Source organism: Papaver somniferum, chromosome 3, assembly GCF_003573695.1.
Source record: "Papaver somniferum cultivar HN1 chromosome 3, ASM357369v1, whole genome shotgun sequence".
Taxonomy (NCBI): Eukaryota; Viridiplantae; Streptophyta; class Magnoliopsida; order Ranunculales; family Papaveraceae; genus Papaver; species Papaver somniferum.
The window spans coordinates 195,153,156-195,225,244 of NC_039360.1; the positions used below are offsets into that span (position 1 = coordinate 195,153,156).

Consider the following 72,089-nt stretch of genomic DNA (forward strand, 5'->3'; position numbering starts at 1 on the left):
ACTAGTTCCAAATGTTTTCATCTTCAATGTTTTTAGATTTATTAATTTAAATTCTAAGTTATTTGGAAGATGATGTTTGAAATTTTAATCTTTATGGTTTTATATATTGCAAATTGTTATGGGATATGTGTGTTTGCGTCCGTGAACTATGATTGTCCCATACTCGTTCAAAAGTTATCTCTATTAAGTTGATATGAATGTATTGATAAAAAAATAGAATGAACTTTTGACTTACAAAAGTTAAAAGCCTTTATGTCATTGTGTTGATAAAAGAAAGGATAAAACTTTTGTTTCACAAGGATTAAGCCTGTTATATGTCATTATGCAAATAGTGATGAAAGATAGAATGAGTCCTTGTATATTCTGCAGTATTGGTCGATCTCCGATCCATATCTTTGTGTATGTATTGTGTTGCTCCATAAGTCTGCTTATGATTGAGAATAATCAATTGAATTGATCATTTCCATGATTTGTTTAGTTGTGTTGATCCGCAAGTTCTCTTATGTTGAGCATGGCCGATTGAATTGATCACTTTCTTGTGGTTAATTTAGTTGTGTAATTCCGACTGAATTAATTATGAGTTTTCTTGTGATTAATTTAATTGTGCATTTCGATTGGATTAATCATGAATTCTTTTATGGATAATTCAATTGAATACTTTGGATTCAAATTCATGTTTTCATGTGATTTGATTTTGTCCAAAGAAATCCTTCTTTTCATGTAAAAGCAAGGTCGCCTTTGTTGTTCTTTCGGGAATGACATTTTATGGGGGAGAGTTCTTTTGAACTTGTGCTTAATTGCCATGTCTTTGTGGGGAGTGCGGCTGAGAAATATTTTAGGGGTTATCCCGTATCTTTATAAACTCCTTGATGAACGCATTTAGCTTCGGCTTTATGATTGCATCTAAATTTGTTGGTATGTTAATACACCTTTGGTCTTGAAGTATCTCCGTGGAAATTTCATTAGGATCCCATTAATTTTCGTACCTTTGCCAATTTTATTGACAAAAAGGGGGAGAATTAATGTGTAGTTCATACTACAAATACATATGGTTTACGGATCATTATGTAAGGGGGAGTGGTTTTCATGTTGAGATAAAGTATTGACTAAGAGGGAGTGATACATATCACCGTAGTATTGTTGTCAAAGTTGTGATACAATTGAACTTTGATACTGTGTAATAATACTATGACATTGTATAACAATGATTGAGAGCATTTGTTTTCTCATTGTTATAGCTATGGATCCTCAACAACGATGATCCTAAACTTACAACCTTTGGAATCATTGGAGTACTTGGAAGTGAAGAAGATTTCGAGTCTATTGAAGATGCCAAGGAGATCAAGCATGTGGATGATAAGCTTCAAGTTTTATTAATTTTGTAGTCCATATGTATTGATACTTTTGTCACTAAAATTGATAAAGGGGGAGATGGTTAGAGCATTGCTCGTTCGAACTCGCATGCGTTGCTATCTCAAGCATGTTTTTCAATGTTAGTGATCAAAATTATAAGTCTTGATTTCTAACCTATTTATAGATGTCTCGGACTAGGACACAGATAGTGTAGTTGAGCTTAGATCTCTCAGCGCTCATCATTTGAAGACGAAGAACTACTAAGGGGAGCTTGTGAAACTTCATCAGCAAAAGGTATGTGGAGACTTAAACTCATCTATCACTTGGAAAGTATATTTCTTCTCTATCTCCTATATTGAGACATAAATCATGTTACGATGTAGTTTTCTATTATACGCATTTGAGATTTCGAGCTGAGTTTATCTCGCTTATATATTTCTCGAAATATGTGTTGGAAAGATTTCGCTTTAGCCATGTTCATCTTACATTCGTGACGAAAGTCCGAATAAGATCATATGAAAATTTCCGAGTTATATGTAACATGGTTTGTGTGATACAATAATTTGATGTTGCCTTGCAATGTTTCATTATGATAATTTCAATAACTTGAAAATTGCTTTGACGAAAAATAGTTTATGAACAACAACTATATAACGTCCTCTAAGAAAGTTTCAATGATTAAAATTAAGAGTTGATGAGATAACCATCCTTGGATATAAGCATATATAGTGTGTTCGCACATTAGTGCATAAATCCATAAACCGGGAACCAAATGTATGCATATATGTGTATATAAAATTGGTGAAGGGGACAAGATAAGTATGCGTAAACGTACGCATACTGGTAGAAGTTTTAGAACCGAAAATAACTGTTGTGTTTAGGAATTACAAACTCCTAAACTAGTCACCTTAAGTATGCATACCGTACGTATACTAGAGGGAGTTTTTGAACCAAAAATATTTGTTGAGTTTGGGAATTACAAACTCCTAAACTAGTCACCTTAAGTATGCGTACCCGTATGCATACTGGCGGAAGTTTTCCAACCGAAAATTTCTGTTGAGTTTGGAAACTTGACAAACTCAAATCCGGTTGCTTAAGTAAGCATACCCGTATGCATACTTAAGCTGGTTATTTTGTTAAATCGGTCAGTTCATGAACTTAAAAATTTAAATCTTAAGGAATGCAATCTTTGCAAACCGTGGCTATAATGTTCATGATTGATTCAAGTGAATCAAACCGATTTGATTTCGATTTTATCTTCTATGCAATTGAACAAATCTTTAACTAGTTTCATTTGAGTCATTTGAACTAGTTATGGATAAGATGAATAAGGTTAATATGAGAGTAACCATGTGGCTAACCTCGGTTAACTATTTAATGAGCCAACATGAGTGTACACGTTTGGGTACGGTTCATAAACCTAAATGAGAGTACATTTCATTAGTGTGTAACAAGCTAAGTTCGATCTAACGGTTGAACGATATTAGCTTGGTTGAATCAGGTTTTTTATCTATCGGTGATTATTGAATGCTTTGTTACCAAGGTAACTTGGATTGCAAACCCTGATTTGAAAACTATATAAAGGAGAACTCTAACAACTGGGAAACCTAATACCCACACCTTCTGTGTGATACTAGTTGTATAGCTAGAGTCGATTCTCCTTTAACCTTAGGTTTCTTCTCGAGACCCGGTAGGTTAACGACTTGAAGACTTCATTAGGATTGTGAAGCCAGTCCGATACCACTTCTCTTGTAGTTGTGTGATCTGATCTTTCTTTTTCTATCGTACGAGTACAATTGTAAAATTGGCTTGAGATTTATTTCTCCGATAGGCAAGATATAAAAGTAGTCACAAACAACTTCGTATCATCGTTTGTGATTCCATAATATATAGTTTCTCCATCATACGATTTAGATTATTGTGAGGTGATTGATAACACTAGGATGTTCTTCGGGAATATAAGTCTGATTTATCAATTGGTTCCTGTTCACCTTAATTTATCAAAAGACGGAACAAAAACTCTTGGGTATTTATGTGGGAGACATATTTATTCATTCCTATAGACTTTTCTGTGTGAGACATATTTGTTTATCAAGTCTTCGACTTTGGGTCGTAGAAACTCTTGGTTGTGGGTGAGATCAGCTAATGGAATCAAGTGCGTAGTATCCTGCTGGGATCAGAGACGTAAGGAGCACAACTGTACCTTGAATCATTGTGAGATTTATTAGGGTTCAACTATAGTCCAGTCCGAATTTAATTGGTAGTAGGCTAGTGTCTGTAGCAGCTTAATACAGTGCGGTGTTCAAACTGGACTAGGTCCCGGGGTTTTTCTGCATTTGCGGTTTCCTCGTTAACAAAATTCTGGTGTCTGTGTTATTTCTTTTCCGCATTATATTTTGTTATATAATTTAAATATCACAGGTTGTGCGTTAAGTTCAATCAATTAGAATATCCAACATTCGGTTGTTGATTTACATTGATTGACACTTGAACATTGGTTTTTTATACCGTTCAAGTTTACTCCTCTATATTCAATCGGGCTCGCAGATTTCTATTTGTTGATTGCGGATTGAATTAAAGAATTAGAGATATAATACTCTTTGATATACTTTTATCTAGATTGAGTCTGACTGTCTAGTTGATTCTCTAGAAAGTGTATTGGAGTAAGTCCTCTCAGATTGCCAAACGAATTGTTAGGTGTGGTTGTTAGACCCCTGCATTTTCACTTTTAGTATATCTATGAAGTAATTTGGTTCTTATCCCCCAACTTGATGTTTTGGTCTAAACTTTTAGTTTTCCAGAATTTCTCTTCTATGTCTTGCTAATCTTTGATCTTACTTTTAGTTGTATTTATCATCTGACGCATGTCATGTCTGAAGTAGTTTTTATGAAGCCATTCCAAGTAGTTTTTTGCAGTCTTCAATGTTGGTTTTGATGTTATCATATACTTTGTTATTCCAGACTCTGATTTGGAGTTTGACATCTTTCAACTTCCTGACAATGAGAAAAGAAGTTGAACCTGAGATATCCTTATTCCAACACTATGCAATGATCTTTCTGCATTCTTCATGATCAAGTCAAGGGCCAGAGAATTTGAAGGGGATTTTACATTCTTCAAGTGAGGGTTAGAATTAAGGAGGATAAGATGATGATCAGAGCGAATAGCAAGAATGTTAGTAATAGTTGTGTTAGGAAAAAAAAAAGAATCCAACATTCAGATGTTAGTCCTCTATCCAATCTTTGCTCAGTAAGAGATGGGACACTTCTCTTGTTAGATCATTTGAAAGGGAAGCCAGTAAAACCAATGTCAACGACATCCAGCTCCTTTATTGTGTTGCTGAAAAAATTTGCTTTAATAATATCTATAAGGCAAGTGATATACTTTTCAGAGTCTTTTTTCTTTGTCGTAGGGACGACCATAATAGCCAGTGAAGGGCCAATAAGGTTGTGTGAGTGTTGACTATAGCATTGATATGATTCAAAATGAAGTTAATAACACCTGTTGAGATGTTGTTTTTTCATATCAAAGTAAGGCCAACAAAAATGCCTTTTAGCCACCTGGCTCCATAAACCAGTAATTCTGAACATTTACCTCCCTTATAATCTTTTTTCTGTTTGGCTTCAGAAAAAAAAAAAACTTTTTTGATTTTCACCCACCGATACCTTTTTCTTGGTAGTATTATCAAATTTTATTAGAGTAAAATATTTTTTTGCTCCACAATATAGGTAGCGCCAATCACATGAAAAAATTATTTTTACCTAAAATAAATAAATCTTAGAGATATCAATTGCTAAAAATATGTCATAAAACACATCTAAATATATTTAGTTCTAATCAATCTATCATTAAAATTTATAAATAATATAAATACAATCACATAAAGATATTCATTGTTCATCACGGCCTTATCATAAAATCAAATCGATCGTAGCATATAAAAAATTGTCAATTATTCAATTATACTTATTGATAAAAGCTGGGGTCTAACAACCACACCCAATATTTCGATTAGCAATCCGTATAAACTAACTCCAATATACTTTTAAGAGAATCAACTAGACAATCAGACTCAATCTTAATAAAAGTATATTAAAGAGTTATTTCTCACTTTCTCGATTCAATACTTACTCAAGCAAATAGAAATCTGCGAGTCTAATTGAATACAAGAGAAATCACTTGAACGGTACCAAAGACCAATGTTCAAGGATCAATCAATTTCAATCAACAACCAAATGTTGTATTTCCCAATTGATCGATTCAACGCACAACCTGTGGTATTTCAATTATATAACAAAATAAAATGCGGAAAAGAAATAACACACACAGCAGAAGTTTTGTTAACGAGGAAACCGCAAATGCAGAAAAACCCCGGGACGTAGTCCAGATTGAACACGCACTGTATTAAGCCGCTACAGACACTATACAAACTAACTTCGTTCTGGACTGTAGTTGAACCCCAATCAATCTCACACTGATCCAAGGTACAATTGCGCTCCTTACGTCTCTGATGCCAGCAGGATACTACGCACTTGATTCCCTTAGCTGATCTCACACACAACTAAGAGTTGCTACGACCCAAAGTCGAAGACGTTAATAAACAAATCTGTATCACACAGAAAAGTCTACGGTAATAGATAAATCTGTCTCCCATAGAAATACCTACGAGTTTTTGTTCCATTTTTTGATAAATCAAGGTGAACAGGAACCAATTGATAACCCGGACTTATATTCCCGAAGAACAGCCTAGACTTATCAATCACCTCACAATAATCTTAATCGACTAGCGAAAGAAGATATTGCGGAATCACAAATGACGAGATGAAGATGTTTATGACTTCTTTTATATCTTTCTTATCGGAGAAATCAATCTCAAGACAATCTTACGATTGTACTTAGTATGATAGAAACGGCAAGATCAAATCACACAACTACAAGAAAAGTAGTATCGGTCTGGCTTCACAATCCCAATGAAGTCTTCAAGTCGTTAACCTACAGGGTCTCGATAGAAACCTAAGGTTAAAGGAGAATCGACTCTAGCTAATACAACTAGTATCACACATGAGGTGTGGTGATTAGGTTTCCCAGTTTCTAGAGTTCTGCTTTATATAGTCTTTCAAATCAGGGTTTGCAATCAATGTTAGCTTAGTAACAAAGCATCCAATATTCACAGTTAGATGAAAACCTGATTAGATTCAAGCTAATATCTTTCAACCGTTAGATCGAAACTTAGCTTGTTACACACAAATGAAATGCACGTTTATTTAGGTTTGTGTGACCGTACCCAAACATGTACACTTAGTTGGTTCAATAGTAGTTAACCAAATGGTTAGCTATATGAGCACTTTCATATCAACCATATTCTTCTTTACCATAACCAGTTCAAATGACTCAAATGAACTAGTTATAGAGTTGTTCAATTGCTTAGATCTTATAGAAGTATACAAGACACAATCGAAGCAAAAACGATTTGATTCACTCGAATCGTTTCATGAACTTTATATCCACGGTTTGCAAACTTGCATTCCTTAGTTTATATAAGTTTAAGTTCACGAATAATCGTTTTTAGAAAATAACCAACTTAAGTACGCATACTGGTACGCGGACTTAAGTACCCGGAATAAGTTTGTTTTCAGTTCACAAACTCCAGCAGAAAATGTGAACTTCCGACTGTACGCGGACTCTAGTTCCGGTTTTCCCGAGCAACAAAGTACGCATACTTTGGTTCAAGGAATAAGGACTTATACACATATGAGTTACCACATAATGTTTATATCCAATCATGGTTATATAATCTAAACTCTCATTTCAATCATTGAAACATTCTTAGATGACGTTATATAGTTCTTGTTCACAAACTATTTTTCGTCAAAGAAATTTTCAAGTAATTGAAACTTAATATGATTTTCGTCACTAGTAAAGATGAACTTGGCCAAAGCGAAAGCTTACCAACACATACTTCAAGAAATAGATAAGCGAGATAAACTCGGCTCGAAATAGCAAATGTGTATAATCAAAGTCTATATAGCAAAACGACTTTTGTCTCAAGATAGGAGATAGAGTAGATAGACTTTTGAGTGATAGATAATTCAAGTCTCCACATACCTTTTAGTCGATGAAGTTTCACCAGTTCCTTGAGTAGTTCTTCGTCTTTGTATGATGATTTCCATGGAGTCTTGAGCTTAACTACACTTTCTATCCTAGTCTGAGACTTAGCTATAAGTAGACTAGAAATCAAGACTTATAGTTTTGATCACTAACATTGACAAACATGCTTGAGATAGCAACGCATGTGAGTTCGACCGAGCAGTGCTCTAACACTTATTATAATTAAATTAATCTTAATTATACTTCTAATCTACCGACGATAGAGTAACACTATCAATTACAATATCAATGAGATAATAAAAATCTTTGATCAAATTCAGATAAATATTGAAATGTAAAATTAAAATGCATATAGTTGTGGACACTTACATGTGGATCGAAGAATGTTTCCTCTTTTGCGAAGAAATTGATTATTAATCATGTCTGATAGTCAAATAGAAATCGTTATACAAAATTATGAAACATTTGAACGTGACATTGAGCAAAATATTGAGAACAAAAAAATATAGACAAAAAAAAAACAAACTTACCAACCACCTGCTCAGATCTAGTCTCGAAGCAAGGGCTTCAAGTTTTTTTAGTCTAGTCTAGTTAGGTTTAGTAATTGTAGTTGTTTTTCTTTAGATCTAGGTTGTAATTTATTTGATTTTGCTGTGTTTTTGTTCTTAATAGGTTTATTTTTTCGCTTTTAGCAATTTTCTCTTTTTTGTGGGACTCTTTTTATCGCTGAAGTTTTATTCGTGGTTCGCTAATTTGGGTACTGGAGATTGACAAGGGTTGGTCTTGATTACTCTATGCGATATGACAAGTTATTGGCTAAATTACTCTTATTCTACAATACAATCTCTTCTTCAAGAAAAACAACATGCCAAATGGCTACGGTTTCGCGTTTTCTCGATATTTATCTTCTCGATTTAATTACCGATTTTGGAGTTTCTTATTATTTGATGTACTTCTCTTGAAAACCACCATGTAAACAATCTTCTGCATGAATGGGTTGGTTAGTTTGATATTAAAAAGAAAAAGAAAATCCATAATTATCATTTTCTTTATAAAATAAAAAATGGTTTTTATTTCTAAAGATATAGGATATGCTCAAATATGTTACAACAACTAAACAATTGCTCTCTAAAAATATAGTGAATATCCAAATTTATGTAAGATTTAAGATGATGATTATTTATGTTTGTTTCGTCGTATTTATCATTCCATAACAAAACATCACAGTAACATATGAGTTTTCATTCATCATATTTTTTCCTCTTTGATTTAACTAAAAATGAGACAACAATATAAATATAATTAACTAAAGTTATTCATATATATTGATTAAAATTGTTTTTAAAAATATATAGGTTGTTTTAGGGTATCTTTTGAAACTTGGTGTCTCCATGTATACATAAAATTCCAGCAACATCCAAAACTATTGATTCAATGCCGCTTCTCTCATTTGATGGCGGCTTAATTTTTTTTTGGTATTTCTTTTTGGGGTTTTGTCATTAGTATTTGTCATTTGGTTTTCCTGATTAGTATTTGTCATTTGGTTTTGGTTGCATTTATTTTTTTATTTTTTTCCTGATGCTTGCATTTATTTTTTATTTTTTTCCTGATTAGTATTTGTTATTTGGTTTGCAGTTATCCTCGAAAGTATCTTCGATTGGTGTTGTTTATCTCTTTCGTAAACAACTCGGGTAATATTTAATCTCGCTCTTAAATCAATAGATTAAGGCTTGGAATCTATTTGCAATAGCCAAGCTAGCAAACCTCGCAAATCCGGAAAACTTACACTCAGTTAGCAGAGAATCCTGTTATTATTAATCACCTCTCAAGTATAATCTTAAGACGATCACTTAAAAAGAGTTTTAGATGTCTATCTTGAGGAATCACAAAGCCCAGGACAAAGAGAACTTTGCGATTTCTGTCTATATCGTTCCTGAAAGAGATTACTAAAGCCTCGATAACAAAAAAACAAGATCAGGATACAAGAACTATCGAGGTAAAGATAGTCGGATCTTGCTTCACGAATCTCTAAGTGAAGTCTTTTAGTCGTATACCTAATTATATTTCTCATAGGAAACCTAGGTTCATGGAGGACGACTCTGACAAACAACTAGGACACAAAAGTGTAGATATTGAATTTTCTGGTTGTTTGAGTCTCTCTATTTATATATTTTTCAAGGCAAGGGTTGTTTAGAATTCAATCTAAGAAAACTTGAGATTCAAGCAAACACTTTCTCTGTTTAGATGAAATTCATGTTAGGATTTCGTGTAAGCATGTGAGAAGTTTGTCTTGAAATCACATTGAGGACTATAATATGCATGATTCAGGGTACTAGAACCCGGTGGAGTGATGGTTCTTGGAAAATATGCCTTTTTGACTGATAAGTAAAGTTGTGTTCATTTAAACACTTAAGACTTGAATCATGATGCATATACATAAGTGTTTTAGTGATCAAAGATGTCTTAGAGGTGTTTATGAGAGTCATAGAAATGACGTACGTATTTAAGAAAATAGTACGAATGCATATGCTTTAGTTTTTAAGGGTAGGTATGAGAAAGGGTACACGTACCTATGAACTCGTTCGTGAATTCAGATGCCAAGGTAAGCGTACCGGTTTACACTAAGGAAATACCAACTTAATATCTTTAAGTATACGTAATGGGTATGCGTACCTCAACCCATTACACGAACTCGCAACTAAGGGGTATGAGTATTGAGTATATGTACCTAACCTTATTCTAGAACTCAAATGACAATGGTGCGCATACTGGGAACATATATCCTCTTGTATCCAAAATTCAGTAGTTCTGAAAATTCTCTTTAACCGATCCAGAATTCAGTAGTTCTAAAAACTCTCTTTAACCGATTTGAAACTTTCCCATTTTCCATTAATGATGATCACCATTGCTTGGGAAATTTTCAAATGATTAACTTGAACCAAAAAATAGTTTATGAACAATAAATTATTCTTAACTAAGTTTGTCAAGTATATGAACAACTATTGCTTGAATCAAATTTCGAGGTATTTAACAAGACAAACTTGGCTCGAAATTTCTTCTTTGCAATATCTACTAGAAGTCATACGACATAGTCTCGTATAGATAGAATAATAATACTTGTGAGTAAACAGAATGGTCCAGTCTTCACATACCTCTTTGTTGATGAAGTTATCCAAATGTATTTGTTTGATCTTCAATCTTCGAGGGTTTATTCAGTGATATCTAATACTCAACTATTGTACTCTAACTTAGTCAGAGACTTGACCTTAGTAGACTAGACATTAAGATATAATTTTGTGCTACTAACATTTACAACAAGCTTGAGATAGCAAAACTTGCGAGTTCAACCAAGCAGTGCTCTAACATATATGATGACCTATTTATATGGATTGCTTGTTGTGTGAAGCACTCTTCCCGTATTTCCAGGAATATCTAAGGATAAGCTAGATTGAGCTTATTCTCTCTTCTTCTTTTTTTTTAACCGCAATTACTCTCTTTTGCAGGATAAATAGGCTGACTATTTCTCACATGCGTTGTAGACCGTCATACCAAAACCCTAACTGATATCGCCTCATTCGTGTGGGACTGGGTCATCCTTTATAATGACATATAGATAGGGTAAGATATATGCTCTATAGCCGATGTTGGTCGAGATAGTGTAATATTCCATGATTTGTGAGTATGAATAGGAAATATCTTGTAAATTGTGTGTTGGACATGAAAAGACTTGAGGCTAAACTCTATCTTTGTATGTCCGGCCGTATATATCTTGTAGAAGTTGTATCCTTACTTGTAGATCCCTCGGATGAGCATATGGAGCTCCATGAAGTTTATCCATATTTTGGACAAGTATGCAGGGTTCAGTCTCAATAATCTATAGCCGTGAGCATGTTTGCGAAGATGAGAAAGAGCTAGGTATGTGCACTGGATGAGGCTTATGCCTAAGTCTTGCGTTTACATAGGACTTTGAAATGAGCTTGGGGTGCTGAGAGGTTTTCCTGTACTTCTTACTTCTTGGATGAACAGTTTTTCAATTTCCTATTGTTTGAGTTTCCTTTAAGAACTTTCACTACAATTCTTATTTGATAGGTGTTTAAAACACATAATTTACTATGTAGTAGTTATGCTTTCTTTGCTATTTTTATTGTAAATTATGTATTTTAAATGTGTTTTGAGTTTTATAGCTACTTTGGAGTCATGCGGACGAAAAGGAGAAGAAATAATCCAAAATTGAAAGAAGGGCAAAGCTGTCAGTTTATAGGCAAACACTATTGGGAACCCAACCACCAATTAAGGGGTAGCCAGTTTTGGGGTTAAAAGAGAACCGCTAAAGGCAGGCAGTAAGTTACTCAGGGCACCAAACTGGGGGTGGTTCCTGTCCCTGGGGTGTAACCATCCAACCCTAAACCACCAACCTTATATATCTTCTCATTCATTTCATACATTACACTACCTAAAAATGAGAAGAAGGAATGAAAAATAGCGGTTGCGCTGTGTTTCCGAAAATTTGAGAAACAGACAGAAATTGAAAGAAGGATTAAGGTTCACCAATGATTGAACTGCGATTCGAAGTTGTTGCCGTTAATGGTGCTGTTGATGCTCAGGAAATGGGATTCAGATCCAGACGAAGAAAGAGGGTAGCTAAGTTGCTCGAAATGATTGTGAATCGAGAAGAGTGATGATGAATTCCGATGGGCTTCTGCTACTGACGTATATGAATCAGATCGAGAACTCGATGGAAGATTGGATTGAGTCTGTGGTAGATGAAGAAATGGAGTCTGGGTTTGATTTAATGGTGATTAAATGGGGGTTTGAAATGGATCTATGATTTAAATTCAGCAGAGAAGAGATGGGTTCTGTTTCCGTTGATAAATTCGAGAGATGATAATGCTGCAAATGGAATTGATGGGGTTCTGGTGATGAAGACAGGGCAGAATTGATGTCGATGTTGATTCGAGCAAGACATGGAGATGAAGAATGGTTCTGTTGTTGTTCGAAAGAGAAGAATTGTTGAGAAGAAAGGATGAATTGATGGGTTCTCGCTGCAATTGGGTTTATGGTGGAACTGAATGTGAGAGATGCTTGTGATGTTGGTGACGCTCAAGGGTTGGCTGAAATTGATTTTGTTGTGAGTTTTCAACAAAGAAGAAATGGAAGGAGGAGCTGATGGATTGAAGTGACAGAAGCAAGAATTGACAGTGTGCAAGAATGATCGATATAGATGTATGTTAGGTTCTTAACAGGTGAAGAAATAAAGGCCTGAAATAGGCCTGAGAAATGACAGGAAACAAACGAAACTCTGTCCAAATTTCTCTCACGGCAATTCAACTCGGTACCGGCCGATGAACGCTCCAACTCATCTGAGTAAGACCAGATATCCGAGTAAGATACTGACTCGGTGTCTGACTTACTCTTTCTTGACCCCTGGACTAACAGTTGACTGTCAGTTTGACAGTTGTATCTGACGGAATATCCCATCAGCGAAGAGGAAGATTCTCACGACCGGTAGTACTATTCCGGTGTCATTTCAGGCCGGGTTCCGGTGGTACCAATAATATTCCGGCGAGCCAATTTGTGGAGAGGTTTGTGTGGATTTCTCTCATGGGTTTGAAGAATTGGGCTTAGATTTGGAAAGAGAAGATGGAAGATTTGAGAAAGACTTGGATTTGGAAATTGAGCTACAAAGGGAAAAGGATTCTATTCCTAAGAGGATTGCTAGGAAATTGAAGCCTATAAATAGAGAAGTTCTCTACACACCTCTACACACACAACACTTCTCTTTTCTTTATTCTTTGTGTGAACTCCTTAGCATGAGTAGCTAATTTTATTGATTGAGGATGAATTCCTAGTTCTTAACATGTTTTGAGTTTTGTTTTAAATCTACTTTGAAGTTTTCACATGATTATCGTTTGTTTTTACTAATAGGAATGTTTATACATTCATGGTTGATTGATAGGTCATTTAGGATGCATACTAAATTGATTTGTTAATTGATCTAAAGCTAGTGAAAGTTAGGGGATAAGTAATCGTTTCTTGACTCTTTACACAATTAGCAAACACGAGACCTTGCGGAGGGATTCCGTGGAACAATTGTGTGTGAAAACAACGTTAGCAAGTAGACCTTGAGCTAAGATTCTAACTACTAATATCAACCTAATAAATTCATAAATCTTAATGCGTTTAACTAAATTACATCTTGAGTGAGCTACTACTAGGTGGTTTGGTGAATAGAATCTGGTAGTCGAGAACTTCCGTATCCGATGATACTAAGGATTTAGGGGTTTAGCACTGAGCTAGATGCTTTACCTACGGTTGGTGATAATCTGTGACTAATAAAAAGTGGAAAAGAACATAACTTGAATCATTGTTTTCCAACGAAGAAGGATTCCTTGATCTAATCTCTCTTATTGATTTCAACATACACTTTTAATTGCTTTGTTTATTTTCTTTTGTTTTTAAAATCTAAAACCAATCCCCCCTTTTGTGACAATTAAACAACTAAAACCTCTTGCTCCTCGTGGGAACGAACTTGACTACACTATATTATTTGTTAATTAGGTGGAAAAATATTAATTAATTTGTTGTGGTTACGACACACATCATTATTCCATTATGGATACGACCTTCATGAATAACCCAAAAAGTGCCAGACCCCAATCTTATCGAGTAGTTATTCGTAAAACGATAAAGTTCTAGTGCAGTGAATCTGACGATTTTCTATTTAGCGATTTCTTGTAAGAATCTCCCCATTGTCGTTGCATCTACCTTCCAGACTTTTGAAAAAGCCGGGGTCTAACAACCTCACCCAAAATTTCGATTAGCAATCTGTATGGACAAACTCCAATATACTTTTATGAGAATCAACTAGACAGTTAGACTCAATCAATAGAAAAGTATATCAAAGAGTTTTATATCTCTATCTCTTGATTTAATTCTTAGTCAACCAAATCTGCGAGTCTTGATTAAATACAAGAGATATAAACTTGGATGGTACCAAATACCAATATCCAAGGATCAATCAATTTCTAATCAACAACCAAAGGTTGGATTAGACAATTGATCGATACAACGCACAACCTGTGATATTTCAATTATATAACAAAATATAATGCGGAATAGAAATAACACAGACGCCAGAAATTTTGTTAACGAGGAAACAACAAATGCAGAAAAACTCCGGGACCTAGTCCAGATTGAACACCACACTGTATTAAGCCGCTACAGACACTAGCCTACTACAAACTAACTTCGGTCTGGACTATAGTTGAACCTTAATAAATCTCACACTGATTCAAGGTACAGTTGCGCTCCTTATGTCTCTGATCCCAGCAGGATACTACGCACTTGATTCCATTAGCTGATCTCACCCAAAACTAAGAGTTGTTACGACCCAAACTCGAAGACTTGATAGACAAATCTGTCTCACACAGAAAAGTCTATAAAATTGAATAAATCTGTCTCCCACAGAAATACCCAAGAGTTTTTGTTCCGTCTTTTGATAAATCAAGGTGAACATGAACTAATTTGTAAACCGGTCTTATATTTCCGAAGAACAGCCTAGTATTATCAATCACCTCACAATAATCTAAATTTTATGGTAGCGAAACTACTTAACCAATGGTTAGCCATATGAGCACTTTCATATTAACCGTATTCATCTTTCTCATAACTAGTTCAAATGACTCATAAGAACTAGTTGAAGAGTTGTTCAATTGCTTAGGTCTTTATTCATAGTCACAATTGAAACAAAATCGGTTTGATCCACTTGAACCAATTCATGAACAATATAGCCACGGTTTGCAAAGATTGCATTCCTTATAATTTATTGTTTTAAGTTCATGAACTACCGATTTGAGATATCACCAGCTTGAGTACGCGTACGGGTATGCACACCTTAGCTACCGGATTTGAGTTTACAAACTCAGCAGAAATTTTTGGTTCGAAAACTTCCGTGAGTACGCGTACCTAAGGTGACTGGTTTACTAGTTTGCAAACTTACAAACTCCAGCAGAAATTTTCGTTATGAAAACTTCCGTGGGTACGCTACGGCTACGCGTACTCAACCTGTCTCCTTCACCAATACCGCATGCACACATATGCACGCACTTGGATTCCGGTACATGGATTTATACACTAATGCGCGAACACACTATATATGCTTATACCCATAGATGGTAATCTCAACTCTACATTTCAATCATTGAAACATTCTTCTATAATGTTGTAACAATCGTTATTCACGACTATCGTCATCAAAGCTATTTTCAAGATTGAAGCGTCGTCATGACTTTCGTCACGGGTAAAGTGAAAATAGTTAAAGCGAAATCTTACTAACACATATTTCGAGAAAAAGATATGCGAGTAAACTCGGCTTGAAATAGCAAATGTGTATGTATGAAAACTATCATACTTAAACGACTTTGTCTCAAGAGTAGGAGATAGAATAGACTTTTGAGTGATAGATAAGTTCAAGTCTCCACGTACCTTTTAGTCGGATGAAGTTCCACCGGTTCCTCGAGTAGTTCTTCGTCTTCGTAAGATGATAGCCATGGAGACCGGGACTTAGTCATAAGTAAACTGAAAATCAAGACATATAGTTTTGATCACTAATATTGACAAACATGCTTTGAGATAGCAACGCATGCGAGTTCGACCGAGCAATGCTCTAACAACTTGGACGAAATTCAATTCGTAAAGCGGTGCTTTATTTATGGATCCCTTACCAGCTTGCAAATCTTTTATGATAGATGGAGTTCTTGAACTTCTGTATCCAGCAATATACGATTATAATAAAAATTATGAATCCTACTAACCTCCCTAGGACACCGGCAAAAAATGAGAACACGAGTTATTAGAAATAAATTCCACTAAAATCGTATCATTACTACATTGAGTATGGACATTTTTGTAATGATTATAAGTATATGCACAAAGGAATATTAGGTCTCCATTGGAACCACTAGGTTGAGAATCAGAGTTGAAGGTAGACATCGACCTTGAATTAGTTTGAGCTATATTAACTAGTGGTCAAATCATAAATAGAAAAATCATTCCCTCATTCTGCTAGAAAGTAGCCTTCAATTCACGAAATCCAAGTATGACCTTTGCTTGAAGGCGTTTGAAGCATGTATTTATGACACGAACGTGAAAGTCGTAAGTTTGACTGAAAACACAAATCAAAGTAGTAAGTATATAAATGTATAAAATAATATTTATCTTATAAATATAGTATTATTAGATAACGGAATCTGACCTAATCTGATACCATCGAATCAGAGCGAATAAAAATGATCCTGATATTATTGGAAAAAATGAATATATTAATAGTAACAGAACCATTACAGGGTATATATAATACCTGACATGTGTAACAGAATTACAGGATTTAACAGAGACTGTTACACCTACATTAAGCACAGACATACAAAGGATATGGGACATCCCCTACTATAACAGAAACATAAAAACAAAATACACGCTGATTTTATATCGTTGACAACGATATTATTTCAACTTCCTGGGGTAATTCATTACAGTGCTCAAAAAAATCTCATGAAGCCATAACGATAACCTTAAATTACCTCTGTTTCTTTTTTATTGGATTTGTTATTTTCGTACTCACACAATTTCGAGGTTTCAAAATATTTCAACTGAGGTTGGTTAGGGGTTGAATTCTCATTTTATAGATTAGAGGTTCAATTCTCGCATTGACCGTACTAAAAAAAACATAGAGTATTCAAATAGTAACATAGCAGAAAATAAACCAACTGGGGCTACCTCAGTTGGCTAGGGACGGATTCTCAAGTTGTTAAATCAGAGGTTCGAATCCCGCAGCGGATCAAAAAAAAAAAAAAAAAACATAGCAGAAAGAGGATACAGCTCACTCGTTCGAGCGCTAGCATTGCATGCGAGAGGTAGGTACGGGATTCGATACCATGCATCCCCTTATTAATATTAACTTTTATTTTGTCTACAACAGCAAATCATGACCCAATTCTCAATGTACCAAACATACGGAACATTACCGCATGCGGTTTGACAACGACAATATTTCAACTCCAAGGTACCATCCCTTGCTGCTCAGGAGAGGTCTTTCATAAAGTGAACCTTAAACACAACATAGCGCCACCACCATCAACAACCATTCTGCCTTCTCTAATCCTTCTCTGGTCGCTACGCACTGTAGCAGATGGGGGATGTAGCTCACATGGTAGAGCGTTCGCTTTGCATGCGAGAGGTACGGGGTTCGATACCCCGCATCTCCATGTTGTATGTATCTAATAGTTTTGGTTTGTATTTTTCCTTCTTTAATTCAAGAAATAATCAATTTTCTTGTTTGATCAGATTGATTAGTTTAGCGCACAGCCGATGAAGAGCTGCCATGACTGAACAACAAATTAAATAAACCAAGAGATCTGTCAGAAGCACCAAAGATTATTGTGCGGAAGGCTCTAGCCTATGTACCCTTCTTCTAGAAAGATAATTTCAATGCTTTAGAATACAAAATCCACTTCGGAACAGAGCGAGAAGTTAGATAACATAGACAAATCTACCAAAAATGAAAGAAACATCGCCGGAAGACATTGGCCCCAGTGAGGACAGCCTGAAGTATTATTGAAATATAAGTAATGGCCGTGTAACATCAGTTTAGAAATTTGGCAGTTCAAGGTTCCCATGCATGAACTCATATTGCAAGAAATTACAAGAATTTAAATTACAGAAAAGAAAAAGCAACAGGGACAAAATAAGTTCAGAACTGTATTAAAAAGTTTTTACAAAAGGAAAACTCATGACAAAGATACCTCATGAACTAGCCATCTGTATTTCATACTTCCTCATGACTGGAGTTGTACTTTCATACCAAGACGAATTTGTTCCTAGAGTAGTCGAATAACTACTCGAAACAGTTGTACCTCCAGCTACATTTCCAGTGCCTAATCCATAAAGATATCTAAATGGATTTGGCGGAGGTAGAATTTCAACTCCACCTTCCAACATCTTCACTACAGTACTCATCAAAGGTCTTGAATCAGGAGTATCCTGCACGCACCACAATGCTACCATGAACATTCTCTGCACCTTCTCTTTATCCTTCTCTTCAATCCCATTAATCTCCATTGTTATTAAATTATTCAATCCATCTTTCTCAAATTCTTCCCAAGCCTTCTTTGGAAACCAATCTAAAGAATCCGTGTTCGCGTTCGTATTCGTGTTCCTACGTTTCCTTGCTATCTCAAATAGTAACATCCCAAAACTATAAACATCACATTTATGTGTAATTGGATAACTATGCATAAGAAACTCCGGTGCAGAATAACCTGGTGTTCCTCTATATCCGGAGCAGGATACCTGAGTGATGTCCCTATTACAAAGCTTAGCCAGCCCAAAGTCTGCAACTTTTGGGGAGAAGTTCGAGTCCAGAAGAACATTACCAGGCTTTATGTCATAGTGAATGATCCTTTGTTGACACTCTTCATGCAAGTAAGCAAGCCCTTTTGCCGTACCAATAACGATTTCTTGTAGTTGTTCCATCCCACTCGATTTGTGGTGTTTCAGCACTAAACAAGAACTTGTCTAGGGAGCTATTTTCCATGTATTCATATACTAATGCACTCATTAAATGATCAAAACAAAATCCATATAATCTAACAAGATTTATATGGTAAGTTTAACCTATAGTTCCTACCTCTGCCATGAATTGTTCTTCAACTTTCTTATTGTTTGAGTTTCTATTCAGAACTTCCACTGCAATTTTTATGGCGTTCGGGAATTGGCCTTCATAAACAACACCAAAACCGCCAGATCCCAATCTTATCGAGTAGTTATTCGTAAAACTATAAAGTTCTTGCGCAGTGAATCTGACGATTTTCTCTTTAGCAATTTCGTGTAAGAATCTCTCCATTGTTGCAGCATCTACCTTCCATACTTGAACCAAATTCAAACCATAAGGCGGTGCAGTTATTATGGATCCATTACCAGCTTGCAGATCCTTTATTATGGAGCTTTTGAACTTTTGTACACAGCAACATACGATCATAGCAAAGATTACGAATCCTACTAGGCTCCCTAGGACGCCTGCAAAAAATTGAAACCCGAGTTATTAGAGACAAATTCTAGTGAAATCGCATCATTTAGTATGTTGTACATGGAGATTTTTTTTATGATTATAAATATACGCACGGAGGAATATTTGGCCTCCATCGGAACCACTAGGTGGAGAATCAGAGCTGAAAGTAGACATTGGAAAGAGTTAAGTGCCCTCCTTGGACTAGTTTGAGAGATATAACTAGTGCTTAGATCATAAACAGCAAAATCGTTCAGTGATTCTGCTAAAAATGTAGCCTCCAGTTAGTATGACCTTTGCCTGATGGCGTTTGAAGCATTTATCTGTAACGTGAGCACGCAAGTAGTAAACACATTATTGACTAAAAACACAAACCAAAGTAGTAAGTAAACATAGTAATTTAAACAAACTATTCATATCTTATAGATATTATAATATAAATAAATGTTAAATAAAGAAACAGTGACGAAATTTCTACAAGCATATTCAATAGGACTGAAATGAAAAATGTGTAAATTACTGTAGCAAATTAACAAACTAGACAGGCAGAGAAATCAAAGAGAGAGAGTCAATGAGCGATAATTAATATGGACAAGTAAGTCAGCCGGCCGGACATATATATCACATATACAACCAAGGAAACAACAAGAGCTAGTTGCTAATGACTCCTGCAGTACAAAGAATAAGTATCTAAAGATGTTCCTGAGAACAGAGACATTGATGGCAGGACCTGTTAGTACTTAGTAGATGATAAATCGATGGTTTATATTTTCGAAAATTATAACATATCAATTTAATGTATCAAGGAAAAACAAATTTTCCTTAATTACATGTAAATTACGTCATGAAACCTGTTCTTGAAGCTGCTTGGATAGGTTGAGTTTTTCCGTCTATACAGGACAAAAATATACTCTCATGGCTGTACATTGTATTGATTCCTACGGAGTACTTAATAATTGAATAATTCAACATAATAGTTGCTAAAAACACCAAAGATTTGCATATAGTATCTTAAATTATGTTTCATAATTGTTGACACGAACACACCAAAATAGCAAAAATTCAACACTAATAACTAGAAACCAAACTACAGATACTTCAGGAGGTGCTACTTGCATCATATTTCCTTTTGACTGATTTTGAATCTATGTTTAAAAAAAATGTTACTTTGCAGTTGTCAAGTTATTTGAATTTGCACCGACATTATGATCTCCTGCACTTACGAAGTACAGATTTATGATGTCTTAGAGAGTGTAAGTGAGTCTAAGCTTCTAAGGATTCAGAGATTCTAATTCTGTTATGGACCATCAGACGTATCTGTATGACCCAACGGAAGTTTGCTCGTGCCCATGGGTGCAACATTTTGCATGTGCAATGAATATGTGTGATGCAAGTGCCTTATGTGTGGAGAGGCACAAAGAGATGGTTGCAGCTGATGTACATAGAAAATATGCAAGTGACCAACAAAACCTATAGTTTTCAATATAAACTGATAGTACATTTTATGCTTTGCATCATAAGCCACTCAAAGAAGGATAAAAGACAAAATGGACCAAAGAAGAAAGGAGTGTATCACTATCACCTTCTGAAGATTGCTACTTTTCCGACGCTCGGTAACATTGTTACTCTCTTTCTTACAGTCCGCGGTCTTCCAGCATAGCTTCTTTCCATCTTTGTGCTGTGTTGCGGATGTGGTCCCTTTGAGCAACTTCCGTATGTTAAGCATGAGAAGGACCGCATATTTCATACAGGAAGATCGGTCACTACCTAAGTTATCTCAAACTGGGTTCATATTTATATATGTAGTATGGATCTTTCAGTTGTTGATCAACTTCTCTTACTCTTACAACAACATGCGTGCATTAATGCATGCTGCAGTAGTTATTTCCAGCTTTCTTATGTATACCAGCTGCACATGAATATTCTTTACAATCTATCATTTTATCTTGTTACAGCAACATATGTAATTACACAAATTACCGAAACTCTTCCGAGAAAGAACTGTAAACCTGCAGCAATTGTATTAGTGTTGTTAGGTTCTAAATGTAAAAAAGAATATAACCGAACCATCTTTAAAATGTTAAGTACATACCAGAAGGCAGCAGCTGCTTGCAACCCATTGGTAGAGCCATCAAAATGCAGTGAACTTAAATGACTAGGTCATAGAAAATAATTGAAAAGGAGACACTTGGGGGAGTTTTCAAAATACAAATTCAATTCATGGTCATTCTTAAAATGATCCACAATCTTGTTAGAGAGCATTAGTAATTCCTCCGATACCCTTGTTTTTCGTACATTCTCTAATAGATCTTGTTCAAGACCTGACTAGTTTAAACCTCTTCTGCAGTGTCATGATCACTTAAACCCTCTTCTGTAGTCTCAATTGTTATATCCTCAGCAATTCAATGTACATTACTTCCTTGTTCATCTATTTCTCATTTCCTGTTCCTGCTGAAATTGATTACACATAAAATTCAACCTAAAATTTCAACGTTTTCATACACCAAATTTTCTTGTTTACATAGTATATAACTTACTGCAACTTGTGTTTACTAAACAAGGAACTCAGCTTTGATAAATTTTGGAAGAACTCCTGTTTAACTCAGTATCAATCTTTTCCTGCAACGTTCACGTTTCTTTTTCATCAAAAAAAAAAAACAACTCAAAATTCCCAACAAAACAAACAACCCCAAAATCAACATTGTGGTTAGAAAGTTTTTATAGTTTACAAATTTACCTTAATTGACAGTTTTAAGAACCCTAGCTTTCTCCCCACTCTCTTCTCTTCTCTTCTCTTCTCCAGCACTGAAATGGAACATTTCAAAAGAAAAGGCGGGGTGGCCCTTAACGAGTTTATCCGACATCATCGGTCTGCCTACATCATAAAAATGGAAATGCGTAGGGGCTAATGCCCCCAAGTCATTTAGCAGCTGAACCTCCTACTAAATTATGGAAGTTGTCGATGTTGCCAGCATTGGGATGGGAATTTGGGATTGGTGACTAGGGACTGAGGTGGTTCAACAGCTCACATGATTCGTGTCCGTCCTACCATTTTTTAAATCTCACTTTCTCCTCCAAGTAAAATTTGTTTTTCTTCGTAACTGTCAACTGAGATATCATTCTGATTCTCTCATGATTCAGGGGCAAGTGTGTTTAAATGCCTGAGGCGCCCATGAACCAACAAAAAAAACCTCAGTCCTTGATATCAGTATCACTGTCTAATTTCCTCATTTAGACCAATTACTACCTATGGGTTGAACTGGAACACCATTCATACGTCGGATGGAGTATTCTATCTAACTCGATATGACCCCCTACTTGTTATACAAAGTAGGCATACTTAGCTGTATTTCGTGCCAAACATCCAAGGCTAAAGCCCTATAAAATTGTAAAAATCGTGGAGTGTTGGATGATTCAGCATATAAAAACTTAAATATCATAAATGGTGCAATAAATGAATGAGAAAAAAGAGATAAGCACGTGAACACACTTTGATAAATACTACTACTACTACGTCGTAAAGGTTTTGAGCAAACAAAATGTTTGGTTAAAATCAAATCCAAATGTAAAGTCATACACTCTCACTCATTCATGCCCCTTCACAAATCTTAACTACCCTAACTTACTTTACCCATTATTACTTGCTAAAACACACAACAAAACATATCTTCTCCTGTTTTCATCATATAGAAGAGAATTTGTTACCTTCCTCTCGTTGTTCATCACCATCGGCAACAGGGTTTGTACTTTCATTTCCATCTCTTAAACTTCTTGATTCGATTTTGCTCTCATTTTTTATTGTGTAATATGGTTTGTCTTTTCTTGGAATGCAGAAGAAAAGACTAAACCAAGAATGAAGCTTCTGAGAATGAGAAGCTTGAAACATTTATTTTCTTCCTCGAAACTAGCAGTAGAAGATAATCCTACTAGTAGTAGTCATCATTCTTCTGTTCATGAAAATGAAATGAAGAATGAAACCAAGTCTATATTTCAAAAACCCACTTGGAAATGTTTCTCTTTCGATGAAATCTATGATGCAACTAATGGTTTCACTAAAGGTGAGTAAAAGACCAAGACCCATTTCATTTTTCTGTGTTTTCAGCTTCTTGATGTTTTTCTGATGAATTTTCAGAGAACTTGGTCGGGAGAGGTGGGTATGCTGAAGTGTACAGAGGAGTTATGAAAAATGGGGAAGTGATTGCTATTAAGAGATTAACAAAGGCTTCAACTGATGAAAGAAAAGAGAAAGAATTTCTACAAGAGATTGGTACAATTGGTCATGTTCATCACCCAAATGTATCTTCGTTGCTGGGTTGTTGTCTTGATAATGGACTTTATCTTATCTTTGCATTCTCATTACATGGTTCTGTTGCTTCCGCTTTTCATGGTAATTCATTCATTTTAACAAACCATAATTCAATTTGATTTTTTTTGATATTGTGTTAACTTCTTTATTCGTCGGCAGACGAGAATTCGCCATTAATGAGTTGGAAAACAAGGTATAAAATCGCAATTGGAACGGCACGAGGTCTACATTATTTGCATAAAGGGTGTCAAAGAAGAATAATCCATAGAGATATCAAATCCTCTAATGTTCTACTCACTGCTGATTATGAGCCTCAGGTATGTTATCCTGTCCCCTACTCATTATGCAAACAATGTCTGTTCCTGCTTAGAAATAATATGGAAAACCAAGAGTAAAAATTTGTTTTGTTTACAATGTCTAATAGATTTCAGATTTTGGGTTGGCGAAATGGCTTCCATCTCAATGGACTCATCACTCTGTAGTACCAATTGAAGGAACATTTGGGTTTGTGTTTCTAATTGAACTTGTTTATATTTTGATTAGTCGAAAAGAATAAATTAATCTTCATTAATTTGGGTTCCATGTTCATCAGTTTTCTTGATTGTGGTTGTTTGCAGATGCTTAGCACCAGAGTATTTCATGCATGGTATTGTTGATGAAAAGACTGATGTTTTTGCATTCGGAGTTTTCTTATTAGAGATTATATCCGGGCGAAAGCCGGTTGATGGGTCTCACCAAAGCTTACTTAGCTGGGTATTCGTTCATTCTAATTGAATTTCTTTCCAAAACATTGATACTGTCCTGCACAAGAATGTACTTATGTTTGGTTTGTTTTGAACTTGAAATAAATGTTAATTCTTGACAGGCCAAACCAAGATTGTTGAGTGAAGGTGAACTAGGAAAACTAATAGATCCAAGACTTGAAGGGGACTATGATATCACACAGTTGAAGAGAGTTGCTTTCGCGGCATCACTGTGCGTCCGGACATCGGCTCTATGGCGTCCTACCATGAGTGAGGTACTTTCTATTTACAACTGTTACATTCTTCTCAAGTTCAAATCTTAGTAATGTGCTACATTTGAATTGTAATTTCAATCGCTTTCGCTATTTACGTAGACTAGTTTATTTAGTGGTAATCAAAGTTTTCCTTTACAAGTTATGTGTTGGTAACCATCTCATGAACTGATACTGATTAAGTACCAACTAAGATAGATTAGTAATATCATACTGATATGAATGTCAATGGAACATTGTTATGCTCAACAGCCAAAATACTAATTAAACATCAATTTTAAGATATTACGATAACATAAGCTGTCTTAATCCATGAAACGGTAGGTTAATGTTTTTTTTTCTTTTTGATTGACTTCTCGCGTATGTCGCTTTCATCCTCGGTGGCTTTAGATTTCTACTATTTGTTCATTCGATTTAGTCTCTTTTTTGTTTTTCATTTTGTTTTTCGAGCAATTAACCGGCCCGCCCGTCAAATCCCACCTAACATACACCTCTAGACGATACAGAAGTAACAACAGTTTTAAGCCAGCAGGCTACAATTATGCTAAAAGAAAACAAAATACAAAGGACCCTTGAAAATGAATTCTTGTTTTGACAATGTTTGCTTGGAATTTTATAGGTATTGGAAGTAATGGTGGATGGAGAAATGACCAAGGAGAGTTGGAACTTGCCAGAGGAAGTGGAGGAGGAAGAGTTTTGGGGTTTTGATGATCTAGAATGTGAATTTGACAGTCCAGACTCAACCTCGCCTCTTAATTCGATCTCTTCGAGGAGTTCTTAAATCCGGCCGGTGCCTACGTCGTTCTATAGTACTTATTTTTGATCTGTGGTGGTGGTACATTGCTCTCAGTCGACGTGGTTACGTATTAATAATAATAATGGCGCTTATTGTGTCAAACCATGTACATAGCAGTATACTTACATAAGCAAGTGTTATATCTGTATACAGTCGATTACATAAAAGAAGTTGGAAGTGTTGTGATACCAAATGGCTCGTATCTTCGTACCAAGAAAATAGAAGTGATCTTATTTGGTCCCCCTTTTATCCATTCCATTTTTCATCAGCCCAAAATTAAAGATCCAGCAACTTAATCTGTCAGTGACAGTTTGCAGTTTTTAAGACTACTTACTAACTTACCAAGAAGTTCTCTGGGGAACACGAAAGTTGAGACGGATGAAATGTTTAACTTAAAGGCTCTGTAGGCACACTTGGACAAGAACAACTGGCACCATTGATGTGGCAAACTAGGTGTGATGGATGAGTACCAAGGAATTAGTGGTTCTGAATGATTCTCCTAAATAACACCGAAAAGACTTTAGGAATAGTATTCTCTAAGCAAGAGAATACACCAAGACTTGTCCCACCCTTTAGCTCTTGTTTGTTCATGGGATGGGATCCATTGCCATGTTCCTCCACTAGATGTGGGTTGCTTGCCGTCTTAACACAGCGCCCAGAGGGAGAGAGTGTGTGATGTACAATGTACTTCATACCAGATATGCACTCCCTCCAGCTGTTGTGTGGCCAAAGCCGCCAAACCATTGTCATGCAAAAGAGCATGATTATATTGTGTTTGGGGAGAAAGAGAGATAGATTTAAGCAGGCAGTGTCAGCAAATACATTGTTGTTTAAGGTCTTAAATGAAAATACTAGGTGATCAAAATTCACACCACGATTTGTAACTATTTAGATATTTTCCAAGTGCCATATCAATATCAAAATCTGCTTAAATGACAAGTGTGGGATAAAAAGTTCTAAAGCATCTGTCAAAATCTAGCCATGGATGAAAATCAACATGCAAAAGCTGAACTAGATTATATCAGTAAAAGGATATTTCACGCCCGAGGTGTAGAAAGTTAAAGTAGTCAAAAAGAGGAAATGAGAGATATTCCCAAGCAGTGGGTCTAGTAATGCGGGAGAGAGTAGCAAAGAGTGACCAGTGAGTCTAGTGACGAGGACAAAAAGATGAACATTTTCGAAAGCTAATATATTCTTATTAAAAAAATACTCAATAAAGCCAAGACAAGACAAATGAAGAGATATTTGATCGCCACGAAGAAATTAGCAATCTTTTGCAACCCTCTTCTTATTATAATGCTGAACCTAAGACAATTCCAGGGTAGCCTTTAGTAACGTGATGCTAACCGTAAGGCTGTGTCGGCAGGCTCCAGGTATTATCACTTTTAAAAACAATGAAAAAGATTTTTTCCCCAGTAGCGCCATCAAGTAAAACAAAGAAAAAGAATGGAATAAGTGGCAGATCTCTCAATCATCCCTAAAATTAAGATGAAATGACATATTACTGTAATGTGGATGCAATTCTGGAAATTCACAAGTTGTATGATTATTTTATCAGTGCAATATGGATTTGTTAACTTGGAAAAGAGCCATGAGAACAAATCAGGAAACCTTTTTAAAGTCGTGCTAAAATGATATACTATATATCATTCTTTTACAGCACCGCCAGTGTTTGTGCGGCATTGTTTGAAACTGAGCCTAAAGTCTGGAACATAAATGTTACTGAGCCTAAATATTTTTTTTATCCATCAGTGACTGAGCCTAAATGTTTGAGTGCAGTTTTAAAGCTGAGGCTAGCATTTGAGGAAGTCATGCTCCAAATCTGAAAAGAGTCTCTAACCAAAAATGTTACACTGGAAAGATACATATACGGTATATATAGCTTTTTACAATTTTCACTGCAGCCCCAAATATAGTACTCCATTAAACCAAACCTAACCTCCATTAAACCCTAGTGCTAACTGCTCACTATGGACTATAAGACCCACAATGCTTAAAACAGTAATCCACTTGGATAACTTACTAAAAAGTGGAGGAGCGCCACAGCGGAAGTATGAAAGAACTTACTAAAAAGTGGAGGAGCTGTGAAACGTGTGAAAAATCGGCAAGGTTTTTAAAAGATGTGCGACAAGAGACAATTTGATCTGCAATAATTCAGATCTTACTCTATTACAACTGTTATGCATAATTAACTAGGTCACACTGAAGTAGCTAATTGTTTAGTGTTTCTCTTTTCCTTTTCAGGGTTGGAGACGCTATTTGGCCCAAGATCATTGTCATGCAGGAGAAACAATAAAGACAAACTGCAGATATATACAGCTAAATTGGATTATAAAAACCTGTTATAGTCAAGTAACTAATTATCAAGGTTAATTAAACTATTGCCACCCTGTCTTGAAATACAGTTTCCCAAAAGGATCTATATCATCCAAAAGGAAATGAAATATGCGAACTTTCAGCACGAAAGTGATGTCCACTGACACGCAAAATACATTTTAATAGATTACCACATACACAAACTAGGGTATTAACCATTAGCACTAGATTTGTAATGAAACTCATCTATTGTCGAATATGCCAAACCATCCTCCTCAAGATGTTGCATAGCTCCCCTGTCAAGATGAAAGAAAGATAAAGGGGTTAGACAGAGTCTTCTAGTAAGTGTCTGCGAGAGCATGAGCAAGAGAGAGTTACCTGATTTTCTCCAGTGGGACTTTAAGATGCTGGGCAAGTTCTTGCACAGATACCCCCTGTTCTCGTGCCCTGAGAAACATAACCATTTGTAGAAAATGAAATGAAAAACAAAACGTGCTAACATAACAGATACAAAATCTACTAGAAGAAAACTGTAAGAAACCGGTCTTCGGTTAAAGGAAATCCAAGATCATGCATAAGAAATTACAAAATCACCAACAGCCAAATTGTACTGCTTTATTAAAATAGATCCTTCCAAGGCAGGTAACAGAAAAATCTTGAAATCAGATCATAAAAGGAGGTTCAAGTTTGTTGCCAACTCACATATTCGCAGGTATGGACATATAGTCAAGGATCTTTTGATCGATTCCGACGGAATTAGGTTGCCCATGGAACTACAACCAAAAACAAACATGTTAAGCGACTAATATACCAATACAGGAGATTGGATAGATGTATAATTCCAATGATAGTTTCTTACTTGATTTGAAGGAGCGGTATGATAACTTGAGGATCCATTGGTTATTGCTGCACTTGTGCTCTGAGGTTGAGCTGGGTTACTGCCCTGCCCCTTTATTCAGGATAACAATATAAATAATACATCACACAATCAGCATCTTGTGGACACACACTTGCAAATGCATGCCCGTGTCTGAGTTAGACTACCTTTCATGACAATAATAACAAGTTGGCAGAGCAATACCTGAGATTTAGTGTTATGACAATGTACATACATGCACTCAATGAAGTGATAAGCAACCTGATTGAAGTCGGTCACAGGCCTGAAAAATGCAGTTCATAGTATTGAGATACTGCAGTCTAACAACTCTAAAATATGAAAAGTAACTCTTTAGAAGAAAAGGTTTCCGATTCTAGTTGTGGTTCTAAAGCAACATTTTACCAATTGGTCCGGAAAGATAACATCTAGCTGATTGTATTTATAAAGTTATATTTCATCGACGTAAGAATCTCTAAGAAGCTGGCTACAAAACATAATAATTGCATAATGATAACATCTAGCAACTTTACAATTCCAAGAGTCAAAGTTTCTATTTCTGAGCTCCTGCATGTCCTTGGAGAACTCCAGGATGGAAACATGATGTCAATACATATGAGAAGCCCACCACCTTACTTACAAAATGTGACTATCACTTGTGGTAGTGAGAGGGAAGACAGCAAGTCGAGATTTAAGATAATACGTAGAAGTCGGAGCACGTTAATTAAAAATATCTTACAAACTCCTCGTTAGATTACTATTTCAAAAATAAACTGGTCAAAAGAGACCAGAGAGGATGGCTGGAAAATGTGGGGGATGTTTCACCTTAACCCTTCCATGATACAACACATATATTTTTCAAATTCCAACATTTTAAAGTGAACATAAAATTGACTCCAGAAGAGTTGGTGGCTATAACATGGATATAGCAAATGACTAGCGGAAAATGTACAAATGGACGTGCTTGGTACCACATTTCTTTACTTTCATGAATTAAAAGGTCTCAAGCAAACTCTAAAATTACCAATAAGCAAACCGCCACCACTAGTCTACTTCCACCCTGATGTCACATCATGAGAGCAAGCAGCAGGATGAAACCAAATATTCAATCTCCAAGGTAAAAGAGTGTTAATTTTCATGTCAGGTGCATTTTGACCCAGTTCAAAACAAGTGATACTGCTGACCAGATAATTTTATGAGAGCCCACAAATACCAATAACACCTAACAAATGTATAATTGATATACCTACACTACAATAAAAACTTCCACATCGTCTGTGGTGTATCAACAGAAATAAAATTTGAGAACAAATGCAAACCATTTGTACAGAAGCATTCCAGACAAAAATTCAAAGATCGGGAATCACAAAGAGCGTCCAAATGCAAATTCAACTGATTCAAATGAGATGCCAGTGAATTACCAAGCCCAAAACAGTTATGCTCACCTACGCCTTTTCTAGGAACTGATACAAGCTAGGAGGGCATCCAGTATAATAGAAAATCGTAATAAGGTTTGAACATACCTAACAGAAAAAGCCACAAACTGCTTTTTACCCTGGAAACCTTTCAAGTTCCCATGAATTTCAGCATATTCTCCATCACTAACAACAAGAACAACAAAAATACAATTAATAAACCTTCATGTCAAAAACATTTAAGGAACAAAAGTAAACTCGGTTATAACTGTTTTCATGAACTCCAATATTAGCTATAATGTAAAACAAGTCTCAAACTGAAACATCAAATCAACCTTGACATGGTAGCAAGGTCCAGGGAAAAGCCTAATTTTGACCTACACAGCTACACTTATAATTAATACCCCACAGGACATATTGGTAGCTTCACGCCATTAATGATATGTACATTTTCCAAGTGAAACTCGTATGAGACAGGCAAGCAACTTACTTAATTTGCTCCATCTCCTTCGAATCTATGCCCTCATGAACCCTAAATTTCAAGAAAAAATCAACCAAACACAAAATGGTAAGCTAACCCATCATAACATCATATGAGACATAACAATCAAAGAACTCAAAGAGAGTTTATACCATCTGTGACAATTAATTCGACCAGTTCCATCATCGACAGTAAAAGTAACCTCGGTAACCATTTCCGCTTTATTAAACACCATTCCAACAAGTGTAATCTAATTATAAACACAAATAACAACATCCAATCAATAAAAATACAAAACCCCCAAACATAAACAAGAAAATAAGATTTTAGGGTTTGGAAATGGCTTTACATTGTTTACTTCAACACCATCAACGACGAAATTAGCTTTATCTTCACTAGCATTATAAGAATCACTTATCTGCTTAACTGTTAATGGTAATAAACCTGCACCCACTCGATTCTGTTGAAATACAAACGAAACCCTAAGTAAGATAAATGACATAAAGCTAAAAAGTAAAAAGAGAAACGAGTATTATTGTTTTCTTTACTTTGTCTGAAGAAGCACCACCATGCTCGGTGGTTTGAGTTGCCTGAGGCATAAATCCACCACCAGAGAAATCAACGTTTCCATCGAACTGGCTGTTAGACATTCTAGGGTTTTTTTGTCTAGAGGAAGTTTTTTTCCGAGGAAAGATGAAAGGGAGAAATGGGGAATAAAGTGCTTTATAGTGGGAATAAAGTTTCCCGCCAATTTTGTGGACCCTAACTCCTGCCGTATGTTGGGCCTAGATTAGGATTAAACCCAAGCTCAAACATGAAACCTATCGGGCTAATCATGCCACTTTTGTTTCAACCATCGTTTGGGGCATCCAAGAAAATTTTGGGACATATTGAATAAGACAAAAATAGGATTGGAAATAGTGTTTTTAGGGTATCTCTTATCCAACCTATTTTCATAAATGCTAAAATACCCATGTATGATTAGTGTTAATTTAATTGATTAGTTGTTAATGATTGTAGTTAGGATTAGAATTAAATTTAGGATAATAATTTTCTTTTTAAATAGATTGAGTGAGTAGAAAAAAGAAGAAGAGGAGGAGGAAGTAGAAAAGAAAAACCTAAGTATCACTAGGACACCCCTTAGCATCTTGCATTGAATGGCATAATGAGTCTGTATCCCCAAAAAATTTCATGTATGCCCCAAATGAGGGTTCTTTCGTTTTTTGTTTTTTTTTATCGATAAAAAATTTGGTGCTGGCGAGTTTCGAAATCAGGTCACTGGTATTTACCACTGTAATACAGTGGCACCTGCTTCTTTTTTTTTCTTTTTTTTTTTATAAGACAAATTCATAAGAAAGACCAGAACTTCTTAGCATGTGGTATTGTACAATTCGCTGACTATATCATTTCTTAAATTGGGATGATCGATCAGATTTACAAATGGTTCACCTAACCATTTTCCAACAACAAGAGTTTTGTTATAAAAGACTCAAATGTTTGTCGCAAGGGAATTACAAACTTTGTTAACAAGAATGAAAGACGGATCATTAAAATTTGTAAGTTTGTGATCCGATTTTCTAAAATAGTCATTGTTTTTGATTTTTTGTTCCTTAGTTATCGCATACATTCCAACTAGCAGCACCAAAATTGGTTCAGTCGCATTGGAATTCGTTGTTGTAACCACTTAGCTCTGTTGCCCATTGGAAAGCAGCGTCTGCTGCTTTTAGCTCTAAAATTTTTCTTGAGATCCTACTTGAGGATTCTCCTCTTTGCAGGTACCCGTATCATTTGTAAGAGTTAGGGATATTGCAGCATCACAAGTATCTTGTAAAAAAGTTAGTGTGATATTTGTATTTGTACATGTTTATTGGATTTTTTAGTTATCACCACACTGATAATAGACTCTTATCTTATAAGTGTTGTATATTTTGAGTCCTTTTAGTTTGATTTAATGATTAGAACAGTGCTGCTCACAAGCAGTTTTGCTACACACGTTGAAACAAGCATTAAGGTCATCTAAATGTTTCATATAATGTGAAATAATAGCCACCCACATGTGACTACAATTCACATTATATTAGGTTGAACATATTTAGAATTATTTGAATTTATTAATATATTTTAGGACGTGATTCCCCCACAGGTGATTCTAGTTGTAGTATTTAACAAACGTAATGTTGTATCATGAGAATGTAAAATATCCATAGATATTTTTCATGTCTCACTTTCATCCTTGATAAGATTTTACCCACAAGAGAGTTTTATTGAAGGTATGAAACTATTGTAAGCTTAATTGTCATTTATTTCTATTATAAATTCCAGTTTTTGTTCTTATTAATTATTGATTATGATTATTTTGTAGACTTTTAAATTTTAATGGTCCATTTTTTGGAAGATAAAATTGTTTATCACCTGATGTTTTTTCGCGTTACTGTGTACATTTATCAATTGCATTATGAATCTCAATCCGTGGATGTTTTCTCGAACATTCATTATTGTAATTGAGAGGCAATTATAGAGAAAATGAAAATCATAAAGCATGACAAAACATTATAATATCCTAAATCTTTTGCATAGTATCTCCAAAAGTTTGGAATTGTTGCTCAATACACAAGGCCAATTTATCCTTGGCATAATGGTGCATAGCAAAAGGCGAAATCATACTTTTATGAAAATGGTTAGAAGCATGATGAGTTAGGCATAATGGACACATATATGCGAATGTATGTTCTTTCTACAACTGTGTAATTTAAATAGATTTATGAGTAAAGCAGTTTGAAAGACACGCTTTGGACTAGAAAGGCTGGAAACCTAGCTTAAATCTCTTTTAAGTTATGGTTGTTCAGTTGGAGGTGAGGGCTTACATTCCCAAAAATGAAAATCGGATTATAAAACTATTACTAGTTCATTGGTTCTCAAACCGTAGTATGAGATTTACTAAAACCGAAAACATAAATTCATAAGTGATGGCATAATCAGTGGGAGTACGTGGTTATATATGTTCAATAAGTCATGATATTGATCCTTTATTTAAGATTTCTACAGATATTGTGAATCTTCTCATTGTCAGAATGTTAGATAATGAAATACCACAAATTACTGATCCAATACTCCATAATAAAATTACTGCCAATAAAGAATTTTTTTGATAACAACTTGAACCAGCATTAAGAATGCCTCAAAAGAGATTGAAAGAAAGTTATTCATGTTGTTTCAATGATTTTTTTACAAGAATTTATTTCATTTTGATATGGAATGGCAAAGACTCGGTTTCTGGTTCACAAACTATTATGTGTATAATAATTTTGATTAATGGATTGATGCTATGTGAGATAAGATCAATGGTTGAACGTCAAGTCGGGGATATTATTTAGTTGCTCAAACACACAAAACAGTTGTGTGCAAGTGGGTCTTTAATCCCTAGCGTGACTGTAATAGCATTACTAAATGATATAAATCCCAAACTATAGCCAAAGATTTTATTCTAAAATGATGCATTGATTATAAATAAGTTTTTCTCTCGTGTCAAAGAAAGAGTTATTCATAATTATCAGAATATTATTAGTATCTCAATATGAATTAAGAATTGCATTACTCAAATGTTAAAACAGTCTTATTAATGATAAAATTTAAGAAAATTTATGTGTGTCAATAAGAAGGCTTTTCCTTATAAAGACAAGAACACGTAATCTACAAGCTCAAGAAATCAAAGTATGAAATTAAGCAAGCTTCCCGAATATTGCATATCTAAAATTCAACAAGACCATTAATGTTATTTGGTTTTGGATGATATTACTATAGATCCATGCATATACCTCAAGAGCAGTGGGAGAAATTCACACTCCTGGTTTTGTATGTTAAGACACACTACTTCCCAGTAGTGATCTTGACTTTATGCATAGATCTATATTTTTCAAAATAAAGGATGTCAATGAAGCTTACCATGTGATACTCACATATCACGTGGATTATTAAATCTCTCATATAAAGAACATATCAAATTTTTGAGATAACAACTTATCTAGCAAATTTTGTTTCATATTGAGTAGAAGTGAAAAAACGGGGGTCTAACAACCTCACCCAATATTTCGCTTAGCAATCTGTATGGACTAACTCCAATATACTTTTAAGAGAATCAACTAAACAGTCAGACTCAATCTTAATAAAAAAGTATATCAAAGAGTCATATCTCAATTTCTCGATTCAATACTTAATCAAGCAAATAGAAATCTGCGAGCCTAATTAAATACAAGAGAAATTAACTTGAATGCTACCAAAGACCAATTTTCAAGGATCAATCAATTTCAATCAACAACCAAAGGTTGGATTTACCAATTGATCGGTTCAACGCACAACCCGTGATATTTCAATTATATAACAAAATATAATGCGGAAAAGAAATAACACAGACACCATAAGTTTTGTTAACGAGGAAACCGCAAATGAAGAAAACCCCCGAGACCTAGTCCAGATTGAACACACACTGTATTAAGCCGCTACAGACACTAGCCTACTACAAACTAACTTCAGACACTAGCCTACTACAAACTAACTTCGGTCTGGACTGTAGTTGAACCCCAATCAATCTCACACTGATCCAAGGTACAGTTGCGTGATACCAGCAGGATACTACACACTTGATTCTCTTAGTTGATCTCACCCACAACTAAGAGTTGCTACGACCCAAAGTCGAATACTTTAATAAACAAATCTCTATCACACAGAAAAGTCTATAGGAATAGATAAATCTGTCTCCCACAGATATACCTAAGAGTTTCGTTCCGTCTTTTGGTAAATCAAGGTGAACATGAACCAATTGATATACCGGACTTATATTACCGAAGAACAGCCTAGAAATATAAATCACCTCACAATAATCTTAATCGACTAGCGAAACAAGATATTGTGGAATCACAAACGATGAGACGAGGGTGTTTGTGACTACTTTTCTATCTTGCCTATCGGAGAAATTAATCTTAAGCCAATATTACGATTGCACTCAATCACGATAGAAACAACAAGATCATATCACGTAACGACAGAGAAAATAGTTGGGTCTGGCTTCACAATCCCAATGAAGTCTTTAAGTCGTTAACTTACAGGCCGAACGAAATATTGGGTGTGGTTGTTATACCCCCGAGTTCAGAATCCACTAATACTAGTCCTACAGTTAAGGTTGAATATCTATATTATATCTGCGAGACTCATAGACTCAAGGTTTGTCTCTACATTGCTGAAATTTATTGTTTTAGCTTCGCAGCTTTAAAGCACAATATTATACAAAAGGAATAAAACACATGAACCTTGAGTATATATGCGTGAATCAAGCAATTCGGAAAGAATAATTGTTCATTTATCGGTTAAGCAGAATTATATACACAGATGCACTTAATGAACAAATACCTTTTAAGACCTCTTAAGAAAAGATTGAAATCTTAGGTCCGTGGGAGTAATTTATTATTGAATTCAGCTAATTAATGTGCTATTTTTGAACACTTATTAAGATCTTATTTCTGAATTTATTTTTGTATCCCTATTTAGTATACATTTATGTGAATGAATGAATGTTAGCAGAAATCGTCTTTCTTAAAGACATCACTGGACCATTATGATACTCTTATTTAAGGCCTAGTTGAGTAAGTTTTTTTGTGTTGTGGTACATGGAAGGGAACATGTTGATAACAAGACAATGTGCAACTGCCATGACTCGCATGGATATCTTAGTTGAACAAGGTATTACGTTAACCATTAAATTTTGTTTAGCAATTACGCGCGCCTTATATTTTATACGATCAATCATTATATAAATTATCTCATGGACCAGTAGGAGAATGTAAGAATATTTCTATACATAAAAATATTCTTTTGGGTCATGTAATAATTTTGGTCAATTATAGAATATTGTTAAATTATGTTGGTTACCATTTATGGGATTATTTTCTAATATCTATTCTTTGATGCACGGTCGAGATCTAAAGTCCAATACATAAACCCTAGGAACTTGGTCCTCACCCTACTTATAAAAGCAACACAGTACCTGAAAAGGCGAGGGTACCCAAATATACCTCAAGCTAAAACTTTTCTTATCTATAAGTCCTTTCTCCGAAAGTGTATGGACTGAGTCGATACAATACAACTAATCGGTTCACACTTTGTGTGATAGTCTACGGATACGAGATCGAGACAATACAACAACGAAGTATGTTTACTTGATACAAATGTTCGGACTTAACCAAACACAATAGGATTGCTTATCAAGTAAATAGGAATTAACATTTGTGTAATTTACTTTAATTATAATAAAACAATTATAATGCGGAATATAAAAGTAAATGACACGGCAAGATTTTGTTAACGAGGAAACCTCAAATGCAGAAAAACCCCGGGACCTAGTCCAGAATTGAATACTCTCAGGATTAAGCCGCCACACAAAATTACACTAACTTCGTATAGTTGAGACCAAGTAACTAACCCTATAGTTCACCTAGTTCCTTTTGTATTCCCATGCCTCCAACTTATAAATAAGTCACGTACTTGGAACAATTCCTTTGGTTTGTATTCCAAACAGTAAAGGAACAACAAATCTGTTTGGTATCAACTCTATTCAACCAAGTGATATGAATCGGACAAAGGCTCTTCCGTTTATCTCAACATAAACTCCTTCGCCAGGTCCTTAGATCTATCTTATATTCAATCATCCAAAGGTAATCGATTAAGATTAAGCCAACAACACCTTTAATCCGAAGAACCGTGTTGATGCCGATCTACTCAATTAATCAATCCAATCTACCACAAGAATAAACCGATTATTAATTGGATCCTCTCTTACCGAAAAAAGTATTGTGTACACCAAAGATTATGAAATCCAAGTCAGATCTTCAATATCTTCTTTGTCTTCAAATCTTCTTAAATCTTTAATAAAAAACTGCACACAATCACTTGAATCTCTTGTAATCAATCACGCACAAAACGGAGTCTGTTAACAATGGATTATCACAAGATCGTCTTTAGAACTAACAACAGTATAAAGATCCCTGTCGAAACTCTGAACTAGTTTGAGTGAATCTTATATCAGAAGAGAATATTCTCAAGAACAAACAAACTAGGTGCAATCAGATTTCAACCACCGTTAGTCAATCAAATCAATCGAAAACAAAAGATAACCCGCAATTATCTAGTTTCCCATCAATGGCTCGCGCTAGAGCTTCTCAATCCCAAAGAAGACTTTAAAATGAGAGGCCGTAAGAGATTTCCCCTAATTAGGTTACTCTCCTCTCCGAATAGGCGGCTACACCAGTAACAACAACAAAAGAGTAAATTTGTTGTTACGAAGGATTAGTTTGCTAGAAAGGCAAACTTCGAGTATTTATAGACAAGGAAGTTTGTACATCAAGGAATTTCCAAAACTGAAAATATTCTCAAGATACTCATTAAAGCACGAATTCGGTTTTCATAATTCTTGGAAATGCTCCGTCCAAAAATAACGATCGAAATGTCTCGGAAAATATAATTAGTAAATGCACATTACTAATTATGTAATTTCCCTAAAAAATGAAATTATTAACCTTAATTAAAAGATTCTTAACTTACTTATGTTTCGATCCTGGGATTCTCTTCCCTTAGCCGTTAAGGAATATCTTTGAACAATTAAAGAAATAAACATTCACAGCACGTGTTCAAAGTTTGTCGACATCTTAACTTTGTAAGTTCTCTTTCACAGTTACAACCTAGAAACCGATTTTCCACACTTCCAAACAAGTTTAGAATTGGTTCATCTGACTTTCAAGAACTATGTGATTGATCAAACCAACATTCAATCACAATCATAGGTTTGGGGTTCTACCAAAACAAGTTTCGGTTCTACCTCCATGTGAGTAAGGTGCATAGTCACACTAGCTTTCCAAAAATTCGGTTGACTAGGTACTAGGATCGATTCCCCACATATATATATATATGGTATACAACTTATACATGTTGCACATGTCCATAGGATCGGTTCCCCTTTCTGATATAAACCTTGCTGCACCCCATACAAGGATCGGTTCCCCCTTTCCTTTTAATTGGTCAGACATACAAAATACGATCATACCACAGGTGATTACTTAAGATCAGTTTTACTAATAAAAGTTATACCAATACATAAGTCAGGCCTTTGTGAGTAGTTCTACCAAGAACACAACAAGTTGTGAGCGGTTATACTCTATCACACATATTGGTTGTTCATAAGATATGCAATGAATAACAAAACCAATAACACCTGGCAATTTCCTTTTCGGTTCACAAACAAGTTTATGAACTTACTTCCTTAGAACACATGTAAACATTGTTCCCTGGGATGAAATCCTCACCTCATACCCATACATAATCACAATAGCATTCAAATGTTATGGCGATGTCTTATCTACAAAGTTTAATGGTTAAGAAATAAACCTCGTATTGTATTCCTTAATAAAATGTCTATCTAGAGTTCAAATATGCTTGACAGTTATGTTTTCAATATGCACGACTTGAAAGATATGTTAGGGAATGAAACAGTTCAAGTCAAATATCACTAACCTCAAGTGGAAGGATGATTGTTGTCGTTGTAGCTCCTTGCTTCTTCACATTTTCAAGACTTCGCAATACTTGTAATGTCTCATATCATAATACTTTCAAGCTAACCTATACGAAGTTGACTCTAGTACATAATCAAGCGACTCTTAACATGAGTTTTGATTCACTAAAATATGACAACCAAACTTGACATACCAACGCTTGGTGGGTTCAACCGAGCAATGCTCTAACAATCTCCCCCTTTGTCAATTTTAGTGACAAAACTCTTACATCATATGGATAAACAAATTACAAGAATTCATTACAATTCGCTTGATTCCCGATTCAACAGCACAGTAAAACTGCTTACATTCAATCCTTGAAAATGGCGCTGACATTATAATAACAAAGAAAATACTTCCCCTAAGGAAGATAGTAGATGTTCAATCCGCACGTCTTTGTTATACCAATTTATATGACATGTTACTCCCCCTTAGTCTGTGATTTCACTCTTTCGTTAGATAAAACATTCAAGTACCAATGTTCTTTTCCCTAGCGATGCCAATCAATACAAAATCAATGCCAGCATCACCCGTTTACTCCATATATTTCTCCCCCTTTTTGTCACAAAAATGACAAAGAAACGAAAAAATAAAGGACAACACGAAAAGAATCTTACAAATCTAATAGACTTGCAAACCTGTAGAGTTAGGCACAAGGGTTCCACACATCACGTTCTGATAACCAATATCAAAACCGAAACTACAAGTAGTGTTATTTTGATATGTTACCAAGGAAACAATTGTCCGAAACAATTTTTCCAATTTAGTTTAGCAAACCAAAAACAACTAAGCACATTAGTTCCTTTGCTAAACCGATTGTTCAAAAACAACCGCTTAATTCGATAAGACCAAAATAAAGATAAACTCCATTTTTCTCATCGGGTTCTAATTATCCATAAACTTAGACCTTAAATTTTAAACAAGACAAGTACTAGGTTACTTATCTAGCATTCCTTGTTTGGGCATTCGATTAGACTTGAATAACCGAAACCTCACTTTGATAAGACAAACTAATATCAGAATTAACTTATTTTCTTATCCGGAATCGAATTGGACTAAACAACTCATCCCGTACACAAAATATTTCGTTAAGCTATAAATAATTCATACAGACCAAAATAAATCAACTTGCATAATTATTCACCTCAACCGGAAGTAATTTAAACAATCATAGACATTAAAAGCACCGCAATTGCACCGTAATTTTGTAAGCCTAAACAATTGATACCATACAAAAGCAAGATAACAATAGTTTTTCTTAACCGGAACCAATTGAATCACATACACATCAATTGTACCGAAATTTTGTAAGCTTAAACAATTGATACCACACAATAAAGCAAGATAACAATAGTTTTTCTTAACCAGAACCAATTAAAACACACATCCACACACACATCATGGAATAAATATCAATTGAACTGAAATTTTGTTAAGCAAAAGCAACAAATATATATAATATAAACTCATGCTATTCTTAAACAGGAAAACAATTAACTAACAAGATTGTTACCTCAAATTTCGCATCCACTTCTCCAATATGATAGCGTCTTCGTCCAGGGAGAATTGATATCGAAATATCACCACGTTGTTATCCTTATGCGTAAACAAAAGAATAACAACACACCTCAACCTTTACTAGAGAAAGTTTGAAAACCGGTTTTAAAAATTGCAAGCAAAAGTTGAAAACCGTCGAAACACATATGCTTTTATGCTAAACCAAAACCGATTCAACATATTGTGACTTTTTCACATATTGTTTCTATCATAACCCCTCATTATCCTTTGATAAATCCTACCTACTAGGGCTAGAACTTAATCCCGCTAAATTAAAAAGTCACCCAAACCATAAGGGTTCACAATATATGAGATCGAATATTAAGGTAGTAAAACCGAAAACAAACATCTCATAAATCACTTTGCAATACACCATAAATATTAAATAAAGAATCAATTATTGCAATTTCCTCTTTGTTGTAGGGAATTGAATTGCGAAAAAAACGCAAAAAGAATGTGGTCATTCTGAGTTCGGACGAAGAAGTTATGTGCAAAACAGTTTTTACACTTCTTCGTACGGGGACCTCTCACTAGGATCGGTTCCCTTACCATGACATGGTACTAGGATCGGTTCCCTCACCATAACAGGGTACTAGGATCGGTTCTCATGAGTTACTTGTGACAGATCACAACACTAAATTGTTATCGACATAACTTTTACATATGATGTCTGAATTCAGTGATTTTTGGCTCGTTTTAACCGTAAAAACAAGAGCTACACATATATGATCAGTAGATATCAACATCATAAACTCACAACTACCGTTTCTATCAAAACCTCAAATAGATATAGAGAGAGTATGAGTATAGAAGAAGATAAATCTCCTAAAGATGTTAATTAGTCATATAATAACCGAGAGATCATGTGCTCAGATTTTCATGTGCTTCCTCACCTTTCAAAAGATTGAGCACCATGGTGAGCATGCACATTCCAACACAACTAGGTTGTGTTGATTTGATCCTTGTCTTGTTCGTCACGAGTGACTAAGACCGAATCATCATTCTGGACCTCTTGCTTGGTTTGTTTTCTCTTGTTCCATCTCTTGTTTTTCTTCTTTGACTTGTGATGAAGAGTGTCATTATCACAATCTTTACTAGTACAAGAGATTTCAGACATAATGTCTTTCTTTAGTCTTTCAAGAAGACCCTTGTAATTATTGTCACCAAGAATTAACAGCTGGGAGTTATTCTTGTGACTAACGTTTGGCCCCTTTTTGGCTATGGAGGACTTAGGGACCCATTTAGAGTTGGGTTTCGCAGGAGCAGCTTTCTCCTTCATAATACCATTAGGACGATTGTCCTTTTGCGAAACATCCTTTCTCCAATTTGGAACATCAGATCTTATCTTTGCATTTGAAACATCATCTCTCTATCTATAATTGGGTATTTATGAGATGACCTTGTCGAGTGATATGAAAAGTTTGAACTATCATCATAATAATTCTTTTGCCTAAACTTAGGTTAATAACGATCTGACTTCTTATGAGGAGAAAACTTATCCAATTCATTTGATACAAAAGAAAGTGCATCTTGCATCTTACGAACTTTGCATCCCCATTGCAAGTGTCTTATATTACCACAATAACAACAATGTTTAGTATAAATATGCGAAGTATGAGTTTTAATGTTACCTTTTTGTGAATCCTCTTGCATTGGAGCTTGATGAGTTTTCTTCTTCTTCTTCTTCTTCTTCTTCTTCTTCTTTTTCTTCTTCTTCTTCTTCAACTTGTTGCCTTCTTGACAGACTTCTCTTCTTTACAAGGAATATGAGCATCTTTGTCATTAGTGGAAGCCTCTGATTGAGAAGAATTTGTAGCTTTAACAAATTTTACCTATTTGCTAATATTTGAAGCATCTATTCCCTTGCTTCTAACATTGAGGTTAACTTGTTGGAGCTTTCATTGGATTTTTTCAGTTCCAAATTTTCTTCTTCCAATGTCTTGACTTTATCAAGAGCACCTGCTAGATCAGCCTTAAGGCGTTTTTCTCGTGAGAGATATACACCTTCTTTCTCTTCAAAACTCTTTTGTCGAGAGTTAATCCTTGCATCAGATTCAACAAGTTTCTCTTCCAACAAGTGAATTTTTTAAAGAGCAACTTCATGCTCTTTATCTAACAATTTTGTTTGAGAGAGACTAGCACTGGATTTTTCTTCAAGACCCTATACTTGTCGAGAATTAAACATAGCTTCCGATTCAGCATGATTCTTTTCCGACAAAAACAGTTCTCTTCAAAGATTTTCACATTCTAATTTCTTAGAATTTAGATCTTTTGTACGATCTTTAAAAAGATATTCACGGTTTTGGAAACCAATATAATAACCTTGAAAAACCTCTTCAATTTCTTGTTCTCGCGAAAAAGAGGAGTCATAAAACCAAGAAAATCCGAAGTTCTCAGCTTTTCATTTTTTAAAGGTTCCAGCAGTTTAGAGTATTCTGAGATATCCTCTTCTACTTCTTATTCAAAATCTGAGTCATCATCATCGAAAATTTCATATAGATTTTCTTGTAGACTTATTTTCCAGCCGTCATCGGTTTCTACATTATTAACAAGATTAACTTGTCTAGTAGAGATTCTAGTGATGATATCTTCAGATGTTGATTCGTAGATGCCATCATCAAGTGTTAATTCAGAACTCTTGATGTCTTTCTTTATGTTAACTGAATCATTCATTAGATTCAATTCTTATAGGTTGGATCGCACCAAACACAAATTTTTAGATCTTTACGTGTTTGCCTGCTCTGATACCAATTGAAAAGGCGAGGGTACCCAAATATACCCCAAGCTAAAACTTTTCCTACCTATAAGTCCTTTCTCCTAAAGTGATTGTCTATGGACTGAGTCGAGACAATACAACTAATCAGTTCACACTTCGTGTGATCGTCTATGGATACGAGATCGAGACAATACAACAACAAAGTATGTTTACTTGATACAAAGGTTCGGACTTAACCAAACACAATAGGGGTGCTTATCAAGTAAATAGGAATTAACGTTTGTGTAATTTACTTTAATTATAATAAAACAATTATAATGCGGAATATAAAAGTAAATAACACAGTAAGATTTTGTTAACGAGGAAACCGCAAATGCAGAAAAACCCCGGGACCTAGTCCAGAATTGAATACTCTCAGGATTAAGCCGCCACACAAAATTAGACTAACTTCGTATAGTTGAGACCAAGTAAATAACCCTATAGTTCACCTAGTTCTTTCTGTATTCCCACGCCTCCAACTTATAAATAAGTCACGTACTTGGAACAATTCCTTTGGTTCGTATTCCAAACAGTAAAGGAACAACAAATCTGTTTGGTATCAACTATATTCAACCAAGTGATATGAGTCGGACAAAGGCTCTTCCGTTTATCTCAACATAAACTCCTTCGTCAGGTCCTTAAATCTATCTTATATTCAATCACCCAAAGGTAATCGATTAAGATTAAGCCAATAACACCTTTAATCCGAAGAACCGTGTTGATGCCGATCTACTCAATTAATCAATCCAATCTACCACAAGGATAAACCGATTATTAATTGGATCATCCTTTACCAAAACAAGTATTGTGTACACCAAAGATTATAAAACCCAAGTCAGATCTGCAATATCTTCTTTGTCTTCAAATCTTCTTAAATCTTCAATAAAAACCTGCACACAATCACTTGAATCTATTGTGATCAATCATGCACAGAACAGAGTCTGTTAACAATGGATTATCACAAGATCGTCTTTAGAACTAACAACAGTCTAAAGATCCCTGTCAAAACTCTGAACTAGTTTGAGTGAATCTTATATCAGAAGAGAAGATTCTCAAGAATAAACAAACTAGGTGCAATCAGATTTCAACCACCGTTAGTCAATCAAATCAATCGAAAACAAAAGATAAACCACAATTATCTAGTTTCCCACCAACGGGTCGCGCTAGGGCTTCTCAATCCCAAAGAAGAATTTAAACTGAGCGGCCGTAAGAGATTTCGCCTAATTAGGTTACTCTCCTCTCCGAATAGGCGGCTACACCAGTAACAACAACGAAAGAGTAAATTTGTTGCTACAGAGGATTAGTTTGCTAGAAAGGCAAACTTCGAGTATTTATAGACAAGGAAGTTTGGACACCAAGGAATTTCCAAAACCGAAAATATTCTCAAGATACTCATTAAAGCACGGATTCGGTTTTCATAATTCTTGGAAATGCTCTGTCCAAAAATAACGATCGAAATCTCTCGGAAAATCTAATTAGTGAATGCACATTACTAATTCTGTAATTTCCCTACAAAATGAAATTAATAATCTTAATTAAAAGATTCTTAACTTACTTATGTTTCGATCCTGGTATTCTCTTCCCTTAGCCGTTAAGGAATAACTTTGAACAATTAAAGAAATAAACATTCACAACACGTGTTCAAAGTTTGTCGACATCTTAACTTTGTAAGTTCTCTTTCACACTTACAACCTTGAAACCGATTTGTCACACTTTCAAACAAGTTTAGAATTGGTTCATCTGACTTTCAAGAATTATGTGATTGATCAAACCAACATTCAATCACAATCATGGGTGTACGGTTCTACCAAAACAGGTTTTCGTTCTATCTCCATGTAAGTACTGTGCATAGTCACACTAGCTTTCCAAAAATTCGGTTGACTAAGTATTAGGATCGTTTCCCCACATATATATGGTATCTAACTTATATGTGTTGCACATGTCCATAGTTTCGGTTGCCCTTTTCCTAAAAACGTGTTGCACATGTCCATAGGATCGGTTCCCCTTTCTGCTATAAACTTTGTTGCACCACATACAAGGATCGGTTCCCTTTGATGTACTACACCCCTTACAAGGATCGGTTCCCCCTTTCCTTTTAATTGGTCAGACATACAAAATCCGATCATACCACAGGTGATTACTTATGATCGGTTTTACTATTAAAAGTTATACCAATACATAAGTCAGGTCTTTGTGAATAGTTCTACCAAGAACATAACAAGTTGTGAGCGGTTATACTCTATCACACATATTGGTTGTTCATAAGATATGCAATGAATAACAAAACCAATAACACCTGGCAATTTCCTTTTCGGTTCACAAACAAGTTTATGAACTTACTTCCGTAGAACACATGTAAACATTGTTCCCTAGGATGAAATCCTCACCTCATACCCATACATAATCACAATAGCATTCAAATGATTATGACGATGTATCATCTACAAAGTTTAATGGTTAAGCAATAAACCTCGTATTGTATTCCTTAATACTATGTCTATCTAGAGTTCAAATATGCTTCGCAGTTATGTTTTCAATATGCACGACTTGAAAGATACGTTAGGGAATGAAACAATTCAAGTCAAATATCACTAACCTCAAGTGTAAGTATGATTGTTGTCGTTGTAGCTCCTTGCTTCTTCACATCTTCAAGACTTCGCAATACTTGTAATGTCTCATATCCTAATACTTTCAAGCTAACCTATACGAAGTTGACTCTAGTACATAATCAAGCGACTCTTAACATGAGTTTTGATTCACTAAAATATGATAACCAAACTTGACATACCAATGCTTGGTGGGTTCAACCGAGCAATGCTCTAACAGTACCCATCAATACAGAATTAAAGGAATTACCACTCATTATGCCTAAAGTCAAGAGAGAAAAACCATGACCTCCACAAGGTATTACCGGTGCTCCAAATGATCGTCTTTTATGGATTAGCGCTACTAGGTATTTCTCATAAACTCTATTAACATATTATTGTGTGATTATCATGAAGTTCACGATCCTATAATTATGTATCTATAGATAAATTCATATATATTCCATATGTTATTGTAAGAGCATTGCTCGTTCAAACTCTCAAGCGTTGCTATCTCAAGCTTGTTGTCAAGCTTAGTGATCAGAACTATAAGTCTTGATTTCTAGTCTACTTATAGCTATGTCTCGGACTAGGATAGAATGTGTAGTTGAGCTTTAGACTTCACGACGTTCTTCAATTTAAGATGAGAACTACTAAGGGGAGATTGTGGAACTTCATCAACAAAAGGTATGTGGAGACTGAAACTCATCTATCACTCAGAAGTGCATTTCTACTATATCTCATATTTGAGACAAAAGTCGTATAGCTATATAGACTTCATTTTATACACATCTGATATTTCGAGATGAATTTAACTCGCTTACATATTTTTCGAAATATGTGTTGGTAAGCTTTCGCTTTAACCAAGTTCATCTTATATTCTTGACGAAAGTCAAAAGATGATCATATGAAAATCGCCTGGAAACATCTTACATGATTTGTGTGAGACAGTTATTTGATGTAGATTCAGAATGTTTCGTATTGATCATTCGATCACTTGAAAATTAATTTGAAGCTAATAGTTTGTGTGAGTCGGCTATTGTCGTCTTCCGAGAATGTTTCAATGATTGAAATGGGAGTTTAGAACACTTAACCATGATTGGATTATAAGCACCGTATGCATACTTTTATATGTGTTGATCCAAGACCGGAACTTAGTATGCATACCCGTATGTGTACTGGTTGGTGAGGTAAAGTCTGGGAGCTAGAGTATGCATACTTGTACGCGTACTAGCGAATTCAGTTGAAGTCCGATACCAGAGTATGCATACCTGTACGCGTACTCGTTTTAACTGAAGTGTTGATGTGTACGACAGTATGCGTTCCCGTTTGCATACTGGCGAACACAGTCCAAGTCCGACTACTTAGGTATACGTACCCGTTTGTATACTTGAGTGGGCTATGTACTAGAATAGGTTGTGTCATGAACTAATACATCTATATAATAAGGAATGAAATCTTTTGCAAATCGTGGCCATAATGTTCATGAATTGAATCGAGTAAATCAAATCGATTTTGCTTCAATTGTATCTTGTATACTTCTATGAGAATATAAACAATTGAACAACTCTATAACTAGTTTCATTTGAGTAATTTGAACTAGTTGTGTTTAAGATGAATAAGTTTGATATGAAAGTGTTCATATGGCCAACTTTGGTTAACTGTTGTTGATCCAACTTGGTGTACACATTTAGGTACGGTTACCCATATCTAAATGAAGATACATTTCATTTGTGTGTAACTAGCTAAGTTCGATCTAACAGTTGAAAGATAGTAGATTGAATCTAATACAGGTATTCATCTAACGGTGAATATTGATTGCTTTGTTCCAAATCTATCAAACCCTGATTTGAAGACTATATAAGGGAGAACTCTAGCAACTGGGAAACCTAATCCCCACACCTCATGTGTGGTACTGGTTGCGACTAGAATCGATTCTCCTTTAACCTAGGTTTTTCCTAAAACCCTCATAGGTTAACGACTTGAAGACTTCATTATGATTGTGAATCCAGACCCAATTACTTTTTATGTAGTTGTGTGGTCTGATCTTACTTTATACTATCATGATTGAGTATTATCTTCTCTAAGATTTTCTCGAGATTTATCTCCGATAGGTAAGATAAAAAGAAGTCACAAACATCTTTGTCTCATCATTTGTGATTCAATAATATCTTGTTTCACTTCCATACGATTAAGATTATTGTGAGGTTATTGATATTACTAGGTTGTTCTTCGGGAATATAAGGCTGGTATATCAATTGGTTCATGTGCATCTTGATTTATCAAAAGACGGAACAAAACTCGTATGTATTTCCGTGGGAGACAAATTTATCTATTTCAATAGACTTTTCTGTGTGAGACATATTTGTTTATCAAGTCTTCGACTTTGGCTCGTATGAACTCTTAGTTGTGGGTGAGATAATCTAAGGGAATCAAGTGCGTATAGTCCTGATGGGATTCAGAGACGTAAGGAGCGCAACTGTACCTTGATCAGTGTGAGATTGGTTAGGGATCAACTACATTCCATTCCGAAGTTAACTTGTAGTAGGCTAGTGTCTGTGGCGGCTTAATACAGTGTGGTGTTCAAAGCTGGACTAGGTCCCGGGATTTTTCTGCATTTACGGTTTCCTCGTTAACAAAATTCTGGTGTCTGTGTTATTTCTTTTCCGTATTATATTTTATATAAAACTGAAATATCACAGGTTGTGCGTAAGTTCAATCAATTTTTGAATCCGACCTTTGGGTTGTTGATTGACTTGGATATTGGTTTTTGATACCGTCCAAGTTATTTCTCTTATTCAATCGGGCTCGCAAATTCCTATTTGTTTGATAGCGGATTGAATTCAGAAATAAAGATATAACTCTTAGATATAATTTTCTAAAGATTGAGTCTGACTGTCTATTTGATTCTCTTGAAAGTATATTGGAGTTAGTCCATAAAGATTGTCGAAACGAAATATTGGGTGTGGTTGTTAGACCCCCGTTTTTTCAGTTATTACAATTTATGTTGTTTGGTTAAGTCTCATATGGCATGATCTTTTCTATTCTCCACTGACATAGGTTATGTTGTTGGTTACTGCATTTGGTTTCTAAATAGGTGGTTTTATATATTTTATCCAATAATCGATCTGTATGTTAATTTTGTTAGTTGTACCTAGTTCCCAGAAGTTGTTGCTCTGTATTTGCTCTATACCACTTTTTACTCCTTTCCAGTCCAATTGTCTTTTTGTTTAGGTTTCACATCATTAAAATTTGGAAAGTATTGTGATTTAAAGACTTTAACCCAAAGGGAATCAGGATATTGCTTGAGCCTTCATCTCATAGAGTGATCATGGCGGTACATGCTATCAGCCCCCTGATTTATGATGGGTTTGCTGATAGCATCCCAAGCTTTAAGATGCATCCCTTTTGGTTTTTCTATGTATTTTCCCCACCAAAAATCCCTTTAAATTTCACTTATTTCTTTACAAGTTTGATTAAATAATTTAAAACAACTCATTTGGTGTATGCTCATTGCAGGTTTAGACTGTTTTTCTCGAAGTTGTTAGATTTTTCTTCCATCCAATAAGTTTGATTTTCATACTTTTTTACAATTGGTTAAAATCACTTTATTTTTGATTTATTTGTGAATAAACGTGATCATAAGTACTTGGCTTTTAGAGGTATTGGTTGGACATACATGATCTTTTCTGGGGTCAGTTATGTTGGGGTCAGTTTTTGGGCTGTAGAAACCCAGACTTAGAAAGGTTAATTAATTGTCCATGACGTCTCACCAAAATCCTGGAGAATTTAAGGAGGTAGTACTCGAATGAGTAGAAGCCTCACAAAATACCAGGCAATCGTTTGCGAAAAGAAAGTGCCTGATAATTGGTGCATGCCTGCATGGTTTGTTATTTGGTAATCCTTTATCATGCTTAGGTTTTGAGTGTGACATATTGTTCGAGAAGGAGATTTCATGCATGTAAGAAATGTGTACATTATAACCCTTATAAAAGAATAGTTTCGGGACCAATAAAATTTATCAATTTATCGCAATATTAAATTATATATGAAATAATAATTATTAGTTTATATGTTAATTTATCAGAAAAATTGTATAATTCTTGCCACCTAACACGACATCAAAGATTCTACCTTTGTGATGCAGGGATTATATGATTTTTCAAGATGCATTTTCGTTGTCGATTTATATAGTTGTTTTTTTGGAGGTTTATATATGAAGTAGGAAAAGATGTTTTAGACACCGTGAACCTTGTTTCAGCTTGGAAAATAGATGTTTGTTTAATGGATGACTATGAGTCAAAAAATTCAAGTGAAATGTTATATAATAAAGGCATTGGAGAACTGCAAAACTTAATCTAATGATGAAATTATCGCAATGGAATGGGCATTAAATACCTTTTGAACTACCCTCAAGAGAATACTATTTCGAATTTTTGACAGAAAAGAAAATAATTGAGAGTATCACGAGGCAAGAGGAAAGTGATAATGTGGAAACCAAAGATAAAGTTGTAGTTATAGAGCCACCTTTAGATAAAAAAGCTTTCGAAGTTGTGAAGAAATTGAATAGACTTTTATTGCATCATCGAACGATAACATCAAAAACTCTTCGAATGTTACGAAAAATCCCGAATGATATTCAATATGATATCAAATTTCAAGAAAAACCACATCACAACTGAATCATTCTGTACCAAATAAACATAAATGTTGCGAAAACGCGGGGGTACCAAAATACACCACCAACTTTTTCTTAGGCAACCTGTATGGACTAAACCCTAATACAATTCCTAGAGTTACACTTTAATGAATGTCAATCATAAATTATATTAAGAGTTTATATATTTTTCTCTCACAATCAATATGAAAACAGAAACAAGTCCGTGAACCTGATTATACTGTGAGATTACTTGGACTATACCAAAGATCAATATCCAAGATCAATCAAGTCGTATCCAACAATTAAGATGGACATATCTTCTTTGATTGATTTTACGTACAACTTGTTATATTTCAATTATATAAATAAACAATATAATGCGAAAAAGAAATAACACAGACACCATAAATTTTGTTAACGAGGAAACCGCAAGTGCAGAAAAACCCGGGACCTAGTCTAGACTTGAACACCAAAATGTATTAAGTTGCTACAGACTTTAGCCTACTATCAATACTTCGGACTGGAATATAGTTTAGAGCGAATCCACTGTCACAGTTTCAGTTATATTCACGCTCTTTACGCCTCTTGAATCTCGCAAGACTCTGTGTAATTGATTCCCTTAGCTGAGTTCCTTTACAGCGTAAGAGTTTCTTCAACCTAAGTGAAGACTTCAAACCAATCTTCCTCCCACAGAAAAGCATATATGTGATTTTCGTTTTGACATTTAGATCAAGGTGGGATAGGAAATCGTTAGCAGTAGATTAGGTATAGAAAACCTTAAAATTCAATACTTATGACTCCCGAAGAGTAGCCTAGATTATTATTCACCTAGAAAGTAAAACCTACTCCGATTGCAACAAAGAATCGTTGTAGAGGAATTAACTTGTGGAATCACAAAGTCTGAGACGAAGAACTTAGCGATTCTATCAATCTTACATGATCGGAGTGAGAATCAACAATCAGTAGCAAGATCAGGATACACGAACTATCAAGATAAAGATAGTCGGACCTGGCTTAGTCGCTAAACCTAAAACATTTAAAGGAGAGGACGACTCTAGTTTACAACTAGGTGTGGATAGAGAAAAACAATTTGCTGGTTTTTTAGGAAAGTAAAGAATCGAGCGTGCGGACAAGACTCCTCGACCGAGCAAACTGCTGAACCTCACACAGATGCACTGCAAAGGGAGTGCTTAGATTCGAGAGATCAATCTGTAGGACTCCGGCCTAAACCAAGTCAATGGTCGTTCCAGAGTCAATTCATCCGCAAAGAGGGAGACGGGTTAATCTGTAGGAGGGAAGCTGAGAATTGTGTGAGATCAATAATGATCAATGATTGTTGATGTGTTTAAGGATTCTGCAATAATGATGAACTGCTGAAGTTTTGAATAAGTTCTGGTGGATTGATGAATTCTCGAGAGTGATGACTCGGAAAATTATGTGTTAGAAAACTGTTGATGTCCTTCAATCATGGATTCAGAGACTTAGTTATATTGTCAGAAAGTGAACACCTTGACCCCATTAAGTGTGACGGTTTCTGGAATGAAAGCGTGAAAAAGTGGGAGATCGTGGTAAAGTCAGTTCCATGTCGTGTGGAGACTTGAATGATCGTTCACCCACTACTTTGCTAACTCCTTCAACCGTTTGCACGACTTACTCACATTTCTCATTGTGGATGAATCCACGTGCCGTAAGCCGCCAGACCAAAACCCTAATTTATACCCCCCCATGTGACGTGATTGATGTCTCACGAATCGTGGAGTCTGTATGGCAGACGTGTATTGATTAGTCAGTTGTTGACTGATTAGACAGTGAGTCTAATTTTTGTTGAATTGAGTATGAGTGACGAATGCTCAGTGATTCATGGATCGAACATGTATGTTGAGACGTAGTTCTTTGAATGATGTTGACATTGCATGTATTAGCAAAGATTGTAAATTTCCCGAGAAATTACTGAATATCGATAGTTGGGTCAATATTCGAGCAATTGAGCAAGTATTGCTCAATTCGACGAATTACTGATAAATCAATGAATATTGATAGTTGGGTCAATATTCGAGCAACTGAGCAAGTATTGCTCGATTCAACGAATTATTTATTGGTGACGTGACCCAATAAAATATTAATTAAAATATTCGTAGACTACTGATAGACGCATTTATGTGGCTATTTTGGTCTCAATTATGTGTATTGTTAGTGCTCGATTTTGTATTTATTATGGATTTTTATGTCTTTATAGGTGTTTCTGGAGGAATAAACATTCTTGGAGAAATCGGCTTGAAAAGTTGTTAAAGGCACCCGGAGGACATATGCCATAAGGACCCCCGTTGTGGATAAGGGGCAACCAGATGATAAGGGGCACTACACCGCTATTTGCACCCCCGATATTCTATTTCCACTCCATGGCTAATGGCACCCCTACCCTGGATAACGGGCAACCATTTTCAACATTTCAAAAACCAAGTTTTGGCGGGAAATATCTTGGCAGCCGAACAGATTTTAGGGTTCGAGATTTGGATGGTTTTTAATGAGACTCAACTGCTGATTTTGATTGGGATTGATATGTTAGGCCAAAACATGCTTGATATGCGTGATATAGTCGACCAACTTGGGCTGGATTGTTCATATGAAGCAACCATATTTGACGGGAAAAATGGTTAGTCAACAACGTTGTTTCTGAATTGGAGATTGATGAGATTTTATTGGAGTTTGAATCAGAAGTGGTCTGGGAACGACGTGTAAAGATAAAACAGGACTGGTATGTGGTTCAGATTCGATTAAATTGGAGTGCTTAATTGGTTCTCGTGAAAACAGAATAAGAGGATCTATAGTCGGGTTCTGTTGCTTGGCGTGGAGGAGTTACGCGAAGTATTAAGAGTGTATCGATGGCAAGGGTCCTATCCTACCGTCAGGAACGAGTTTGGTAAGAGTTTTAACAACTCAGCAGACGTGTAGAAAGAAAAGAAGTAAATATAGGAAGATTTTGATACATCTCGACAAACCAGGGACGGTGAGTAAGTTTTGGTTTTTTTCTGGTAAATTCGTGGAAGTTTAGGAAAGAATATATCCTCTGGATTTTAGGGATTCGATCCCGTGATATCAAAGAAGAGTTTGTACAAGATGTATAATCGATTCTATCCAGTTTGGGAGTGTATCGACGGATGCATACGCGTAAACAAGAAAAGAGAAGTCTGAAACTTACGAGGGAGGAGAAGAGAAATTATGGAAGATATTCTCGTGATATGTTTCACATGTTGTGTATAAATAGGATCTTTGGTACTCAACAAGGGGGAGTCGAGAGTTTGGGGGAGCCAACAGAAGGCTACATAGATCAGCATGAGAAGTTGCAGAGAAGGAGTTTCTGCTGGTATAGAAGAAGAAGCTGCAGAACATAAGACACACAGAAAAAGTCGCAGAGAAATATCGTTGTTCAACAGCAGTACAAACATATCCTTTATAAACAACAGTTACATTAGGTTTTTAGCCAATATTCTTCTTTGTAACAGCGACGTCTGTAACATCATTACAACGTTGCAAATCTCCGTGTTATACAATTTCTCCAATAAAACACCTTTTTGAGCTATGGATTATTATTTTGAGCATGTTTTTGATATGATGAGCTAAACCTCAACACTGGGATGACGGAGAAAGCCATATTTCATGCGTGTGGTAATTATATTTAATTCTTTTTATGACTTTTTGCATTAATTTAATCGTTTAATGATTTTTCTTAATTAGTTGTGAAGTCGTATGATGATGTATGCTTGGTCTAAGTGCTTTTGATGCATCATGCTAATGATTTACAGTTAATCATTTTAAAATCTACCCTGGCAAAGAATTAGAGTCAATAAACAAGAGCTATAATTTTCTAAGAATTGATTTTTGAACCACATGATATGAGGTTTGGTGGAATCCTGAGTCTCAGTAATCCCTCGACATTGTGACAAACCTTGTGTATATATTTTCTTTATTTTTATTGTTTTATATTATTAAGTCTGAAATCGAGTCTACACAAGTCCGAGTTGAACGAACTTTATTTACCACTATAAAACTACATCAACTACTGAATATTATATAATTAATCCTGATGTTGATTGCTGGATGAACATAAATTTATTAGTGTTGGAACTTGCTCAGAATGATGATTTGTGGAGCGTTTGTTCGAAACACTAAATTGCCGAAAAATAGGTCATTAGTGAGGGAGAGACCGACCACATGGAATAATGGACGACCATGTGGTGCCCGAGTGCTCGATTCCTTAGTTGACTGGTTGATGAAAGAATGATGATTAAATGCCGGTTTCATCATTTATTGGAATAGTGCTCGATTGAGCATTAGGTGATAAAACTTAATTATGAAAAAGTGAGGGACAGACCAAGAGGGCATGATACCGGCCCTTGGTGGTCGTGGGACCAGCTGATGGTCGTTTGAGCAAACTCCAAGTTGATTGAAAAGAGTTTCGGCCCAATATGAGCAATTGAGCAAATTAGGTCAAAATTGTTAAGATGTGTGGGACCGGCTTTGTGCAAGCCTTAGGGACGACTCTGGTCGGTCAAGGAAGCATTCCCGTGTCACCATAATGTCTCAGTCTTGAGAGTTTCAGTATTTTCTGGTATGCGTTTGAGCAATATGTTGAATTTTCAGAAGAGTTTGATCTTTGACTGAAATTCTTGATTTTTGCTCGAATGAGCATGTGTGATCATTTGATAAATATTTTGTAAATATTAAAATAAGGATATTTTAACATTTAATATTGTCATGAGAAGCTAGCCGGCCATGTGACCATGTCGGCTTTTGGCTTTTCATGATTTGAGTAGTATTTGAGAAAATATGAAGAAACCATGATTTTTGCTCAAACCGAGGAGTTTCATGAGATGAAGAAAATAATAATTATGAAAGACTAGGGTAAGGTGTGGGACTGGACACGACTAGGGCATGGCCGGACGGCCAGGTAGCCCGGTCCCACGACACCTTTCCCGGTTTGATATTATTATTTTTCAATGAAACCGTGAAACTATGGAGAAACCATGAGTTTTGTTGAAAAGGAGGAGTTTCATGAGATTAGGGAAATAATAATTATGAAAAGACAAGGGATTGCAAGGTGTGGGACCGGCCACGGCCAGGGCATGGTCGGCCGTCTAGGTTACCCGATCCCGCAACACCTTTTCCTATTTTATATTATTATTTCTCATGAAATCGTGAAAATATGGAGAAACCGTGAGTTTTTCTCAAACAAAGAAAGTTGCTAGAATGAAGGAGTTTTCATGAGTTCATGAAAATAACAAAATAAGGAAAAATAATGGAAGAGGCATGGGACCGGCCACGGCTAGGGCACAGCCGGCCAGCCGGTGAGCCCGGCCCATGAGCGCCTCTTTATTATTTTAATGTTATTATTTTAATGTTATTATTTTCCCTCTCCTGTTTTGTGCAGGATTCCTCGTTTGTCCATATTTTCGAATTCTCGTTCGTGCATTCGGGTGCTCGGTCGTGCATCATTGTCGAGTGCACTTGCACCATTTTATGGGGCTTACTCAGTGATGGTTCAGATGCCCGATTGTTGAGTATTTATTACTAATTTATGAAATTCAGTGGAGAATGACTGATGAAACTGAGTAATAAAAGTGACTAGTTTTTTATTATCAATCCATAGGATCAGTCGTGGATTCGACCATGAATTCAGAATAATAAAACAAGTATTACCATTCTACGGGATCGTGGATTCGACCATATAATCAGAGTAAATAAAGTAGTTTTTACCATCCCATGAGATCATCCATGGATTCGATCATGAAATCGGTGTAATGAGATTATCTATTACCATTTCATGAGATCAACAGTGGGATCATGAAATCGGATAAATGAGATAAAATAGATTATCTTCTAGGAATTCAGTGGTGAATGTCACGGTAGAATTAATCTATCACATAAGGGATATTATCCAGTTAAATCGTCATAGTCAGTAACAACGAGTGTTGCCGAAGTCCTAAAGGCGTTATTGCTCTCAATCTTATGGAGAACCTCCTGGATCTATACACGGCCTCTTTACATAATTAGGGAACAGTAAGTGTCACCGACGTCCTGAAGGCGTTGTTGCTCTCAATCTTACGGAGAACCGCCTAATCATTCTTCTATGTAGACGTGGGTCTCTCTATGTAGTCAGAGAACAACGAGTCACCGACGTCCTGAAGGCGTTGTTGATCTTAATCTTATGGAGAACCACCCAATTACGTTGTTCTACATAGAGGTCATGATGAAATGCGAGGCATCGAACGCTCAGCTAGTGGAGGCCTTTCAAGAAATATATTCATCATGGCTCCTAAAATATAAATCGTCACATGCCTGAAAGCCGCGTCAGAAACATGCAGTTTCATGATTTTATAATTTTGACCTTTGTTGAAAATCCACCATTTACACTAGGACACACAAGAAGACTGTAAGGGATTCAAAAATCCCAGTTGTTTGAGGTTCTCCTTTTATAGATTTTCAAGTTAGAAGGTTGCTTTAGATTTAAGCTAAGGTAGCTTTGGAATCAAGCAATATTTTTCCATCGTTAGATGAAAAATCTACTTGATATAAACACAATAAAATATACACTCTGGTTAGGATGAACTGTAACCGAGCCATGTATAATGACTTGTTCATGAAATGTTAGTCGAAACTAGCCAGATAAACTATAAGCTTAACCATTTTCATATAATAATTTTAGACTTTAATATTGAGTCACAACCATAGGTTATAATGTGATCAAATATGTCTAAAGTAGTTTTAGAGAGTTATCCAAATGTTGATTATCTCATAGAAATAATTCTGATGCCTTTTGTTGATGGTGCATTTTCGATAAATTACAAAATCGTAAAATCATGATACTACGTGTTTCTCACCCGGCTTCAGGAACGCATGTGACGATTCATATTTTACGATCCGTGAACCGTTTTACGATCTCTGACTGAGTGAGCGTTCCTCACAGAGAGCTATGATGAATGTGTTTCTCGAAAGGCCTTCCCGGCTGAGCATTCGATGCTTCACACATTTCATCATCACCTCTATGTAGAATCTTAATGATTGGGCGGTTCTCTAGACATAATTGTTTGTTAGAGAGTTGAACGCCTTCAGGACGTCACGCCGTTCGTTGTTCCCTGACTACATAGAGAGACCCACCTCTACATAGAATCTTCTGATTGAGCGGTTCTCTAGACATAATTGTTTGTTAGAGAGCTGAATGCCTTCAAGACATCATGTTGCATGTTGTTCCTTGACTATGTAGAGAGACCGTGTATAGAATCTTGATGATTGGGCGGTTCTCTAGACATAATTGTTTGTTAGAGAGCTGAACGCCTTCAGGACGTCACACCGTTCGTTGTTCCCTGACTATACACCCCTCAGAACGAATATGATGCTTAAACTATCTCACATCTCGATTCTACACATAGATTAACTCTAGTGTCATTCGCCAACTGAATTCCTAGAAAATAATCTATTATATCTCATTACTCCGTTCCATGGCTATCCCGGGCTAGATTCCATGGATTAGTAATAGATAAAAACTTTATCTCATTACCATGTTCCTTGAATTCCCCGGATGAATTCCATGGATTAGTAATAGATACTCAGTTCATTTTATTACTCCGTTTCATGAGTCATTCTCAGCTGAATTTCATGAATTAGTAATAAATGTCCAACAATCGGGCGTCTGGACTATCATCAAGTAAGCCCCGAGAAAATAGTGTAGTGTACTCAACGATGATGCACGAACGAGCATTCAAAATACGGACAAACGAGGAAATCCACACAAAAGAATAGAGAAAAATAATAATAAAAAATAAAAGAGGCGCCTAGGGACCGGTCCCACCGGCCGGCCGGTCCCCGACGCCTCTTCCTTTATTTTTCTTTTTTATTATTTTCATGATCTCATGAAGACTCCTTCATTCGAGCAACTTTCATTGTTTGAGCAAAACTTACGGTTTCTCCATATTTTCCTTCAAAGATGAAAAATAATAAAAATAGGGGAAAGTGTCACGGTACCGGGCTACCTAGCCGACCGGCCATGCCCTAGCCATGTCCAGTCCCACACCTTGCAATCCCTTGTTTTCATAATTATTATTTCCCTCGTCTCATGAAACTTCTCCCTTTGAGAAAAAACCCTGGTTTCTTCGTATTTTCTCAAAAATTGCTCAAACGATGAAAAATCCAAAAAGTCAAACGATCACACGACCGACTAGGATACTCACGTCAAATATTAAAATATTATTATTTTAATATTCTCAAATTACTGGTCATATGAGCGAAGTTCTACTTTCTCATTCGAGGAAAATCAAGAATTTTAGTCAAAGATCAAACTCTTCTGAAAACCCAAAACATTGCTCACACGCACACCAGAAAATACCGAAACTCTCAGGACTGAGACACGGACATTTTGGTGACACGTGCATGCTTCCTTGACCGACCAAGGCCGTCCCTAAGGCTCACAAGGATCCAGTCCCACACATCTTTATAATTCTGGCCTAATTTGCTCAATTGCTCATATTGGGCCCAAACTCTTTCCAACCAACTTGGAATTTTCTCAAATGACCATGAGCTGGTCCCATGACCACTAGGGCCGGTCTCATGACCCCGTGAGTATAGCATGATGAGCCCAAGTTACGGCATCTCCAGAGGAAAGGAGAATAATGGTATTAAGAAAAGGGATTGCCCAAGGATCTAAAACAAGAATCCCTTTCGGCGGTCAGCAGGATCCGATCTCTACCGTAGGTGACAAAGGCGAATGGAAGGACGCCCAGAAGAAAGCGAAACAATTGGTCAACAAAGGACTTTGGTGCATGCTCGCACGAACACCTGGGGACTACATGGTCGTCCATTATCCCATGTAGCCGGTCCCTCCTTCACTCAATGATTGATCTTCAATAAATCACCAACGGATCAGCAATCGATCAAAATTAGGGTTTCGAACTGATCTGCAAATCATAAATTTGAGCAAGTTTAAACATTAATAATTTTATGATTGATCCAGCAATCAACATATTAATTAATTGTATAATATTCGGTCCAACTACCAATATTTAATTTGGTTATGCTACCAATAATTCATCAAACGAGCAATATTCGCTCAGACGAGCAATATTTGTTCAAGCGAGGAATATTGATTTAATCATCAATATTCAATAATTTTACTCAGACGTGAGCAACGTTGCTCAGAGTGATAATATTGATTCAACTATCAATATTCAATGATTTATCATACAAGCAATATTTTCTCAGACGAGCAATATTTGCTCAGACTATCATCATGTTGATTCAAGAACTATACGTCTCAACAGACATGTTCCACCCATGAATCACTGAGCATTCGTCAATCATGCTCAATTAAAAAAAACTTAGACTTACTGTCTAATCAAATACACGTCTTCTTTTCAGACTCCACGTTCGTGAATTACGCCACATGGGGGATATCAATTAGGGTTTTGGTATGGCGGCCTACATCATGTGTGTTCATCCACGATGAAAAATGTGAGTAAGTCGTGCAAGCGGTTGAGGGAGTTATAAAAGTAGTGGGTGGACGATCAACCAAGTCTCCACACGACATGGAACTGATTTTACCACGATCTCCCACTTTCCCACTCTTTCACTCAAGAAACCGTCACACTTACTGGGATCAATGTGTTTACTATTCTGATAATATAAATAAGTTCTGAATCGATGACTAAAAGACAACAATTCTCTCTGATCGAAACTTATTTACTTGCAGAAACCTTCAACACATCCACAATATTTGATCATCATTGATCCCACAATTCTTAGCTTCCCTCATACAGATCAACCCATCTCCCTCTTTGTGACCGAATTGACTCTGGAACGGCCATTGACTTGGTTTAGTCCGGAGTCCTACAAATTGATCTCTCGAACTCAAAGCACTCCCGTGCAGTGCATCTGTGTGAGATTAAGAAATTTTCTCGGTTGAGGAGTCTCGTCCGAACCGTCGTCTCTTCACGTTCCTAAAAAAACCAGCAAATCGTTTTCCCCATCTACACCTCTGAATAAATATTCAACTGGGTAAGTATGTGTATTGATACCAAAGTAGTTAATATTATGTATTTTTATCATATCGGTCGGGCCCGATACACCTATACAAAAGATTATATCGATTTTTATAGGTGATACATTATTAAGACTAGAATTTTAAATACTTATAAATGTTTTAATTTAAAATATTTAGTGGCATATGATGCATTAATTCTCAAGATAAAAAGCTTCACGGTACAAGTTCAATCTCATTTCACTTTCTATTCCATAATTGCTACTCCCATTTCAGATAAACTTGTCGTTGCTACTAACCAGAACTAATGATGTTGAATATAAAACCGTCAAACGATAATGAATTCTCATTTGACAAATCTTCAAAAGAAAGATAATGAGCAATAAAAACCATAGTTGCTTCATGGATAAGAAATTCATTAAAAAATGGAACAGTTGGAAGTTTCTTTACTGAATGGAATGAGTTTTCAAGGGTACAAAAGAATAAGATTATTAGGAGGAAGGTTTTGTTTACATATTTCTAGATCTAAATAATTTATTCTATCAAATTACCTTTACTGATATTATCAGTGTATCGGTGAACCCGATATATCTGTTTGTGCCAGCCGATATGAGTGTTTTTATCGTTCACTCCTTGTATCGCCGATATTTTAGATATCGTAAAGGTTTTTTCCGATACACGATAAAAACATATAATATCGGTCGGTACAACTGATATTGACCACCTTGATTGGTGCGTGTACTTACTTCCAGTTTGTGAGCTATTTTTGTCACATTAAGTATACCGGGTATGTGTACCCTTCAGACAAAAACAATTCAGGAATTTTTGGTATCCATACTAGGTATGTGTATATTCCCGAGTTCATGAGTCAACAGAACTTTTTGGTATCCATACTGGGTGTGTGTACCAAAGGTCGTTGCAGAACTATAGCTACGCATGTACGTGTATTGAGTAAGTGTACTACGACTCCGGACCTATAACAGTTACTACAGTACATGAACTGGTATATGTATTGCCCTGTATCCATATTCACAGTAATTCTATATATCTCTAATAATCGATTTGAAACATTTCCGAATAACATCAATAACATAAATCACTGTTCCAAGATATTTTCAAATGATTAACTTGAATCATGATTTAGGTCATAAACAATAAATTGTTTATGACCAAATTCATCAACTTTTGAACAAATGTTCTTAAGCTTAGTCATTCATATTTCGATAATAATTAACAAAATAAACTTGACTCAAAATTTCTATCGTGTAATACTATATAGTCCACTTAGCCCCATAGATAGAAAGGTGAAAACTTGAGTAATAGGTTGGTTTAGTCTTCATCTATCTTTTGTCGATGAAGTTCTACAAATATATTTAGTTGATCTTCGCCTTCAAACAATAGAACACTGTGATGCTTGATACTCAACTACACACTTTTAAACCTAATCCGAGACTTGACAAAATGTAGACTATAAATTAAGATATAGTTTTGATCAACTAAATTTAACAACAAGCCTGAGATAACAACACTTCTGAGTTCGACCGAGCAATGCTCTAGCCTGTTGAACTAATTTTATGTAAATGAAAGAGATATTAGTTTATATATCTGAATTTTAATTTATAAATTTAGTAAATTATTAATTTAGCACGTTGTCGCCGACTTGGGACCTAATTTTTTTTTTAATTTATCGCGGATTAATTTATAGGGGTTCAAACTGTAGGGTGTTAGGGCATTCCTCGGTTGAACCCACCGAGCGTTGGTATGTCAAGGTTGGTTGTCATATTTTCGTATCAAAACTCAATAAGAGTCGCTTGATTAAGATTACTAGAGTCAACTTCGTTTAGGTCAGACTAGAAAGTCTAGGAATGTTGAGACGTACAAGTGTTAGAGCATTGCTCGGTCGAACTCGCATGCGTTGCTATCTCAAGCATGTTTGTCAATGTTAGTGATCAAAACTATAAGTCTTGATTTCTAGTCTATTATAGCTAAGTCTCGGACTAGGATAGAAAGTGTAGTTGAGCTTAAGGACTTCATGGCGATTCATCATACAAGAAGAAGAACTACTCAAGGAACCGGTGGAACTTCTCGACAAAAATAAATGTGAAGACTTGAACTTATCTATCACTCGAAAGTCTATCTACTCTATCTCCTACTCTTTGAGACAAGAAGTCGTATGCTATATGTATAGACTTTGATTATACACATTTGGTATTTCGAGCCGAGTATACCTCGCCTATTTGTATCTCGAAATATGAGTTGGTAAGCTTTTCGCTTTAACCAAGTTTATCTTTACCATGTGACGAAATTCATGATATGTTTCAATCATCTTGAAAATTGCTTTGATAAGAAATGGTGTAACAACTAAATAACGTCCTCTAAGAATGTTTCAATGATTGAAATGAGAGTTTAGATTACATAACCAATGGTGGACATAAGCATTATTGTGGAAACACATTTATGTATAAGTCCTATTCCTTGAACCAAAGTTTGCGAACTTTGTTGATCAAGAGAACCGAAAGAATGGCGTGAGCCAAGTCCACGAACTCAGTCCGCGAATTGTTGAATTTCTCAAACCCGAGAATTTCTGCTGGAGTTGACAAACTACTTGCGTGAAACTAAGTCCGCGAACTCAGTCCGCGAACCCAGTTCGCGAACTGGCGAAGTTCTCATAACCGAGAATTTCTGCTGGAGTTTGTAAACTCTGCCCGGTAACTTAAGTCCGCGAACCTAGTCTGCGAACTTGAGAAGGTTATATATCTGAAGATGAATTCTGAAGTTAACTTAAAAAGACTAAGGAATGCATTTTGAAAACCGTGGCTATAAAAGTTCATGAACCGATTCAAGTGAATCAAATCATCTTTGCTTAAATTGTTTCTTGTGTTGTACATGAGATTTCCTTGCAATTGAACAACTCTCTAACTAGTTCATTTGAACTAGTTATGGTGAAGAAGAACATGGTTGATATGGAATGCTCATATGGCTAACCTTTTGGTTAACTATTGTTGAACCAACAAGTGCATACGTTTGGGTACGGTTAACAAACCTAGAAGCGTGCATTGTCAAGTGTGTGTAACAAGCTAAGTTTTCGATCTAACGGTTGAGAAATATTAGCTTGAATCTAAATGAGGTTTTCATCTAACGGTGGATATTGATTTCTTTGTTACCAAGGTAACTTAATTGCAAACCTTATTTGAAAGACTATATAAGGGGAACTCTAGTATCTGTGAAAAACTAATCCCCACACCTCACGTGTGATACTAGTTTGCATACTAGAGTCGGTTCTCCTTTAACCTTTGGTTTTCTTCTTCTAAAACCAGGTTAACGACTTAAAAACTTCATTAGGATTGTGAAGCCAGACCGATACTACTTTTATCGTAGTTGTGTGATCTGATCTTGCATCTTCTATCATATGAGTACAATCAGATTGATTTTATTGAGATTGATATCTCCGATAGGAAATATTTAAAAAGTAATCAAAAACATCTTAGTCTCATTTTTTGTGATTCCACAACATCTTGTTTCGCTACCATACGATTAAGATTGTTGTGAGGTGATTGATAATCTAGGTTGTTCTTCGAGAATATAAGACCGAATTATCAATTGGTTCCTGTTCACCTTGATTATTATCAAAAGACGGAACAAAACCTTTTAGGGTTTATCTGTGGGAGAAAGATTGATCCTTTGATAGACTTGTCTGCGTGAGACAGATTTGTTTATTGTCAAGTCTTCGACTTTGGGTCATAGCAAGTCTTAGTTGTGGGTGAGATCAGATAAGGGAATCAAGTGCGCAGTATCCTATTGGGATCAGAGGCGTAGGGAGTACAACTTTATCTTGGATCAGTTGGAGACTGATTGGGGTTCAACTACAGTCCAGTCCGAAGTTAGCTTGGAGTAGGCTAGTGTCTGTAGCGACACAGTACGTGTTCAATCTGGACTAGGTCCCGGGGTTTTTCTGCATTTGCGGTTTCCTCGTTAACAAAATTTATGGCTGTGTTATTTCTATTTCCGCATTATATTTGTTTATATAATTAAAATAATACAGGTTGTGCGTTTCAATCAATCAATTGGAAATCCGACCTTTGGTTGTTGATTGATATTGATTGATCCTTGGATATTGGTCTTTGGTACCATCCAAGTTATTCCTTGTATTTGATTAGAACTCGCAGTTCTTGCTTGAGTAAATCAAATCAAGAAGAGAGATATAAACTCATTGATATACTTTTAATTGATTGAGTCTTGTTGATTCTATTAAAAGTATATTCGAGTTTGTCCATACAGATTTCTAAGCGAAATATTGGGTGGTGTTGTTAGACCCCCGCTTTTTCAACAAGTATTACTCCGAAGATCTAAAGAACGCGAAGAAGTATCGACTATAACGAAGACATCATCCTTCCACTTGAGGTTAATAATACTGACTTGACTTGTTTTATTCCTTTCATTTCTTTCAATCCATTTAAGATTGAAAACATAACGTGTGAGGTTACATATGATATTCTAGTATTAGACCTGGTCATATTAGTATGGTCAAAGTGTCAATGAAGTATATTGAATTATGAAGTACAACGCTTATGTTTTGAACTTCGTAGATGCGACATCAAGATAATCTATGTAACTTGTTACTTTATTATGTATTGGATATAGGTTTGATTTCATCCTAGGAAACTTTGTTTTGTTACATTTGTTTAACGAAGTATATTTACGAACTTGTTTCGTAATCGAAAAAAAAATCGATAGGTATTTTGGTCCGGTTTTCGTTGAAGATCTACTGGATGACAAATTCGTACGTAAGGAGGGAATTAGGGTAGAACCAATCTTAATTTATGTTGAGAGTCAAGGTAGAACCGATCTGTACCTATCTTGGCATGGTGGAACCGATCATATCTTTTGTTGGGAGTCTTGGTACAACCGATCCCTACCTATATTAGGAGTCATGGTATAACCGATCCTAGCTTTGATTGGGAGTCTTCGTAGAACTAATCCCTACCTATATTGGGTGTCCTGGTAAAATCGATCCTAGCCTATGTTAGGAGTCATGGTAGAACCGGTCCCAAGAGCAAAACCGTTTTCCAATATTCACATACACTTTAGGGTTTGTGTGATTTTGGAATTAGAGTTTGCTAAATAGGAAAGTTCTATATGTCGATATAATTTGAACATGTGCATAATTCTTATTATTGATTGTTCAAAGATATTCTTTGATACTCAAGGTGATCCTAAACTAAAAAATATGTTATGTACTGGGATGTACAATAACAAGATTGGATCGAGACTTACGTTGATAATAATTTGTTGATATAAGAACCCTAACAATAAACCAAAAACTGTCTCATTCCTGAGAGAACAGTCACTGCCTCATTCCTGAGAGAGCAGCTATTTTCTTAACTTTCTTTTTCATAAGCCCTAACTATTACAGATTGAGCTTATAAAGCTCAACCTTACTTGATAGATCCAACGGCTCATATGCCCCTAGAGAGTTACATCTTACCCCCCACATCACAACTGGATTAATGATTAATTATACATGATTAATCTAACTAAATTATCACTAATCACTAATAAATACAAGCGGCTAAGGGCAGGTACTGGAATGGCTATGGGGCACCATCCTCCCAAAAGGCCGTTAGATGACAATACCGATTCCTCCAAAACATCCTTGTCCTCAAGGATGAAGAATTGAAATGGAAGGCCCCGCAAACAACTCCAGTGAGAACCAGATGTTCAACCATTCTTCAGTAGAACTCAGCTGGTCATGCTTCGGCATTACTCTTTACTTCACAATAAATCCTCCAGTTAAGGCACGAGTAGCAACCTCCACATTTCCCTCTTTCTGATAAAGCCCAACAACAACCAGCGAACCTAGCCTTCTTCTGCTTACATCCCCAGGTGAACAGGTTCAGTAACAACATAATCCTCGACTCGGTTTGAGCTCATTCCCATACCTCTTGCCTCATCAACCTTGACCTTGGATTGAATGAGATGATAGATCCCCCCCACCATTTCTTCATCTCTCCTAAATTGACAAGGGAGGAAACACTTGGCTATAAGCCATACTTCAATCTTGAGCTGCCCAAACTCTTTCATATGATCGCAGATGTGGATACAGTACTGAAGAACAACCACTGCTGAATTTTCATTTTCATGTTGGAAAAATTCAGCTTCATCCCTTCCCGAGTCACACTCCATCTTCTCATGCGTGTTAACAAACAACACAGGTGCCTTCTCCGAACTCCATATTTGAATGGAAAGTACATCTTCTCCAAAAAAATCTAGCTAACGTGGGTTCAAGCATTCTCCCCCTATCAAAAACCCCACGATAACTGCTCCTATAGCCAAGAGCTCCAGATAGTTTATTGTAACGCCACATATTACTGCAATTTTTTCCTATACTCCATATAGACCCATCGAATTCGGTTTCTCCTGACACATTGGTTCTGTAGTACCCTGTTTCAAGCCACATAACTGAGATACAACTTGAATCAATCCAACAAGAATTTCCCACATTCCATAAACATATTAAGCACAATTTGAATTTCCATCTAAGGTGATCTACCACTTTCAATGCACTTGGGAAGTAGGTTGTAGCAATCATGACATGAATTCCCAAGGCTCTGGAAAGGAGACTAGTCGAGGGTTGAGACTTCTGTGGTTCATGCCAGGAACCCCATTTCAGGTTGCAGGAAGAAGTAAGATGCTGCCGATAATAAAACGTGCACAAACTACCACCGAAATGCAACCATGTTTTCATAATTTCTCTTTGAATTATAAGCTCTCCACATGTTTCGGATGTAAGTATGGGCAAATGTAGCAATGAACTTATATTTAAGATATCTAACCGAGCTTCAACCGTCGAAGAAACCGATAAGATAAGCATCAGGAGATAACTAGACTCTTTAAGAATGGGTTGTAACATGACACCTTTATCCTGTCCACTATTTAGATTCCTTTCTAAGTAGTTTGACACTCTAAAAACCCACAACAGTCTGCGGTAGCAGTCTAGGAAATATTTGAAAGTAGGAAAAATAATCCAAGGAGGATATCGAATTACCTTAGTACCTCCTTGTTGAGCATGAGACTGAATTAATTTTTTGAAGTCTTGTGAACTATTTGGACATAACGAGCTCAGAAGATGAATAATTCTTCTTACAATTACGAGAATCTGTGAAAGAAGCATGAATAGATGTTCAAGTATTGTAGAATTCCCCTTCATTCCGCAAACATTTACAGCATCCCATAAGGCTGTAGGAAACAATTTGACTTCCCATTTCACAAAGATCAACAACTTCAATACTTGAATCATAGTGTAAATGAACTGATTTCCCACCATCCTTACAAGGGCGCAGTCAAGACAATTATAATTATAATCAGTTTGAGATTCCAAACCCCACATATGACTGTAACACATATAATAATACTGACATTCAAACACACCCATCAGTTTAAAGTACCAATCTGTCATTGAAACTTTCTCATGAATTGTAAAAGTCTCACAGGTGTCATGTATGAGTAAAGGAAGGTGCAATAAGAACCTTACTGTTGAGAGATAAAATGGAGTTCTATCATTTGGGGTAGCTGAAGTTGAAAAAGCGGGGGTCTAACAACCACACCCAATATTTCGCTTAGAAATTTGTATGGAAAAATTCCAATATACTTTCTAGAGAATGAACTAGATAGTCAGACTCAATCTAGATAAAAGTACATCAAAAAGTTAATATCTCAATCTCTCGATTTGATTTATACTCAAGCAAATAGAAATCTGCGAGTCTTTATCAAATACTAGAGAGATAACTTTGATGGTACCAAAGACCAATATCTAAGTGTCAATCAATTTAAATCAACAACCAAAGGTTGGATATTCTAATTGATTGAACCTAACACGCAACCTGTGATATTTCAATTATAAAGATAAACAATATACTGCGGAAATAGAAATAACACAGACACCAGAATTTTGTTAACGAGGAAACCGCAAATGCAGAAAAACCCCGGGACCTAGTCCAGATTGAACACACACTGTATTAAGCCGCTACAGACACTAGCCTACTTTAAACTAACTTTGGTCTGGACTGTAGTTGAACCCCAACCAATCTCACACTGATCCAAGGTACAATTGCGCTCCTTACGTCTCTGATCCGAGCAGGATACTACGCACTTGATTCCCTTAGATGATCTCACCCACAACTAAGAGTTGCTACGACCCAAAGTCGAAGACTTTAATAAACAAATCTGTATCACACAGAAAAGTCTATAGTAATAGATAAATCTGTCTCCCACAGAAATAACTACGAGTTTTGTTATGTCTTTTGATAAATCAAGGTGAACAGGAACCAATTGATAATCCAGACTTATATTCCCGAAGAACAACCTAGTATTATCAATCACCTCACAATAATCTTAATCGACGCGGCGAAAGAAGATATTGTGGAATCACAAACGATGAGACGAAGATGTTTGTGATTACTTTTATATCTTGCATATCAGAGATATTAATCTCAAGCCAATCTTTGCGATTGTACTCGTACGATAAAATACGCAAGATCAGATCACACAACTACGAGAAAATAGTATCGGTCTGGCTTCACAATCCCAATGAAGTATTTAAGTCGTTAACCTGGTTTAGAAGAAGAAACCAAAAGTTAAAGGATAATCGACTCTAGCTATGCAACTAGTATCACACGTAAGGTGTGGGGATTAGGTTTCCCAGTTGATAGAGTTCTTCCTTATATAGTATTTCAATTCAGGGTTTGCAATCAATGTTAGCTTGGTAACAAAGCATTCAATATTCTCCGTTAGATGAAAACCTGATTTATATTCAAGCTAATATCTTTCAACCGTTAGATCAAAAAACCTAGCTTGTTACACACAAATGAAATGTAAGATTTTAGGTTTGTGTAACCATACCCAAACATGTACATTTGTTGGTTCAACAGTAGTTAACCAAATGGTTAGCCATATGAGCACTTTCATATCAACCAATCTCTTCTTCACCATAACTAGTTCAGATGACTCAAATGAACTAGTTAGAGAGTTGTTCAATTGCAAGGAAATCTTATGTAACTACACAAGACACAATTGAAGCAAAAACAATTTGATTCACTCGAATCGGTTTATGAACTTTATAGACACGGTTTGCAAACTTTCATTCCTTAGTTTATAAACATGAGTTCACAAACAATCGTCTTTAGATATAACCTAACTCAAGTTCGCGGACTTAAGTTCCCGGAAGGAGTTCTCAAACTCCAGCAGATTTTCTCGGGTCGAGAACTTCCGCCAGTTCGCGGGACTGAGTTCACGGCTCTTGTTCCGGTTCTCTTGATCAACAAATTTCGCAAACTTCGGATCAAGGAATAAGAACTTATACATATATGTGTTTCCACAACATCGCTTATATCCAACAATGGTTATATAATCTAAACTCTCATTTCAATCATTGAAACATTCTTCTATAATGTTATAATAGTCGTTAGACATAAAGAATCGACTATCGTCATCAAAGCCATTTTCAAAGTGATTGAAACATAACATGAATTTCGTCACTAGGTAAAGATAAGTTTGTCCAAAGCGAAAGCTTACCAACACATATTTCGAGAAATAAATGGGAGAGATAAACTCGGCTCGAAATAGCAAATGTGTATAATCAAAGTCTATATAGCACAACGAATTTTGTCTCAAGATAGGATATAGAGTAGATAGAATTTTGAGTGATAGATAAGTTCAAGTCTCTACATACCTTAGAGTCGATGAAGATCCACCAGTTCCTTGAGCAGTCCTTCGTCTTGTATGATGATCGCCATGGAGTTCTTGAGCTCAACTACACTTTCTATCCTAGTCCGAGACATTAGCTATAGTAGACTAGAAATCAAGCCTTATAGTTTTGATCACTAACACTAACAAACATGCTTGAGATAGCAACACATGCGAGGTTGACCGAGTAATGCTCTAACAATCTCCCCCTTTGTCAATTTTAGTGACAAAACTATTAATACATATGGAATACAAAAATAAATACATAAACTTTTGTATCTCCTATTCCACGTGCCTAATCTTTAACATTACTCGAAATCTTCGTCACTTCCAACTACTCCAATGATCCCAAAGGTTGTAAGTTCAGCATCATCGTTGTTGAAAATCCGTAGCTGTAACAATGAGAAAACAAAGTTCTCGATCATTGTTATACAATGTCATAGTATCATTACATAGCATCAAAGTTCAATCGTATCACAACTTTGACAACAATACTATGGTGATATTATCACTCCCCCTTAGTCAATACTCCATCTCTCATGGAAACCACTCCCCCTTACATAATGATCCGAAAACCATATGTATTTGTAGTGTGAACTACATATTAATTCTCCCCCTTTTTTTCAATAAAATTGGCAAAGGTACAAGAACGGGATCCTAATGAAATTTCCATAAGAGACATTTCATGACCAATGGAAGCACATATCATCTTGTTTAGATGCAATCATAAAGCCGAAGCTAAATTCTTTCATCAAGGAGTTTATAAAGATACAAGATAACCCTATAATATTCCACAGCCGCACTCCCCACAAAGATTTGGCAATTAAGAACAAGTTCAAAAGAACTCTCCCCCATTTGATGTCATTCCCGAAAGAACAACAAGAGCGACCTTAATTTTGAAAGAAAAGAAGGATTTCTTTGGACATAACAAATCACATACGAGTATGAATTTGAATCCAAAAATACTCAATTAAATTAACCAAAAGAAAACCTAATCGGAAGTGCTCAACATAAGTGAACTTATGGAGACTCAAAAATGCTCAATTAGATTAATCACTAGAGAACCCATAATTAATCTAATCGGAATACACAACCAAATTTACCACAAAAAGTGATGATTTTGATTGGTTATGCTCGACATAAGAGAACGTACGGAGCAAAAACTAAATTAATCATAAAAATATAATCAACTCAGTCGATAGTGCTCAACATAAGAAAACTTATGGAGCCTCACAGTAATACACAAAATATTATGGATCAGGGAAGATCAATACTGCGGAATACATAAGGATTCATTCTATTTTCCATCACTATTTGCACAATGACATACAATAGACATAATCCTTGTAAACAAAAGATTTTAACCTATCTTCCATCAATAATTGACATAATAGGCTTAACTTTTGTTATTTGTCAAAAGTCCATTCATTCTTTTACCAGTATG

The 72,089-nt window shown here is 35.7% G+C and overlaps 2 protein-coding genes, 1 non-coding gene and 1 pseudogene across 3 annotated transcripts; 2 read left to right on the forward strand and 2 right to left on the reverse strand.

The window, feature by feature from the left end:
- The first annotated feature begins 17,651 nt into the window (after positions 1–17,651).
- On the forward strand, positions 17,652–17,724 carry TRNAA-UGC. Its single transcript has one exon. It is a non-coding gene; the product is annotated as a tRNA-Ala (tRNA).
- Positions 17,725–18,037: 313 nt separating this feature from the next.
- LOC113358350 lies at positions 18,038–22,327 on the reverse strand (annotated as a pseudogene).
- Positions 22,328–23,052: 725 nt separating this feature from the next.
- LOC113358352 (probable receptor-like serine/threonine-protein kinase At5g57670) lies at positions 23,053–25,889 on the forward strand. Its single transcript, XM_026601895.1, has 8 exons — positions 23,053–23,262; positions 23,357–23,581; positions 23,656–23,910; positions 23,989–24,146; positions 24,254–24,333; positions 24,447–24,582; positions 24,695–24,847; positions 25,464–25,889. Exons 2-8 carry the CDS (start codon positions 23,377–23,379, stop codon positions 25,623–25,625), a joined length of 1,149 nt encoding a protein of 382 aa, XP_026457680.1. The 5' UTR covers positions 23,053–23,262; positions 23,357–23,376; the 3' UTR covers positions 25,626–25,889.
- Positions 25,890–27,950: 2,061 nt separating this feature from the next.
- Positions 27,951–31,409, reverse strand: LOC113361995 (replication protein A 32 kDa subunit A-like). Its single transcript, XM_026605026.1, has 10 exons — positions 31,275–31,409; positions 31,076–31,186; positions 30,879–30,976; positions 30,736–30,777; positions 30,354–30,431; positions 29,038–29,116; positions 28,816–28,905; positions 28,659–28,729; positions 28,335–28,403; positions 27,951–28,252 (listed from the first exon to the last, which is right to left on the reverse strand). The coding sequence occupies exons 1-10, from the start codon at positions 31,374–31,376 to the stop codon at positions 28,168–28,170; spliced, it is 825 nt and encodes a 274-aa protein (XP_026460811.1). The 5' UTR covers positions 31,377–31,409; the 3' UTR covers positions 27,951–28,167.
- Between the last annotated feature and the right edge of the window lie 40,680 nt (positions 31,410–72,089).

Excerpts from the sequence above, each read along its gene's own strand:
- LOC113358352 (XM_026601895.1), top strand. The coding sequence starts at position 23,377 with ATGAAGCTTCTGAGAATGAGAAGCTTGAAACATTTATTTTCTTCCTCG. Across the intron at positions 23,582-23,655 it reads AACTAATGGTTTCACTAAAG|AGAACTTGGTCGGGAGAGGT; the intron begins GTGAGTAAAAGA and ends ATGAATTTTCAG. Across the intron at positions 24,848-25,463 it reads GGCGTCCTACCATGAGTGAG|GTATTGGAAGTAATGGTGGA; the intron begins GTACTTTCTATT and ends GGAATTTTATAG.
- LOC113361995 (XM_026605026.1), bottom strand. The coding sequence starts at position 31,376 with ATGTCTAACAGCCAGTTCGATGGAAACGTTGATTTCTCTGGTGGTGGA. Across the intron at positions 30,977-31,075 it reads ATGGTGTTGAAGTAAACAAT|ATTACACTTGTTGGAATGGT; the intron begins GTAAAGCCATTT and ends GTTTATAATTAG. Across the intron at positions 28,906-29,037 it reads GTCATAACACTAAATCTCAG|GGGCAGGGCAGTAACCCAGC; the intron begins GTATTGCTCTGC and ends TCCTGAATAAAG.